The sequence below is a fragment of the Mauremys reevesii genome, linkage group 4, assembly GCF_016161935.1.
Source record: "Mauremys reevesii isolate NIE-2019 linkage group 4, ASM1616193v1, whole genome shotgun sequence".
In the NCBI taxonomy this organism is placed as follows: Eukaryota; Metazoa; Chordata; order Testudines; family Geoemydidae; genus Mauremys; species Mauremys reevesii.
Window position 1 is genome coordinate 109,435,551 of NC_052626.1, and position 72,089 is coordinate 109,507,639.

Below are 72,089 nucleotides of genomic sequence, written 5' to 3' on the forward strand. Positions count from 1 at the left end.
TATTGTCCTGTAAAAGAGAGATGGACTAGAAGAGCAGCCCAGGTGCTAAGCCTGAGAAAACTCATAGAATCATAAAAATGCAGGGCTGGAAGGGCCTTCAAGATGTCATGTAGTGCAGTCTCCTGCACTGAGGCAGGACCAAGTGTACCTAGACCATCCCTGAGCAGTGTTTGTCTAACCTGTTCTTATAAACTTCCAGTGACAGGATTTAACAGCTTCTGTTGGTAACCTGTTCCACTACTTAACTATCCTATCATGAGGCACAGTTGGACTGCCCAGGGGCTAAGATAGAGACTACTTGTTATCTTTTATTGTGACTGTTTGAAGTGTTGATCCTAGTACAATGATTCTTGAATTGTGGTACATGAAATACTGGTGTTGCACAGGCTGCAATCAGGTTATATATATATATATAGAGAGAGAGAGAGAGAGAGACACCTATCTCTGGAAGGGACCCTGAAAGATCATTGAGTCCAGCCCCCTGCTTTCACTAGAAGGACCAAGTACTGATTTTGCTAGAGATCCCTAAGTGGCCCCCTTAAGGATTAGGGCTCACAAGCCTGGGTTTAGTAAGTCAGTACTCAAACCACTGAGCCATCCCTTCCCCCTAGGTTGGTTTTAAGTGTAGTATCAGAATAAGATCCATTAAAATTACAAAGGTGGTAAGGTCAGTTTGTTGGAGTTTTAGATATGGTACATTAGGCCGTAAAGTCTGGGAACAGGTGAGTGGCATTTGCACAATTTCCATTCTGCCAATCCTAGTAAAGAATCTTCTGTTACTTACAAAAAGTGCATGCGTTTATTGCACCGAGGGCTAGAGTCTCTACACAAAGCACACGTCTAAATCTCGAATAAGGACAGGGGAGCCACGTCACGCAGTGACATCTTGAACTGGGGTTGATTAGAAAACTCTGTGGTAGAGGGGGAAGCAAATATTATGTAGGGCAAACAAACTGCTTGTGAAGGATTCAGCAAAATGAAAAAAGCAGAGGACACAAAAGTTGCAAAATGCTAAAAGTTTATTAATCATCATAACTTTTTTTCCTCTTAAGAAACAAACAAAACCCAAAACAAAATAGAAAAAGAAAACATCCCACAACCAGATACCCACTGACGCTAGAAAATGGGGGCAACATTAATTGTGGGGGAAATGGTCCTATGCACTTATTTTTCCCAGAAACAAAATAAATAGCAATGGTACAACATTTTAAAAAAAGCTCAGTTTCCTAGGAAAGAATTTATATTACTATTATTATTACTTTTGTTTACAAAAATCCTTCATATACCCCTTTTGGCAAAAATATATTTCTTCTGTAAACAGTTAACCAAAAACAAATAATACAAAAATCCAAATTTTCATACATTTACTATGCTGATGATCTCATGTAAACATAGGATATTCTGCAGCAGCCTTATATGATAGTGTTTCTTTCTTCCTTCCTTCCTTTCTTTCCTACAACACCACAAACTCCCCCAGTATCTTTAAAGTTTGAAGTTTGAGAAAATGCCGTGTCTACAACCTAAACTCTCTTTAATGCTAAAACATCAAACAAGCAAACGAACATAAAGGTAGGAAGGTCAGAGTGATAGTCTGTTTTTCCTGGACTTAAATTGTTGACACTGCCTAACTGAACAGGAATCAAAAGGGATTTTAAAAGTTGTCTAATGCAATGCAATGATTAGTCAGTGTCAGGTGGGTGTGTAATGACCGTGACTAGTGAAAAATTATTAACGACACAGTGATGTTTGTTCTATGCTTGGCCTTGGGCAGTCAGGTATCAGAATCACCACAGGGAAAATTTCAAGCCAAAAAGAGACTATAATTTACATCAAGGACTTTCTAAAAGTGCCGTGGAAATAGTTAAGAGTATAGTTCCACTCACCCCACCCTATTGAAAGAAAAGCTGTCAGTCATACAGTACAGCACCGCCGAGAAAAAACAAACCTCAAGATTTCCTAATCCTGTACCTCTCAAGTTAAAAGAAGACACTCAAAGCAATGAGATCCATTGATAATGGAAGTTGAAATAATTAGGAAACACAAATTTCTAGCATGTATATAGGAATTTCATCCGTATGTCCAAGATTCTAGCTGCTTTGGATACTTGTTTATTATTAGGAAAAAAAAGTGAAAAGATTTATTTCAGTCTATATTCTACTCTTCCTGATTTTGGTTCATTTTTCTGGGGATCTGTTCCTGTTGCTGCTCCTGCTCCTGCTCCTGCTCTTGCTCCTGCTCCTGCTCCTGCTCCTGTGCTGGAGTGGTGGGAGTGGTTTGGGGGATGCACTCCGTGCCCGCACAATCACACTGCTCCACATGGATGTATGAGTAATCAGTGGTGCTTCCATCAGGGCAGCTCAGGGTCACCTGTCTTTTGCTGGTCTTGACCTCCTGACAACACTTACACTTGTGTTGCATCACATTCGCCTCAAGGGAATATCTGATTGGCCACAAAACAAAGCCAACAAGAAAAAAAGATTTAGAAATACCGCAGCAAAAACCAACAACAAAATACACCCCCATTGCCAGATATCACCAAATACGGGGTATCTTTGTTGGAAGCAATCGGTTTGACATTATTACTGTGACAATACTGTGGTGAAATATAATTTCAGTGGGACTATTTGTGGAAGAAGTTAGTGCTGCATATAAGAGTGGCAGGATCTTACCCTACATTAATACTGTGCATTATCAACCAAAAATCTCAAAGTACTTTACAAAGGTGGCTAAATATTATGTACATTATACAGATGGAGAAACTGAGGTACAGAGGGGCTAAATGACTTAGCCAAGGTCACACATCATCAGTGCACAAATGATGTCCAGGATGAGACTAGCAAGCTCAGTTTTAAATGGGCAAGGGTTTAAGTCAGGGTGTCAGAGGTTAAAGGCATTTGTCGCTGTACCATTGAGCTTCCATCTAGTAAAAACTGTTGGGTCTTAAGGTAGTTAACGTCTTGTAACATGGCAGGTATCAGAAATTCAAGTCAACACAGCAGAAACAAACACCTGCTTGTTAGGTGGATATTGGATGCATTAAAAATGCATAATTTGCTCCCTGCCACCAATATAATGAATGAATGCCAAGAGGGCACAGGGACAATCATATACAAGGAGAGTGAGTAGCCACTTACATTGAAGAAGTGTCACAGTTGCCTTCGCAGTATGTTAGTTCCACAGGCACAGAAGAGTTGCATTCATTGTGTCTGATGACAGTGAGAGTACTATGCGGTCTACAAGCTACTGTAATAAAGGGAAAATAATTGAAAATATATTTGTTTACCATATGCAATTACCGATAGAAAACAGAGAGGTGGAGCTGACATCACGTGTTCACCTGTTTTAATTACATATGGCAAAACTGTGGCTCTCCCTCCCTTAAGCACTGGTGCACGGCCCAGACTGGATTTTTCCACTGGCACCTCTTAAATGCATGGCCAGCTACCATGATTGGTGTGTCACTCTATCCTTCGAGGAGAACATGTCCAGCTATGCTGGAGAGTGAGCATGGCCCCCTCCCTTCCACATAATGGCTAGCATTTAGCAGTAGGGAGGGAGAAGCACATACTATCCATTTTCAAAGGAACTGTACTGTGTGCTAGGAATGTTCTTTCCCCAGCCACACCCTATTCCCCTCTCTTGCCCCAGCAGAAGGCAAACTGCCCAAACTTATTCTGCACAGGCATAAGGCCTCAGATCACATCAGTTCCACCAATATATTTGTGCACCTGCCACCCATTGTGGTTAATATGCTTCAAAGCACTATTTAGACCATGTATTTTGTCTTTGCACCACAAAATTAGCATGACTTACCTTTTTCCTGTGGTATGCAGCTTTTGCAGCAGCCATCTGCACTCAGCTTGATATCAGCCTGGAATGCAGAAATAGGGGGAAATGATTCAGAATTGGAGTGTACACCCCCACCGGGGGGCTTTCCCTCCTTCCCAAGTTTCCTTGGTGCCAACAAGAGGTCTGCATTGAGATCGATGCTGATTCGAAGCAGGGCTTGGGGAGCTTGATGATATTCCAGAGAGGGGCAACTTCTGCATCAGTATACCAGTAATAGGCAGCTTCTTTACAGGCTGGCATTGAATGGTGCTCATTTTCTCTTTCCACCCTCCAAGTTAAGCATTCTAATATTGTATATACTAACCCAAATTTTAAATACAGCATGCTGCAGATACATGAAATTCAGAGTGACTGAAGTTGGAGTGTTGCAAGTAAGGGATTAAACCAGCATTGGTCACATAGTTAATAAAATACTGACCTTCCACCTATGCGGCCCTGGTTCCAGTCCATCCCAAAATCTTGACTGAGTTGGATGGCTTTATTTCAATCAATTCCCCTTCAAAATAATGAACTCTCCCTCAACTTACTTAGTCTCAGTGGGTGGGATTTTCAAAATCACCTAAGTGACGTAGGAGCACACGGCCAGTTAACTTTCAATGGAATTTGTGCTCCTGTATCACTTAGCACTTTTGAAAATCGCACTCCCTTGTGTGTGTTCTGTTCTCTACTCCATGCTCTGTAATCCAGCGCAGCACATCACTTTGACTCAAGTCAAATTCAAAGGGACCATATTTGAATAGGCTATAATTAGAATTGCATCCCACATAATGGGTGTAATCTTTAGACACAGGGGCCCTGCTGTTTTTGCCTATCCTTCCCCAGGCAACAAACGTGAGAATTAGAGGAATATTTAGTATTACTTACAGGTTCGCAGTTTTCTGGGTACATGGGTGGACAGACTTTCCTTATAGTGACAGGAATAAACTGATCCTCAATTTGTTCACATTTATAGAGGGTACAGTTATTTCCAGGCTCGTGCCAGACTTCTCCAGCCTGTAAGTAAGAATTGTAAAAAATTAATAGAAATCTATGCATTATGTCTTTAAAAAATCCTTTTTTTCATACTATCTACTACAGTGTGATTATTCTGCAAAAAGCTAACTTACAGTCCTTGAGGGCTAAATCAGGGGAGTTCCTGTTGAGGGCTTTTGTAATGTTAGCAGCATAGCTACTATTGTGTAAATAATAAAGCCCAGTTCACTGAAAGTGTGAGGAGACTATAATTCTACCTTTACACTTTCAAGATCATTTTAATAATGGATTCACCTATCCTTACTCAAGTACCGCTGATTTACAGTCAAGCAATAATTATACAATAAGAATTAGTGATACCAAGAAAAATGTGTACAGGTGAGTGTACAGGTTGGTTTGGAAGGGAGACAGACTGGTTGTGAACAGTGTCTTTGTTTTGTCATCAGTCATCTCAAGTTGTATTAAAGTGTGTAAACTTGCGAACTTGGTGCTGAAGATGTGTCTGCCTGTAATGACCTATTGTGCCCATTGTAAAGATATCAACATACTCCTCCTCTTGAGAAAATACACAGTGGGGCAAACCCTAATACCATTCAAGACAGCGTCAAGATTTCCAGTGACTTCATTGACAGCAGGATTTGTCTAGTAATATTATAAAGCTTCTAATTGTGAATGGCCACATGCAGCCAGATTCTGCCCTCTGTTACATGAGAGTGATTCCCAGTGAGAGCAGTGAGTGCTGTGTTTTCATACTGAGGGCAAAGCCCGGCCCAGTGTTTTCATCTACATTGCTTTTAACATTGAATCCTGAAAGCTGTCATTATTATTACAGTAGCTCCTAGAAGCCTCAACCAGAATGGAAGCCTCATTGTGCTGGGGACTAGCCAAGCACGGAGTGAGATCTAACATGAGAGAAGACACAGTGAGCGAGTGATAAACACAAGGACAGAAAGGGAAAGAAGGAGACTGGAGTTCACAAAAACCTTAAAAGCAGTAGTTACCTTAAGCACATGGACTGTGTTATCCTCCATCTTCAGTACACAAGCCTCCTGTACACACTCGCCACAGCATTGTCCAGTTTTCATCTTATATTCATAGCCCTGTTTGTAGAGGAATAAAAAAGGAATTGCGCTGAGTCAAGGATGCTCATTTCCTCTCAGGTAGGTTTTTAAATTGTGTGTGATGGGACAAAAAGTGGCACTCACCACTGGGCACTCAGTGTCACATGGAATGGGATGGCAGACAACAGTGTTTCTCTGACTGTCTGGCTTTACTTCAGCAGAGCAGGTGCACTTTTCACAGGTACCTTTTGGAATGACAGCTCCAGGCTAAACAAAGTCAAAGGAGGAGTATTAATAGTCAATAAAAATGAACTGCTTCATGTACAGATCTCACAGATCGGAAATACAGGGCTAAATTCTTTAACCACACTGGAAAATTTGACCCACTTTATTTAACCAGAGTCCCAGCGTTGGTAATATGAGTACCTTATTTTTCTTGGGGCAAATTCCTTATGCTTATGCAGAGGGTGATGGAATGTTGTTTTTTGATGAAGTAATGGACAATATTTAACTCAGTCTTTGCTCAAAGAATATACGTTTCAGGCCTCTGCTAGGATTCTGAACCAGTTTTTGTTTTATTACATTGTTGTGGTTATTTGTTGTTACTGTAGCACCCAGGAGCCCCAGTCATGGGCCAGGACCCCATTGTGCTAGGCACTGCAAACTAATAAGTTTTGTGTTACAGATAGTAACATATATGTACATACCATGTAGAAAGTTCCATTGGTTACACAGCCTGGTATTAGCTCTGTAAGGGGAAAAAACAAAACAGTGTGATGCAAATGTAATTTTTTAAAAGAAGCAGAAAGATATGAAAAGCTATCAGTCATTTTGTTGACAAGATATAACAACAGAATGTAACTTCTTTACACGGTGCTGCTCAGACTGCTTTCTTCAACATCTTGACAGGTGTGGATAATTCACAAAAGAAGAGCTTAATACTTACTGCATGTGAAGATTGTACAACAATTTCCATTTAATACTTCTGGGATTAACTCGTATCCTGGTTGACAGCTGGCCACTGATTTGGGGCACTTGCTAGTGTCACATCCTATGTAACATAAGACAGAAAACAAGGAGTTCAACATAGTTAAGTACGGAAGATTCTGTACAGTATGAACAAGAACTTCTGAAGTTTCCTCACTGGGCCATAATTAGCACCATAGCTCTGTGAGCAAGCATGAGGAGGGGATTAGAAAAACCTCTAATTCTTAAAACAAGTAGTTTAATGTTCTAGCTCCGAAGAGTCGATTAGTGGAAACTTCTCTCTCCAGTCAGAGACAAGTTTGAAAGGGAAAATTTATAGGGATGGAGAGTCTGGTGACTTTCAGAAATTCATAAAACCCCTACTCCAGTTTGTAAAAGTTCTAGAGATTTTGTGAAATAGCTTAGAACTTTTGGTGACAGTGGGATTTTTTGGTGAGATGAGGTGGTATTAGAGAGATTTTGTTGGTGGTGGTATTATTTACTTATTAGGGGCAGTACAGTTTGTTTTCTTCCAACAGTTAAAATAATTGGACATGCTTTCCCTTTGTTGGTGAAATACTTTTTTCTTTCTCTCGGAAATGAAATGTATTTTTTTTAAAGGGTGCTCCCTTCAGACATCTTATAAATGCTATACAAAAGGTGTTGGGGTCGTGATAGGACAAGGGGGCACTATATGAAGAAAGTAAATTCCAAATTAAATGTTGAAAAGATGCCTCACAAGTTCCCCATGATATATATAGTATTTTTCACATGGAAGAGCTGAGTGGATTCTTACGGCATTCAATCTGGCCACAGCATGGATCTTCTCGTGTCAGCAACTGGACAGGTACAAACCCTGGGTCATCACAAGAGACTGGTGGGAGTGGTTTACACGGGTGCTTTGTACACTGCACTTTAAAAGTGTACTGGTCACAAACACAGTCCTGGCAATTGCTTTTCCACTGGTCTCCAGGCTGTTTAAAAAAAAAAAAAGTTTAGAACCAAGTCAGACAATTTGCATTAGTTAGCTTGTTCAGGGCTAAAGCTATGTACAGCTGCATCAGCATCATTCATGTTTATATAATTTCCAGATTAATCTTTATCAGGAACCTCAAACTCTGAAAATCCTTAGAAAAGGACTCCATATGTTACTGAAAGTATCTGATCATTGCCACCTTTCTTTGCATAAATCTGTTAATTCCTAGAGATTGTGTGAAAGATACAAGAAATATAATTGAAAGAGCATAGGGAACACCCATGTGTGTTCAAAATGTGTAACAAAATTCTCCGATCAGGTATGTCATGTTATAAAATGGGTCTTGTAGAAATTAGATGGAATTAAAAAATTGGGACTGCAAAGTGTGCTATCTATAACTAATTTTTCCTCCATACAGCGCTTCATTTCTAATAAACTTTGCATGCCAAATTCCAGAAAATAAAGGAAACCAATATGCTGGTCCTCTAGGACTGCTATTTGTCCTTCTTGTATTTTTAAAATGTAATGGAAAGATTAGAAATGGAAGAATCCATTATCTATATTTTAGTCACTTATAAAATAACACAGGGTTCCAGAATTCAGACACTTGCATGTTTTTTTCTACAATTTAAGAGGAACACACATTTTCCAAAAATAAATATTCCTCAAAATCTGTTAGAATGTTTGGCAAACCCCATGTTCATAAACCCCCAAATGTTCCTTGGGCTCACCAATCTATATTTGGTAAAACATACTGATTGCAATACTCACTAATCTGGGCAGTCCATCTGGTCCTATACAGATATCTGAGAAAAATGAAAGGATAGATATTAACATTAGTGCTACTGAGGTGATGTGGAATATATGTGATAGGGTTGGGTCAGGCTACTGCAACCAGAAACCAAGCCTGCAGATAAATCCTAGAAGAAGAGGGCTGACAGATTCATTCAAACATTGATGCTATTTTCAGATAAATACTGAAAACAACACATCAGAAATACCTTTTTGTCAGTTTGAATGTTTCACAGGTTCACAATACACTGAGGATACACTTTGAAATTAAAATAGGCAATAAGATGGGGGCAGGGAAGATGGTAGAACAAATGTAATGTGTTAGTTTTTCACTTCAGAATACAATGGCTGTAATTAAGATCATATAAGTGAAATGAATTCTGAGCCCAGTTATCAGTGCATATTTAGACACACCATAAAATGATCAAACTGGCAATTATAATTATCAGTCTGTGCTGAGAAGAGGCAGAGCACTGTAAAAGGAGGAGTGCTACAGGGAGAGTCGAGATGCTTTGGCAGAGTGGTGTATGGGAATCTTGCATGAGCCATAGCAGTAGCAGGTCTGGAATTAGCCAGCATTATTAGTTATTTGCTTTCATAAGCAATATTCACCATATTTAGCATTCTTTATAAAACTATCAAAAGCCCAATCCAACACCCATTGAAATCAGTGGAAAGCCTCCCATTCATTTCACTGGACATTGGATCAAGTTCTAGATAAACAACAGCAGTGCTTATCTTTTATAGAGCATTTTCCATCAGGAGATCTCAGCATGCTTCACAAAGGAGGATAACTATTATTATTCCCAATTTGCAGATGGGGAGACTAAAGAACTGGAGAGACTTGCCCAGCGTCACTGGCAGAGATGGGAATTGAACTCAGGTCTTCTGACTCCCAGTCCAGAGCTCTATCTACTTCTAAAGTAAAAAACATCATGCTTACCACAACCAGAGACACATACACCGCTGTTTGTGTTGAAGAGGATCTTTCCTTCAGGGCAGAAACATCCTTCAGTTAGGCCAGTGCCATCGTGTTGAATAGCCCTAGGAAAGAGGCATATGTTAGAGTACAGCTCTCTGACAGTTAAACAGCCAAGTGCAATCCATGCAGGAAGTCACAGCATTTAGATGATGGATACATGTGAAGAGGGAAAATAATTCAGTTCTTTTAAAAAGCAATAGGAATTACAGGTTAAATTCTTTATTAATTACTGGATCTGGCTGAATAATGATACATTTTATTAATGAAAAATGCTGAAATTCACCAGATTAATTATTCTCTATGGATAATAAAGGATCTTAAGTGACAAAAATCCAGAAGGACACATTGAACTAAATGGTTTGCTTGTATGTTCTTTCCATACCTTGAATCACAGGTAGCAGGATTAAGAGGCCCACATGGTTTATACATTTTGCCCAATGGACAGTTATATGCTGTATGGGAAGAGGAAAATATAACAAGGTTAAAAAGCTGAGAGATTGCATTTCAGTTTGGGTTATATTTTGTTGAAAGAGGTCCCATGCACCTAAGGTCTCAGGTTTTTAAGTGGTCTTTCCAAACCCTCTCTGCCCCCCTCCCCACACCTATATTCATTCTGGGTTTCTGTCAATAGAGCACTCAGTGAAGCAGTGAGTAATGATCATGAACTAGGTTGAGTTGGGATGTAAGAATTTTATTTTATCCCTTCATTTTGTATCATCATTTTCCACCAGTAACTTTCCAATCCTCTCTTCTCCTCTCTGAAATCTCATGTTACACTCCTATAATGAGTAAGCGGGTGCTACAATGAAGTGAAGTAGTAGCTTACCCTTTCGCAAAACACAACTGGCCAGATTCTTAGTCTCAGTGATACCTGTGTAAATCCACACTAGCTTCAATTGCTTCACTGAAGTACACGACGGGATTTACACTGGTCTCAGATGAGAATCTGACCTTTACAGTATCACCTCTGTGATGCTCCATGCTGACAACCATTTGTCAATTAGGTATAGCAATATTAAATACATTGAGTAAGTGTGAGATGCAGGACCAACTTACTGAACAAACCTCCAGTTACTATTTCATTAACACATCTATTTGTTAATGCTGCAGTACTTACGGCATTTGCCTTTGGTCTCTCCTCTCCAGTCAACACAAACACCTCTAGTGGCACACAGAGTGGCATATATCTCCAAGCCGGAACACTGCATGGATGTATTGGTCATGTGACATGCATCAAAGACACAGCCCTTGTAAAAATCTTGTGGTGGGATTACCTTGTGGCATTCTTCAAAGACTCTTTAAACACAACAGAGAAGAAAAAAGTTTCATTTCCCACTGTTGCTATACAAAATCTATTCTTGTCAAAGAGGAACATCACAGTGTGAGCATATTGTCCTTCTCCTTTGAGATGAGTTTCTGACTGAAATTTAATGTGGGAGGAAGACTCCAGAATGGAAAGGCTGAAACCATCATGTAGAACATTTTTTATGTACAATGTACACACATTTTAGATTTTTTTTATGGGGAAAGGAGTCTGTCTTTCTGTCTAAGTTTTCATAAACCAAACTCATCAGGCATCTTACAAATGTAAAGTGATGTTACTGTTTGAAAAATATAACTTGGTGTGGATAGATATGCCATGGAAAGCATGTGGGAGATAGATGATTTTGTGGTTAAAGCACATAACTGCAAGCCAGAAGATTTGGGTTTTATTACTTGCTAGGCCCCTGACTTGCTGATATTCTCCATACCCTCTCCTCAGAGAGCTGTGGAATCATCATGGAGATCTCCTTGGTGTAAACAGGTATGTGGTTTCCACTTGCAGAGGACTTCTATTGCATTTGCCCCGCTCTGCAGCTGTCACACAACTGTTTGGCCTTCAGATATGTGCATAAAGCCACCCTAGATTTGGCCCTGTATTTGTTGATAAGGGCTTGATGGGGATATAGTTCTTATCTCCATCATTTTATAAGATTTTTGGATACTTTTGCTTAGTTAAGGAAGAGTACATTAATTCATTTTTGTATCTTACTCGCTCAAAATTATCTTGCAAAGAGCAGACGGGGGACAGCTGGGAGCTGGAGTGGGGGTGCTGGGTCCTGGTGTTGGTGTTGGTGTTCCTACACAGTATTGCTTCTTGCCATCGTCAACCTTCCAGTGGGGAGCCATTTGGGTACAAGAAGGAATAATTTTACCACTTGGCAAGCGGCAGTCATCTGTTTTGGTGTTTGTGCATGTACCTGGAAGACCAAACATAACCAAATCAGAAGGGTGTGAGCCACTGACAAAGTGCATAACACATTATGTTAACATCAAATTCAAAACTGGTAAGCATAGTGAGAGGATCAAACTCCTTGTAAGTTTAGATTGCTTGATACTCAAAGTGCATCATTTCCTTTGAGTTTACTTAATAATTGCTTATGTAAGATTAAAAATATAAGACAAAAATCAGGTCATTGAAATATTAAGCATCTGAACCTATTTGTTAGAAGCAGATTGAAGTAATATAAAAAAGTAGCAATAGATGAAACCCAAATTCTCCCTAAATCCATTTACTTTGCTTTGAGGAATTTCAGTCTATGGTAAGATTGAATAACTATCTGGCTCAGGGAATAAACATAGAGAGAGTGAGAAGAGGAGGATTAATGCATCTATCTTACCACACTGTCCTTCAGTATTATTGCCAAATTTGCTGAATGGGAGTTTCACTGAGAAGATCAACCCACTGAAAGTGATGGTAGCTCCAATCTCAGGTATTTCAACAACCATGTTGATGCCAAGCATGTAAATAGAAATGCCATCTTTCTGGAAGCCTGGGTTGACAACTGTTTTATTGAAGATAATCTGCATATGAGATTAAAAATGATGTCATTGCAGGAGTCACTTTTGTTAGACACATATTTTAAAATAATTTGTTTACTGATAATACTTTATAATACTTTATAATCATGTCATTTCATAATGACATATCCCATGTTCCTCATATCCCACACCACACCAAGTTTTTATAATAATAACTTGTATTGTTTTTTTTTCCTTTCTGTGCTGCTTTACAGTCCCCGAGTGACTTAGTTGTGGGACTAATTATCAGAGTGGTCCTGATATGAATTGGTCATATTCCATCCAGGCAGGGTCTATGCTAATACACATTATTTTAAGGCCAAATATACTGAGCGAAAATATCATTTTGTGTCTTTTTGTAGGCATTTTTCCTAACAGAAAATGACTGGGCTGTAATTTTTTAGGCTACAGCAAGATTCATGCCATTATTCTGTTATAATCCTGTCATCATTGTATAGTCACAATGGACCAAACCATGAGGGGTGTCTAGCACAGGGAGAGCCCCTGGAACTCATATTGAAATACACATTTCACCCATTATTTTTATATGATGACTTGTTTCCTCTTTAAATTAAGCTGTTACTCACATTTGCCACATACAAATTCCAGGTGCTAACAAAAGTGTGGGCCTTTGGTTGGTGATATTGCTCTTCAGGAATTATTTCTGTGTTAGAAACTTAACTCCTTTCTCATCTGATTGGGATGGAGGAGGGAGAGTTGCAGATCCCTGAAGTGCCATTCTGTTTTGACTGGGAATCACTGGGCTACATTTTACAATATGCCCTATCCCAGTGGTTCTCAACCAGGGGTATGGATACTCCTGGGGGTACTCAGAGGTCTTCCAGTGGGTACATCAACTCATCTAGATATTTGCTTAGTTTTACAACAGGCTACATAAAAAGCACTAGCAAAGTTAGTACAAACTAAAATTTCATGGGCAATGATTTGTTTATACTGCTCTGTATACAATACATTGAAATGTAAGTACCATATTTATATCCCATTAGATTTATTTTATCATTCTATGGCGAAAATGAGAAAGTATTTTTATGTCTGATTTTGTAAGTTTTTAAGTGAGATGAAACTTGGGGGTACACAAGACAAACCAGACTCTTGAAAGGGGTACAGTCATCTGGAAAGCTTGAGAAACACTGCCCTACCCTATCCCTGACAGTGGCTTATGAGTGCTTGGCACAGCTGTGTGTGTGTGTGTGTGTGTGTGTGTGTGTGTGAGCGAGAGAGCGAGCCATCTGAATGCCAGGTCAGTCCCCAAAATGAAATAGGGCAGCATGAGGCCACTTCTAATTTTCACCAACTGCCAACAGCAATTTAGGATTACTTTGTAAATGGATGCTCTAGTTCATCCCCTTCTCTTCAATTACATCTTCTGTGCCAGCAAATAGGAATGGAGTGGAGAAGGCGCTATTAGGGGGGCTTTATGCTAGTCAAAGATCTCCATACTCAGGGGGAGATCCCCATTTGGCCAACTAACATGAAGTAAGTGCTGGTTTGCACCATCAGGGCAGAATTGGCCTTCTGCTGTATATCTGTGCCCCTTTGTATTGATTTTTTGCACACAATATATGAGTTTGCGTCAGATAGAAGTCCCCCAGGAGCAATGCATTTCCACACCAGCCCTTACAAAAGACTGTGTCTTAATCGGACCCAAACCAGATTATCTTGCTTCATTCACTTGCCTCAATAACATATTCCATGGGTTTGCGTCTCGTGCTAGAACTCATAATCTAATCTTACATAAGAATATAAGAATGGCCCTACTGGGTCAGACCAAAGGTCCATCTAGCCCAGTATCCTGTCTTCCGACAGTGGCCAGTGCCAGGTGCCCCAGAGGGAATCAACAGAACAACTAATCATCGAGTGATCCATCTCCTGTCACTCATTCCCAGCTTCTGGCAAACAGAGGCTAGAGACACCATTCCTACCCATCCTGGCTAATAGCCATTTATGGTCTCGCACTCCATGAATTTATCTAGTGCTTTTTTTAACCCTGTTATGGTCATGGCCTTCACAACATCCTCTGGCAAGGAGTTCCACAGGTTGACCGTGCATTGTGTGAAGAAATACTTCCTTTTATTTGTTTTAAACCTGCTGCCTATTAATTTCATTTGGTGACTTTACTCTTATACTTTATAATACTACATGTTCCCTAGTTTTTGAACTTCTTCACTCTTGGGAATTTAACTCTGACAAATGCACGCGCCTCTTTCATAATTTTCTATTTTTCCAGTAAGGATGGCTCTAGCTCCCTAAATCTTCTATTATATGTTTGCTTCTTGAAAATTGGCATAATATTTTTTATCCTATGATGCCTTCTGCCTAAGCATTTCTGTGCTATAATGAACACAAATGCCCTCAATATTTCACATGAGGTTCAGACAAATGCCTGTACACCTTATTTGTTTTGCTGAAATAGGAAACTAATAGGAACACTGCAAAAACTTTAAAGAATTATATTTTACCTTATTAGCCATCACTCCATTATAGAGTTCACGTGTCAGCACTACTACTGTGTGCTTGTAGTAAACAATAATGGACTGAGGACAGGAAAGTCCATCTTCCGCATCGCAGAAGTAATTGTCAATGTCAACACGGAAGTTGTCATATTTAGGGGTAATCTGCTTCACCAGGGTATATGTGCAGTTGTCAAGGAATGTGTAATAGGTTCCATCGAATGTAATGTAGTGAGGGTCACCCCAGCCACTACAGACACCTGGTAAAGAGGAAAAATATAGATGCTAAGACTAAAATAAGTTTACAAGAAAGAATTTAGAAAATTAAGCCAGTAACACAACTTTCTAAATAGCCCTGGAACCATGAAAAACAAATCCCCATATATTCTATTTAAGTATTTTGTGTATTTTCAGTGATGTTCTTCCTTAATTTAGTTGTCACTTACATTCACATTCATAGTGGTAACAGCAGCCATCCTCACTGAAGACCTTTACTGGTGGGTATCCGTTGGCGCAGGTAATTTTCTTTACAGGTGGGCATTTCACTTTCTGTATAACAATTTTGTTATTGCCCTCGCAAGTTGCAGTGGTACAGTTGGATATCTTCCATGTTTCACCTATCTGTTTAAAAAAAAAATGTGGTGTCACAAGAGCTTACAATTAGGTTTGAACCCCTGCTCCTTCCTGACTGCCCCCCCGGGACCGTTGCCCCCGTTCAATCCCCCTGTTCCCTGCCCTCTGACCGCTCCGACACTAATCCACCCACCCCAACTCCCCTGCCCTCTTCCAACACCCCCTCCCTGCTCCCTTACCCTGCTGCCTGGAGGTGGGGGCCCAGCTGGGCTGGGGCTGGGACCGGAGCCACCCGGCCGACGTCGGGGCCGGACCCCGGGGGCCAAGGCAGGAACCACACCGCCCGGCCGACCCGGGGGCCGGGGCAGGAGCCAAGCTGTGCCGCCCGGCCGGACCCGGGGGCCGGGGCAGGAGCCGAGCTCCGCCGACCGGCCGGACCTGGGGGCCGGGGCAGGAGCCGAGCCACGCCGTGCCTCCCGGCCGGACCCGGACCCAGGGGCCGGGGCAGGAGCCGAGAAGCGCCGTGCCGCCCGGCCGGACCCGGACCCGGGGGCCAGGGGCTGGGGCAGGAGCCGAGCCGCGCCGCCCAGTCGGACCTGGACCCAGAACCGGGGACAGGAGCTGAGCCGCCGTGCCGCCCGGCTGGACCCGGGGGCCGGGGCAGGAGCCAAGCCGCACAGCGCCGCCCAGCCGGACCCGGACCCGGGGGCCGGGGCAGGAGCCGCGCCACCCGGCCGGACCCGGACCCGGGGGCCAGGGGCTGGGGCAGGAGCCGACCCGCGCCGCCCGGCCGGACCCGGACCCGGGGGCCAGGGGCTGGGGCAGGAGCCGACCCGCGCCGGCCGGACCCAGACCCGGGGGTCGGGGCAGGAGCTGACCCGCGCCGCGCTGCCCGGCCGGACCCGGACCCGGACCCGGGGCCGGGCAGGAGCCGAGCTGTGCCGCCTGGCGAGGTTGCAGCTAGACCCGGGGGGCAGGAGCCACGCCGCGCTGCTCGGCCGAGTTCGCTGCCGGACCCGCCCGGGGAGGCCAGGAGCCGCGCTGCGCTGCCCGGCGAGGTCGCAGCTAGACCCGGGGGGCAGGAGCCGCGCCGCGCTGCCCGGCTGAGTTTGCTGCCGGACCCACCCGGGGCGGTCAGGAGCCACGCCGCGCTGCCCGCCGAGGTCGCAGCTGGACCCGGGCGGCAGGAGCTGCGCCGCCGGGTCCCAGAGTCCCGCTGCGACCTCACCGGGCAGCACGGCGCCTGGAGCCCTTCTCCCGCTGGCACCCTCGCGCCCCGGACCAGCTCACCTGGTGGAAGGTGCTGCTTCCTTCTCAGCCCTCCCAGGCTTCCCGCGCGAACAGCTGATTCACGGGAAGCTGGGGAGGGGGAGGAGAAGCCGGAGGAGCTTCAGAAGAGGAGGCGGAGTGAGGTGAGCTGGGGCTGGGGGAAGGGTAGAGAGCTGCTAGAGCGTTAGTTAAATGTAAAAGCCCTTTTGGAACTAGTTGTCCCTCCAGGGGCTTCTAAATTTAATAACCGGTTCTAGCAAACCGGTGCAAACCGCCTGCAGCTCACCACTGCCTTATGATAATATTCCTACTACTTTTGTGTCTATGGCAAAAGAAAACCTTAAGATTAAACCCTGGCAGTATGGCGCTCCGTGGCAATGTACGATTTGGTGTTCCAAAGCATAGTCAGGTTTCTTGGACACACAGTACCACGGGAATACTGAGGAGGGCAGGGGAAGCTCTGTAGCTTCTCTGAGTGCCCTAAATGTGGACTGTGGCAAGGGGAGGGGAGTTCGTGACCCTACACATTTCCTCACAGAATCCTTGTAGATGACACCAGTGCATGCACAGAACTTCCATTATTTTTCATATGTGAGTCTCTGTTGAGACTCAGTCAGTGTAAACTTAAATGAGCAACAAAGCCTGGAGATCTCCACTGCTTTATACATCAGAAATGGAGTTGTCAGTCAGGAGAGGCGCAACCCATGTTAGCATGAGAGATCTCTCCCCAGTGATGATCAGAGTGGGGAGGAAGTGACATCCTCCCTGAAACTCCCACCTATACCAAGGTTGTCTTGAAGGTATAGGTGTCTTTTAACCCAGAGGAATCATATTGCCCCTTTGCCCTTGCAACGTGTATGATACTACCGCCAAAGGCCATCATGAGAAAGACTGAGATCTTGGGTTATGCAAAGGGATGTTGGTCAAGGCAAAAGGGAGATTACCACACCATAAGCATCTCTGTGGGTTACAATGTAGAGTAGGCCTAAAGACACAGAGTTTTCCACACTATCTTTAGCATACTCAAGATTTCTCAGTCCAGTGTAGAGCTATCATACCCAGGAGTAAGAGGCAAGAGGCAAGACTGGCCATTACAGACTGGAGAGAATAAATAGCTCTCCACTTCATTTGCAATAAAAATATTTTGGAAGATTAATTCTCTTCGAAATTTGCAGATACCAGGTTGCACAAGTTAACTGGTAATATTCAGACTAGCATACAAGAGTTTTATACCAATTTTGCACATTCTCTACCAGAAGAATTGTTTAAAAAGATATGCAGTCTTTCAGTTTTGAATAATTTATAAACTTCCTTTCCTGCAAGTCCCATTAATATTAAAGGTATTTTCAAGGCTGTACAAGATAAGAGATTGATACCTTTCTGGGTGGTTTAGCATCAGGACACTCAATTTTAGTGGTTGAACTAACTGTTGTAGTGGGAGTCATAGTTGGTATAGATGTTGACGTTGTAGGTGTAGGTGTAGTTGTTGCTGGAGTTGTTGATTTACATGGTCCCTTAAATCGCTCCACTGAACACGTTTTACTACAAATGGCATAAAAATTACATCCATCCTTGTCTATTTCATTGTAAATCATTTCACCTATAAAAAACGACCATTAGAATACACAAAATACAAAGAGAAAACATAAAATAATCATTGAAAAATCTGCATTAGTTCAATTTGACTGTCAAATTCTAATATAATTCCAATCGGTACTGTAATTAAAATATCTCCTAAAAATGACGTAAAAATCTGTTTTAAATATATTCTAATGGATTGTTAAAGACTTACCAGATGCATAAAAAGCGTCCTCAATTTGGCAAAAGCAGTGAGTAGTTCTCATGGTTACTCCTGTTGTTCCTGTTTGTGTACTTGAGATAATTGGAGTGGTTACTTGTGTGGGCGTAGTGATTGGAGATGTTTCAGCAGTGGTAGTCCCTGGTGTTTCTGTGCCTGGTGGTTTAGTAGAAGTTGTGACTTCAGTGGTGGTTTTTGTGACTGTAGTTGGTGGTGTACGTATAGTTGTGGTTGCAATACTTGTGGTTGGGGTTGGGCAGTTAAGGTTTTCTTCACAGCACAAAACACGTACCTCGTAATTAAAACACATTTTAAATTTACCAATTTGATCCTCATTTTTGCACATCAGCCCAAAATTGACATCGCACTGCACAATTTGACCAAGGTCATCGATGCTTGTGTATGGGTAGTTTTCTGCCCTACACTCAATATTTTCAGGCTTTTTGCAGATTTTCCCTCCTGCTGCCCTTATGTTGTTATAGGTTTCAATGTCTCCTTCTTTAGGTCCAGAAGAGGGAAAATCGACATCAAACCATTGGGACCATGTGCATGTTGGTTGACACTTTGTAGTTGAGGAAGTGGTTGTTCCTGGAGTTGTGGGTATTGGCGATGTTGTGGGGATTTCTGTGGTAGGCAGAGTGGTGGTACCTGTTGTGGTTGTGCTTTGGGTTGCTTCACTAGTTGTGGTTTCTACGGAGGTGGTAGTTGGCAGTGTTGTGGAGATCGTTGACGTTGTGGTGATTTCTTTGGTAGGCAGAGAGGTGGTGCCCGTTGTGCTTCTGGTTGTTGTTTTAGGTGTAGTGATTGGAGATGTTTCAGCAGTGGTAGTCCCTGGTGTTTCTGTGCCTGGTGGTTTAGTAGAAGTTGTGACTTCAGTGGTGGTTTTTGTGACTGTAGTTGGTGGTGTACGTATAGTTGTGGTTGCAATACTTGTGGTTGGGGTTGGGCAGTTAAGGTTTTCTTCACAGCACAAAACACGTACCTCGTAATTAAAACACATTTTAAATTTACCAATTTGATCCTCATTTTTGCACATCAGCCCAAAATTGACATCGCACTGCACAATTTGACCAAGGTCATCGATGCTTGTGTATGGGTAGTTTTCTGCCCTACACTCAATATTTTCAGGCTTTTTGCAGATTTTCCCTCCTGCTGCCCTTATGTTGTTATAGGTTTCAATGTCTCCTTCTTTAGGTCCAGAAGAGGGAAAATCGACATCAAACCATTGGGACCATGTGCATGTTGGTTGACACTTTGTAGTTGAGGAAGTGGTTGTTCCTGGAGTTGTGGGTATTGGCGATGTTGTGGGGATTTCTGTGGTAGGCAGAGTGGTGGTACCTGTTGTGGTTGTGCTTTGGGTTGCTTCACTAGTTGTGGTTTCTACGGAGGTGGTAGTTGGCAGTGTTGTGGAGATCGTTGACATTGTGGTGATTTCTTTGGTAGGCAGAGAGGTGGTGCCTGTTGTGGTTCTGGTTGTTGTTTTAGGTGTAGTGATTGGAGATGTTTCAGCAGTGGTAGTCCCTGGTGTTTCTGTGCCTGGTGGTTTAGTAGAAGTTGTGACTTCAGTGGTGGCTTTTGTGACTGTAGTTGGTGGTGTACGTATAGTTGTGGTTGCAATACTTGTGGTTGGGGTTGGGCAGTTAAGGTTTTCTTCACAGCACAAAACACGTACCTCGTAATTAAAACACATTTTAAATTTACCAATTTGATCCTCATTTTTGCACATCAGCCCAAAATTGACATCGCACTGCACAATTTGACCAAGGTCATCGATGCTTGTGTATGGGTAGTTTTCTGCCCTACACTCAATATTTTCAGGCTTTTTGCAGATTTTCCCTCCTGCTGCCCTTATGTTGTTATAGGTTTCAATGTCTCCTTCTTTAGGTCCAGAAGAGGGAAAATCGACATCAAACCATTGGGACCATGTGCATGTTGGTTGACACTTTGTAGTTGAGGAAGTGGTTGTTCCTGGAGTTGTGGGTATTGGCGATGTTGTGGGGATTTCTGTGGTAGGCAGAGTGGTGGTACCTGTTGTGGTTGTGCTTTGGGTTGCTTCACTAGTTGTGGTTTCTACGGAGGTGGTAGTTGGCAGTGTTGTGGAGATCGTTGACGTTGTGGTGATTTCTTTGGTAGGCAGAGAGGTGGTGCCCGTTGTGGTTCTGGTTGTTGTTTTAGGTGTAGTGATTGGAGATGTTTCAGCAGTGGTAGTCCCTGGTGTTTCTGTGCCTGGTGGTTTAGTAGAAGTTGTGACTTCAGTGGTGGCTTTGTGACTGTAGTTGGTGGTGTACGTATAGTTGTGGTTGCAATACTTGTGGTTGGGGTTGGGCAGTTAAGGTTTTCTTCACAGCACAAAACACGTACCTCGTAATTAAAACACATTTTAAATTTACCAATTTGATCCTCATTTTTGCACATCAGCCCAAAATTGACATCGCACTGCACAATTTGACCAAGGTCATCGATGCTTGTGTATGGGTAGTTTTCTGCCCTACACTCAATATTTTCAGGCTTTTTGCAGATTTTCCCTCCTGCTGCCCTTATGTTGTTATAGGTTTCAATGTCTCCTTCTTTAGGTTCAGAAGAGGAAAATCGACATCAAACCATTGGGACCATGTGCATGTTGGTTGACACTTTGTAGTTGAGGAAGTGGTTGTTCCTGGAGTTGTGGGTATTGGCGATGTTGTGGGGATTTCTGTGGTAGGCAGAGTGGTGGTACCTGTTGTGGTTGTGCTTTGGGTTGCTTCACTAGTTGTGGTTTCTACGGAGGTGGTAGTTGGCAGTGTTGTGGAGATCGTTGACGTTGTGGTGATTTCTTTGGTAGGCAGAGAGGTGGTGCCCGTTGTGCTTCTGGTTGTTGTTTTAGGTGTAGTGATTGGAGATGTTTCAGCAGTGGTAGTCCCTGGTGTTTCTGTGCCTGGTGGTTTAGTAGAAGTTGTGACTTCAGTGGTGGTTTTTGTGACTGTAGTTGGTGGTGTACGTATAGTTGTGGTTGCAATACTTGTGGTTGGGGTTGGGCAGTTAAGGTTTTCTTCACAGCACAAAACACGTACCTCGTAATTAAAACACATTTTAAATTTACCAATTTGATCCTCATTTTTGCACATCAGCCCAAAATTGACATCGCACTGCACAATTTGACCAAGGTCATCGATGCTTATGTATGGGAAGTTTTCTGCCCTACACTCAATATTTTCAGGCTTTTTGCAGATTTTCCCTCCTGCTGCCCTTATGTTGTTATAGGTTTCAATGTCTCCTTCTTTAGGTTCAGAAGAGGGAAAATCGACATCAAACCATTGGGACCATGTGCATGTTGGTTGACACTTTGTAGTTGAGGAAGTGGTTGTTCCTGGAGTTGTGGGTATTGGCGATGTTGTGGGGATTTCTGTGGTAGGCAGAGTGGTGGTACCTGTTGTGGTTGTGCTTTGGGTTGCTTCACTAGTTGTGGTTTCTACGGAGGTGGTAGTTGGCAGTGTTGTGGAGATCGTTGACGTCGTGGTGATTTCTTTTGTAGGCAGAGAGGTGGTGCCCGTTGTGCTTCTGGTTGTTGTTTTAGGTGTAGTGATTGGAGATGTTTCAGCAGTGGTAGTCCCTGGTGTTTCTGTGCCTGGTGGTTTAGTAGAAGTTGTGACTTCAGTGGTGGTTTTTGTGACTGTAGTTGGTGGTGTACGTATAGTTGTGGTTGCAATACTTGTGGTTGGGGTTGGGCAGTTAAGGTTTTCTTCACAGCACAAAACACGTACCTCGTAATTAAAACACATTTTAAATTTACCAATTTGATCCTCATTTTTGCACATCAGCCCAAAATTGACATCGCACTGCACAATTTGACCAAGGTCATCGATGCTTGTGTATGGGTAGTTTTCTGCCCTACACTCAATATTTTCAGGCTTTTTGCAGATTTTCCCTCCTGCTGCCCTTATGTTGTTATAGGTTTCAATGTCTCCTTCTTTAGGTCCAGAAGAGGGAAAATCGACATCAAACCATTGGGACCATGTGCATGTTGGTTGACACTTTGTAGTTGAGGAAGTGGTTGTTCCTGGAGTTGTGGGTATTGGCGATGTTGTGGGGATTTCTGTGGTAGGCAGAGTGGTGGTACCTGTTGTGGTTGTGCTTTGGGTTGCTTCACTAGTTGTGGTTTCTACGGAGGTGGTAGTTGGCAGTGTTGTGGAGATCGTTGACGTTGTGGTGATTTCTTTGGTAGGCAGAGAGGTGGTGCCCTTTGTGGTTCTGGTTGTTGTTTTAGGTGTAGTGACTGGAGATGTTTCAGCAGTGGTAGTCCCTGGCGTTTCTGTGCCTGGTGGTTTAGTAGAAGTTGTGACTTCAGTGGTGGTTTTTGTGACTGTAGTTGGTGGTGTACGTATAGTTGTGGTTGCAATACTTGTGGTTGGGGTTGGGCAGTTAAGGTTTTCTTCACAGCACAAAACACGTACCTCGTAATTAAAACACATTTTAAATTTACCAATTTGATCCTCATTTTTGCACATCAGCCCAAAATTGACATCGCACTGCACAATTTGACCAAGGTCATCGATGCTTGTGTATGGGTAGTTTTCTGCCCTACACTCAATATTTTCAGGCTTTTTGCAGATTTTCCCTCCTGCTGCCCTTATGTTGTTATAGGTTTCAATGTCTCCTTCTTTAGGTCCAGAAGAGGGAAAATCGACATCAAACCATTGGGACCATGTGCATGTTGGTTGACACTTTGTAGTTGAGGAAGTGGTTGTTCCTGGAGTTGTGGGTATTGGCGATGTTGTGGGGATTTCTGTGGTAGGCAGAGTGGTGGTACCTGTTGTGGTTGTGCTTTGGGTTGCTTCACTAGTTGTGGTTTCTACGGAGGTGGTAGTTGGCAGTGTTGTGGAGATCGTTGACGTTGTGGTGATTTCTTTGGTAGGCAGAGAGGTGGTGCCCGTTGTGCTTCTGGTTGTTGTTTTAGGTGTAGTGATTGGAGATGTTTCAGCAGTGGTAGTCCCTGGTGTTTCTGTGCCTGGTGGTTTAGTAGAAGTTGTGACTTCAGTGGTGGTTTTGTGACTGTAGTTGGTGGTGTACGTATAGTTGTGGTTGCAATACTTGTGGTTGGGGTTGGGCAGTTAAGGTTTTCTTCACAGCACAAAACACGTACCTAAATAATTAAAACACATTTTAAATTTACCAATTTGATCCTCATTTTTGCACATCAGCCCAAAATTGACATCGCACTGCACAATTTGACCAAGGTCATCGATGCTTGTGTATGGGTAGTTTTCTGCCCTACACTCAATATTTTCAGGCTTTTTGCAGATTTTCCCTCCTGCTGCCCTTATGTTGTTATAGGTTTCAATGTCTCCTTCTTTAGGTTCAGAAGAGGAAAATCGACATCAAACCATTGGGACCATGTGCATGTTGGTTGACACTTTGTAGTTGAGGAAGTGGTTGTTCCTGGAGTTGTGGGTATTGGCGATGTTGTGGGGATTTCTGTGGTAGGCAGAGTGGTGGTACCTGTTGTGGTTGTGCTTTGGGTTGCTTCACTAGTTGTGGTTTCTACGGAGGTGGTAGTTGGCAGTGTTGTGGAGATCGTTGACGTTGTGGTGATTTCTTTGGTAGGCAGAGAGGTGGTGCCCTTTGTGCTTCTGGTTGTTGTTTTAGGTGTAGTGATTGGAGATGTTTCAGCAGTGGTAGTCCCTGGTGTTTCTGTGCCTGGTGGTTTAGTAGAAGTTGTGACTTCAGTGGTGGTTTTGTGACTGTAGTTGGTGGTGTACGTATAGTTGTGGTTGCAATACTTGTGGTTGGGGTTGGGCAGTTAAGGTTTTCTTCACAGCACAAAACACGTACCTCGTAATTAAAACACATTTTAAATTTACCAATTTGATCCTCATTTTTGCACATCAGCCCAAAATTGACATCGCACTGCACAATTTGACCAAGGTCATCGATGCTTGTGTATGGGTAGTTTTCTGCCCTACACTCAATATTTTCAGGCTTTTTGCAGATTTTCCCTCCTGCTGCCCTTATGTTGTTATAGGTTTCAATGTCTCCTTCTTTAGGTCCAGAAGAGGGAAAATCGACATCAAACCATTGGGACCATGTGCATGTTGGTTGACACTTTGTAGTTGAGGAAGTGGTTGTTCCTGGAGTTGTGGGTATTGGCGATGTTGTGGGGATTTCTGTGGTAGGCAGAGTGGTGGTACCTGTTGTGGTTGTGCTTTGGGTTGCTTCACTAGTTGTGGTTTCTACGGAGGTGGTAGTTGGCAGTGTTGTGGAGATCGTTGACGTTGTTGTGACTGGAGTTCTTTCTGGTGTTGTTTTAGTCACCAGTGTGGTTTCTTTAGTTGTACTTGGTGTTCCTTTAGTCGTTTCTATTTGTACAGGTTCGGTTCGATGTGTATTAGTTGTCCTTATATGGGTAATAATGTTTTTTGTGGTTGCTGTTGTCCTGGTTGTTACTGTTGTTGTTGTGGCTGGGATGGTTATTACTGCCGTTGTTGTGGCTGGGGTGGTTTTTACTATTGGGGTAGTGGCTGGGGTGGTTGTTTCTATTGTGGTAGTGATTGGTGTGGTTGTTAATGTTGTTGTGATGGTTGTTACTGTCGTTGTAGTTGTTGGAGTCGTTTTTACCATTGGGGTAGTGGCTGGGGTGGTTGTTCCTGTTGGGGTATTGTTTGGAGTGGTTGTTAGCATTGTTGTTGTTGTTGTTACAACTGGGGTAGTGGCTGGGTTAGTTGTTACAGTTGGGGTAGTGGCTGGCATGGTTGTTCCTATAGGGGTAATGGTTGGGGTGGTTGTTACAATTGTGGTAGTGGCTGGGGTGGTTGTTCCTATTGGGGTAATGGTTGGGGTGGTTGTTAGCATTGTTGTTGTTGTTGTTGTTACAGTTGGGGTAGTGGCTGGGGTAGTTGTTACAGTTGGGGTAGTGGTTGGGGTAGTTGTTACAGTTGGGGTAGTGGCTGGCGTGGTTGTTCCTATAGGGGTAATGGTTGGGGTGGTTGTTACAATTGTGGTAGTGGCTGGGGTGGTTGTTCCTATAGGGGTAATGGTTGGGGTGGTTGTTACAATTGAGGTAATGGCTGGGGTGGTTGGTGGGCATGATACAATTACATTTTGACAACATTCAATTTTGATCTGATAATTATAGCAGATTGGTGGAAGTTGATCCTTGTTATAACATATCAGCCCTTCTGTTTTACTGCATATTACATTTTGCTCCAGCTCATTCAATGGTGTGTTAGGGAATCTTTCTGCTCTGCATTCCACAGCCTTTGGAGCTTTGCATACTTTGTATCCTTTGGCTCTTATATTCTTAAATGTATCGAAATCTCCATCATTGATAGCAGACCCTGGGTAACTTATATCATACCATTGTGACCATTCACATAGTTCTTTAATACAACCAGCAGTTGTTAGAGAAACAGTTGTCACAGCTGTTGTAGTTTCTGAGATTGTGGTTATTGCTGGAGTAGTTGTTACTGTTATTGATGATGTAGGTTTTGTTGTTGAAATAGGTGTAGCAGTTGCAGCCGTGGTAGTTTCAGTAGTTGTTGGTGTAGTGGTTTTATTTACTATTGTGGTAAACTCGGTGGTGGTGGTTTGAGTATTGGTTGGTGAAGTAGCTGTAGTTGTAAAAGTGTCCGGAATTGGTGTTGAGATTATTGGAGTAGTGGTTGATATTGTAGTAGTAGTTTGAGGAGTTGTCATGGTTGTAGTACCTGTGGTTGTTGTAGTTTGTGTGGTTGTGGCAGTGAAAGGTGTAGTTGTGACTGTTGTAGTTTCTATGCTGGTGGTGGTTGAAGGTGTAGTTCTTGTGGTTGAAGTTGTAGTTTCTGTAATTGTAGGAGTCTGGGTGGAAGTTTCTGTTGAAACAATGGGTGTGCCTGCAGTTGTTGTAGTTTCTGTGGTTGTGGTAGTGAAAGGTGTAGTTGTGATTGTTGGAGTTTTGATAGGAGTGGTTGTTAAAGGAGTAGTTGTTTTAACTTCTTTGGTTGTGGTTTCTGTTGTGGTGGTGGTTGAAGGTGTAGTTCTTATGGCTGAAGTTGTAGTTTCTGTAGTTGTAGGAGTCTGGGTGGAAGTTTCTGTTGAAACAATGGGTGTGCCTGCAGTTGTTGTTGTTTCTGTAGTAGTGGATGTGGATGGGCAATGACTAAAATTATCACAGCACAATACTTTTATTTGATAGTTATAACACATTTGGAGCACTCCTTCCTGATCTTCATTCCTGCAGACAAGTCCAAAGGATACATTGCACTGGACAATTTGGTCAATGTTATCAATTGATTTTTCTGGGAATTTCTCGGCTCGACATTCTATATTTTCAGGTTTGCTGCAGATCACTTTTCCTGCTGCTCTAATATCATCATATGTTTCAGAATCTCCTTTATTGTCCAGGCTGGGAAAATGGACATCATACCATTCAGACCATTTGCATTTTGGTTTACAAGGTGTTATGGATGTGATTTCTCCTGTAGTATATACAGTTTCTGTTGAAGGGCTAGCAGTTGTTTCAGGGATTGTTGTTGATGGAGCTGTGGTTCCAAGAGTTGAAGTTGACACACTCGTTGTTTCTGTGACTTGAGTTGTTGAAGGAGTTTTGGAGGTCATGGTACTTGTTGAAAGAGTAGTTGTTTTAGGTTCTGTGGTGGTAGGTAGTGCTGTAGTTGTTGAAGATATACTGGTTACAGTAATTTCTGGAGTGGTTGTTTTTGTGATGGGTGTTGTAGTCTCCGCAGGTGTTGTGGTAGCAGGAGTTGTATATTCACATGGTACAAAGGTACAACATAAGATTTTTATCTGGAAGTTGTCGCAGATCATTTGATGCTGATCCTTATTATAACATGTTAGTCCCATTGTTGTACTACATTCTACTTTTTGCTCTAGTTCACTTAATGGTGTGTTAGGGAACTTCTCAGATCTGCATTCAACAGCCTTTGGAGCTTTGCAGACTTTGTATCCTTTGGCTCTTAAATGATCAAATGTGTTGAAATCTCCACCGTTGATCCCAGACCCTGGATAGCTCACATCATACCATTGTGACCACTGGCATACTTCACGAACACAGACTGATGTAGTTGGTGTCACTGTGGTTAAAAACCAAAAAGAATGAAAATTTAGTACAAAACCTTCAATTTTAAATGAAGAATAGTAAGAAATTCAAGCAAATATTCTCCTTTCTATTATACCAAATAGACTGAGCGTGATGTGAGCTATCAGCTGTAGGAAGAGGGACTTGTCTAGGCACTTGACAAAGGGCATGAGCTAGTATATTGAGCTCAAAAATATATCAATTTATTAGGCTAGTTAAATTATAATAAATATCCATTCAAATAATGAAAATAATTGCAACATATGAATTTGCTGGTATGCCTGGATTTATCATTTCCAAGGGCATGTCCATTATTTCTTGTGATGTGCTAGGATAAAAAGTAATTATGAAAATTTCAAAAACAGTTGCCTAAATTACACATGCATAATTCGCACACTTGGGGAAAAACATCTTTGCATAACATTTTCCATGTTGTGCAGCATGTTTGCACCTTCTCATGAACATTAAGGCCCTGACCCAAAGCCCACTGAAGCTATGGAAAGCTATGGAAAGACATAGCTGAATTCAATTAGCTTTGGAATAGGCTGCATATGCACTTAATTTATTTGTTATATAAATTTACTGCTCATCAACATGTCACATTGCTTGCACTCCTCTCTATTTGTTCATAGAACAATTACTGCAGGGTTGAATCAGGGGTATAAGTTTCCTTATGCTGCCCTAATGTGCTTCAAGTCTGTTTGTAAGGGACCATCTCTTGGGTGGAGAGAGTAGTTCATGCTCCTTGCTGATTCAATGCAGGCCTCTCTGAAACTTCTGAAAAGTTGCCAGTTAATGCCAACTATGCTGGCAGTTTCTGTGATGTAGCACTAAGAACTATACTAAAATGACTAACTAATCTCATGTGTGCTACCAAACAGCCATCAGATGGTCATGACTTTCAGGCATTACCAATCTGGGACAGATTGAACCAGAGATCTAGGGGTGAAACACATAGTATCTCAGTACTGCAGTCTGAGCTATCCATTTACTAACCGCATTTTCAAAATACTATGATACTGACTGGGATTTTAGGAGAAATTAGTCATTCTGCAATTTAATAAATGAATAATAGGGAATGATTCTATGACTGTGCAGATTACTAGCTGTGGAAATTTTCTATATAGCAGTTTAAAAAGAATGGTATAGAATCAGTTACCACAACAGTTTATAAAATACCCATGGGATTGTTTTCTAATGAATCTGTCTGAATTTGAGCAAAGATAATATCAAAATCATGTCCGGTGGTTTTATTTTCTATATTTTCATGTTTTAATTTGTTTTCTAGCTATGACCAAAACTATATAAAATATACAAAATGCAAATAAAAATAGGTCTTATTAGTTTTTGAGTTTCTGATCCATTTGTTAGAGTTATAAGCATGGTTTGGTAGGTAAATTTCACTCAACAGCAAGTAAGAGTACAGTGAGCTCATGTATTCATTAAAAATATACCTGTAGTGGTGGATATAGGTGTTGAAGAGGAAAATGAAAATGGCGTTGTGGTTAAGGGTGTAGAACATGCATAGACTTTTCTATCAATTGTTCCATTGTGACCACAAGTTGCAATGATACACCCGCCAATACCATCTGTAGTGTTGTAGATGACATCCTCATACTCATATTGCTTTCCATCATATGTGCAGTGGCATTCTGTAAACCAAAGGAGAATGTCATCATTAGATTTCCTGTAATATGGAATGGATTGTTCCAAAAATTTTATGTTCCGATAAAAGCTGCTTTGTCAACATACCATCTTCATCATATTCACACTTAATGCCATTCATTGTGCATTCACTGTGGGGGGAAAAAGAGAAAAGAAATATGGGACTGAAGATGCATAAAGGATAACCACATACATATTACTGTTTTAACTGTTTCTGTTGCATTTATATCCCAAGGAACAAAATGAAGTTCACGGAGAAAAGTTGTATGGGTAAGCTCAAAAAGACCTAGTCTTTCTCCAAGTCATGTTCTCATCCATCCTGTGATAGGAGGGCCCTGAGCTCTCAAACCGGTGCACTTTTGCTGCAGAAAGGCAGGATGGGCAGGCTCCTTTCAATCTGCAGACAGGATTTGTAACACCATCTGTGCCTACTAACAATACCCTGCACTGCATCCCTTCCATGATGCCACAGAAAAAGGTTTTGGAGGCGGCAGGAAGGGATCCACTGACCACTTCCCCCCAGTGGATGGTGGTGGAGGAATTACTGTTGCTCTTAGGTTGAAATAGCTGCCAGAGAGTTTCTTTAGCTGCTCTGCAGCCTAGTGAGGAGGATTCCCTCTCCTCAGACCTCGATGGTACGCCCCTGTGAGAACACAGTCAGTTTACTCAGGCTGTGCACAAAGATAGGAATTTCTCACTTACTAATTAAGGGTTAAATTCAGTTATCTTTGTTCACACAGACTAACACTGTACTCCGCAAGTAGTCCTATTGACTTTGTGGAGTAACTTGCTATTCAGCATGAGAAGCATATCAGAATATGTCCCTAAGTAAATATCTGTGTAACGAAATCAGTTACAAAAAATAAAACATAAAAATACTGAAGGACTTTTCTAGACAGATACATGCCAGGACAATAGCAAAAACAAATGAACAGAATTAAGCTATAGAGCAATTTTAGATAATGATTTCAATAGTACCTTGTCAATTTGTTTCCTAAATGCAGTAGAAAAAAGGTCTTTTTTTTAAAGATAATACAGAATGTGCAATAAAACAGAGAAATATGCTTCAAGCAAATCACTCCAAAGGAAAGAATTTCAGATCATGATTCTTTCCCTTCCCAGTCCCAAAAATAAAAGTGGTTTATGTACTCATTAGTAATTTATGCACAGTAGGCACAAGACCAATTCCTGTTAGCAAACAATGGAGTTTAATGACTAGTACATTAAGTTAGGATCCTCCTAAAATCCTCATACAGCTAAGCTTACCATGATAGACAGTTCTCTTCTGAACGAATGGGTGTTCCTGGCTTGTAATATTTTCCCTTGGTATCGTAACAGCCACACTTATCAACACACTCCATATCATCTTCATCAAAATAGGGCTTGTTCTCTGGACACTTTGGATAGCAGCCTGCAGTAACAAAGAGAGTTATGTTGACACTGGATCTCTTACACTGCGGGTGTCTCTAGACAACTATCTAAACCCTGCATTGATTTCTTTTTGAGGGGTGGAATTTCACCCTGAGTGACGTGATGCATATTGCTGCCATAGCATAAATTTCTCTCAGAGTTTAAATGCAATAATTTGGATTTTAATCCCAAAGAAGATCATGACCTCTTTAGAGAATTACACACAATTCAGAAAACTCCATAATCACTAATCTGGCTTGTACTTTCTAATAAAAATATTAAATATATTGACTAGAAGGAATTTTAGTTTAGGAATTTTTAATTAGCTTTTATAAGTACAGTGATATATATATATAATGCATTTTACCTTCCAAGCCTTGTAACTCATGAAGGCATTTTCCACTTGGGTTCCTGCAGGTCTTCATACAAGGGGACCCACAAGGCTTGTAGTGCCACTCACATTCTCCTTGCGGGTTGTAGTAATCACAGAACAGAGCTGGAAGAGGGCAAAATGAGTGAAAATATTACATGTAACAAAATGTTTCTAAAGTGCTTCATAGCTATCCATATGTTGTGTACAAATCCCATAACACCAGCATAATTCTGCAAGTAGTGAACAGTAGTTATCCTGTTTCTAATTCAATATGATTATCTTACTTCTACAGTTGTATTGAGTTCAGTGATGTTACAAAGCCTCTACAAGACACTGATAGAAAGCATAAAACTCAATTAACTGGAACGTACAATTTTCAGCTGCTACTATGCATTGCTATTTACTTACACTGTGACAGAAAACATCTATCTATCTATCTATCTATCTATCTATCTATCTATCTATCTATCTATCTATCTATCTATCTATCTAGGATGGCAGTGGTATATCACAAGCTGTAACTAGATAATACAGTAATTTAACAACTAATACAATCACTAGGGCACAGTTTTATTTTAATCATATCTACAATTGGAGATGTGTGGAGATATTGGAAAAGGAAGTTTTGTAGATAGTTCTATTGATAATTTACTGTTTGCTTTGGGCTATTTTGCTATTTTCCAGATTGTAGTGCATCTCAGGAACAGTACTATACTCCTCTTCATTTCTTCCTATGTTTTTTTTTCCTTCTCGTTCTTTATTTCTCCCTTTCCCTCCATGAAGTTATGGGGTAATACTCACGACAGATAGATGGGGTTCTCCATGCAACACAAATGCCAGCCTCATTACATGCTTGAGCATATGAAGCTACCGCTGTACAGAAACATTCACAATCTCCCCCAGTGTCACAGGCACATGCATCAGTCACACATGCTTCATAATATTCATTTGGTTCAACCTGTTAGAAAAAGAATACATGACATTTAATTTTTGTTCCATGCACTTGTCATCTTGCTTTGCAATAGCAATTCTCTCTCCTCCTAAAATTTCAGTCAAATGTTTGAAATGGATGCCCTTCTTTTCTTTTTCTCATGTAACATCATTCCCTATAGCAATGGAACTACATGCAGAATAAACTATGATTTTGGAAAAAAAAGAGTCTAAATTGGGGGGGGGGGAATTACAAGACTTTTTCTTTATAAACTCAAGTGCAGACATCAAGTGTAGGACATGCCTAGCATTAGTAATCATAAGAGAAGTGACTACCCTAACAGCTGTGGAACATTACAAGTTAATTGGAAAAAATAATATAATTAGATTAGTACATCCTATCACAACAATCGTCCTGTTATCAATTAAATGTATTATTAGAAGCTAATCCTGCTGGACAGAATAATACATCCTGTGATTGTCCCATATAAAAAGGATTATCTGATGACATCTGTACAAGTGTCACGTATTTCTTTGATGTACCAGCTTACTTGGCAAAAAGAGAAAATGAATCTCAGTGAAATTTCTCTGTAGTCCTCCTGGAATTAGCTATAAGTCCAGTTTGGTCTTAAAGGATCTGATCCAGCTCCCATTGAAGTCAAATCTTTCCATTGACTTCAGTGTGGAACCAAATCAAGCCCATGATGCTTCTTCCACAATCAAATGTACATATACATTAAAAAACAGGTAGCGCATCCTTATGTTTAGTGCAGGGAGTGGCAATGCAATGTGCATAACTAAAGTATTCTGTATGTAATATAGTCCCTGCTTAGAAGGATTCCACCTGAGGATTTGCTATACCTGAGAGTGACAGGCAGAGAATACTTTGCTGTTGATTATGCTGCACTGCTTCTGGGCCCAAGAGTTCCTGTAAGGGTTTGCACGGCAAGGATCCTTGTTGCTCTTGGCATCTGGGCAAGTAGGAGACACCTTCCAGCTGTTTCCAAACTCCAGCACATCTCCTACCACAGACTGACTTCTGGTGGTAAAGTCATTAATGCCATTGCCATCATAGTTCCCACACAGGCCACAGACCTGACCCTGCATAGAGAAACAAACAAACTGATGAGTGCTAATAAAATGTGTTTGCCAGCATCTGTGATTAACTGAAACTCTGACTTTTCGGATTTAATGTAGACTTTGGGTCTTCAGTGACAGCCTCACACTTTTCCCTGAAGATGCCTTTACCCAAAAATGTATCCTTTTTTTTATTGTACTGAATCCTGTCTGAAGAAAGGAGTAAAGTAGACACATAATTTTGTTCTTAGGATTTTTAAAAAACAACAACAATGAATTAACTTTTTTTATTTAATTTTGAATATACCTTATTAGTAATGACCTTTAATGAGTGTTCTGCTACTAGTTAGTTATGAAATCATTATGTAATTTGTGGACATGAATGATGTATTTAGAAGCAGCCTATCACTCCACTACATTCTGTCACTCTAAAGGATCTATTTTGGGACACCACCGAAAGGCTGAAAATATGCAATAGGAATTCATTCAATCTTGCAGTCGCAATCTTACTTATGTTTCACTGCACTTCCATTTTCTCCTTCAAGACATAATGCCAAAGTGTATCCATAAGAGTTGATCCCAGTCACACAGCTTCTGAAACTCACCTTAAAATCTGGGCTGAGCTTGATGAATATGCTGGTTTTCTTATCCCACATGAGAATCAACCCAGTGTCGGTGTCAATCACCATGTAGATGCCCATGTAACGGACCTTGTATGGCACTTCCCCTCCACGGACCTTCTCTATCACTTCAAACTTTCCATCACTGAGTACCAGTTCATAGTTCTGAAATAGGAAGAAAAGCCAGTTAAAAAGCCAACAGATTTAATATATCCATAACTATCTGAATTATTCATAGAATTTCTTCCTAAGCTATAGCGCAATTGCTGGCAGCAAGTTTGGAAGTCTAGGAAAAGTTATGCTGTCTGATAGGATATTTTTACAGTGAGATCTACCTTGGACAATCTATTGTGCATCCTGCTCATGTCAGAGACCAGATACACATGTTCTTCCCCACAGTTTATCAAAGAAGCTACGCACCCCTAGGAAGACTTTAATGGCCTTTGAGCAGGTGGTCCCAGTGGTTCCACAGGGGATGTTCTCCGTGATAACTCGGAAGGTTCCAAGACTGGTACTGTTCTTACCACAGTAATCCTGAGAACAGGAGTGATAGTTAGTGTTAGTGAAGCAAGGTCACCACATGTAGGAACACAAGATACTTTTAGTGGTGTAATAATCCTAGGAAAGAAGCTCAGTACCTGGACCAGTGTGTATTCACAATCTCCACTAAAGCTGAAGCGTTTGCCATCGAAAGTAATGTAATGACCATCTCCATAAACAGAGCAGGTTGCCAGGCAAGATTCATTGGTGCATTGCCACATTCTGTTTTTACAAGTGCTAGGAGGGAGAAAAAAGTTCAAATGTAACAAAAATACTTTAACATATTCATTTCTCCTTATATATCCAGATGTAAATTTGATTCAGAATTTGTTTATCCCCAGAATACAGTAACCCAGGGGTTGGCAACTTTTCAGAAGTGGTGTGCCGAGTCTTCATTTATTCACTCTAATTTAAGGTTTCGCATGCCAGTAATATATTTTAACGTTTTCAGAAGGTCTCTTTCTATAAGTCTATAATATATAACTAAACTATTGTTGTACGTAAAGTAAATAAGGTTTTAAAAATGTTTAAGAAGCTTCATTTAAAATTAAATTAAAATGCAAAGTCCCCCGGACCGGTGGCCAGGACCCAGGTAGTGTGAGTGCCACTGAAAATCAGCTTGTGTGCCACCTTTGGCACACGTGCCATAGGTTGCCTACCCCTACAGTAAACCTATGGTACTGGGAAATAGGGCTTACTCATGCTAAACGGTAATGCATTGTAGCCCTGGACCAACAGCACATAGACCCCATTAATTCCCAAAGATTAATTTATTTTATGATTAAATGGGTGATATGATTAAGAGCCATTTAAAAACCTCTTGGATTTCAAAACCTTTTAGAATTTTTGGAGATGAATGCACCATTGAGGGACTGCATATAGACTGAGCAGGTATAAAGTTTTCCTGTGCAGCTCTAATGGAGATGAACGCATATAAAGCCCACCATTGTCCTGCTCATTTACTAACTATTCTTGTTTGGCTTTGAAAGAATGAAGACAGCCTGGATTTTTTTTTTATGCTGAATATTAGATTTCCACAGTAGATACCAATGCAGAACAAACTACTAACCCTCTTGCAGTGAAGGATCCCATTGCCAACCAAATTCTAGTGCACAGGCTATGTGTATATCTATCATCACCTTCTGTTGCATGGAATATGAGCCCCACTTGAGTGTGTGCTGTAAATCTTCAATCTGCTACAGCAAAATGAGATTCTTCGCAAGTTTAAGTGACACAGACATGTACCTTTAGGGTTGTGAAAACCATAACTATTCAACATATACCTACCAGGTGTTACAGTTGACTTTGATTGTTTCTCCTGGATTATAGGAGGCCTCATTGTGAACACATGGACAATCCCCCACAGCTACACAGCCACCTTTGCCATCTGACACTAGATCATTAGGGCACACGCAGCCAGAGACGCACTGTGTGCTGTACTGTAAGAACCATAGAGAAAACATCACTTGATAAATCATGGCAGTGGAAAAGAAACATTTAACTACAACAGCACAGAGTGTGAGAGATTTAATTTTGGTCAGGATATGAAAATGTTTTCAAGTGGGCATAAGGAATTGGCACTTACGCATCCCATGTCAAGAGTCTGACAGCTTTTCTGGCACTCGGAGCCAATTGTGCCTGCAGTGACATTGCTGCAGTCAAAGTAGACCATGGGAGCTACACAGACTGCAGGAGACAAAAGCCATAAGACATTTGGGATCAAACACAAAGTTATCAGTTATTGCTACAGTAATTATTTGTCATGAATATGCCTCCAAAGAGCCCTGATTTTAGAGTTAAGCCAAGGAACACAATCTAGTTACAATGGTCCAGTTACTGGTAAATAACCTTCATTTGCTCTGTCACACATTTTAGCTCTCTGCTGAAATCATTTTAGCCATGGAGCTGGGCATAAGGCTTTGTTTAGAATTAAAAATGACCTCAGATATAGGAGCTCATTGCCTTCAGTTGTAAACTTGGGATACGATTCTTCATTATTGTTAGTACAGAAAATTTGCAACTAATTTACGCATTACTTTGGAAACAAAATCTACTTGAATCTTTATATAATATATTTCAATTCAGTTAATCCTGTAATAATTGGGCCGTAATTAATGGGACAGATTTTAGAACAGCATATGCATAGTTTTCACATGCAATGTAACTGCATGCACAAATGGCCAGTTAGTTACAGAACTGGTTATTTGCATGTTTAATTGCCCCCTCTGCAAGCACAGATATGGTAACTGTAGCCAAATCCTGCAGTCTTTATTCAGTTAAAACTCCCACTGACACCAGTGGGAGTTTTTTGTTTGAGAAGCGACTGCAGGATTGGGGGCTACGTCTTGGATAAGCACCTGATAATAGCTGTAGTATTAAAAGTTTGAACCAGAAGTATGGCCAGAGCCCTGGCCATGAATGTCATTAAAAAAATTGCCATTGGCACATGAGGAATATTTGGATCTTAATGTTTTTTCTTCTGCTGTATGGAGAATAGAGTCTGTGGTATGTTATACTTTTGGGTTTTACCTAATACCTACTGAAATATGTGATAAGTGCTTTGAACCACCTTTCAGTTGTTAAGAAATACATCTTACCATCATTTCTTTGTTGATTCTTGTTACTATATTAACAGCTGTATTATTTTTCTTTATTGTTTGCTTCCTTTTGCTGACTTTCATTTTTAAAAAGTCTCATAGAAATTTGCCTTTTGGAGAACAATTCATAAAGGACACTCCTCACCCTATATTTATCAAGTTACTGGCATCCAGTAATTTTTGCTTTTTTAGGAAATTCAGTGATTATTATGTACTCCCTAAGGAACTTTTCTTTTTTATCTGTAACACTCACTATGACCAGAACTTATCTTGCTCTGAATTAGATCCTTGAGTTCTTGTCATATTTTTTTTCCACTATGCCACAGTATAAAGAATGGTACTTTGCATTTCAAAAATTACATACTCGCTACTACAAAACTGCTATGCAAATAGTTTCTGATGTTATAATTTCCCTACTGGGTTTCGAATGTTTGCTGTCTTCATCATTGTAATAAAACTGAGTTCACTCAGAAGTGTGAGAGGGAATTAAAATAAAGCTTAAAGGAGTTATACCTGGTTCTGGTTTCACTCTAACGCAGTCCAGATTTCCATGTGTGCAAGAGCTGTGACAAAGAGAAGGGAATTATGTTTGCTTCAAATCATAGTTAGTTACATGGAGAGCTGATTCTATCTTGCCATACAGCCAGTCTTTCCTATGGAATCTGGAATACTGAAATGCCACCTTGTGGCCAGAGATAGAAAGTGTCCTTTCAACATAATTGTGTGTATTGTTTGCATATAATTTCTGCGATAGCTGTCCAGAAAACAAACAAGCTTGTGCCTTATGCTAAGACAATGCCACCCAGTCAGTTTGTCGACATAGATTATTACACTTAAAAAGTTTCTTCTGTAATATTATTCGTTTCACTAGCATTCCTCATTTTAAGTACAGGGAATATCAAACTGGTAGACTTTTTTAATCTAGAAGAAACCTTTTAAATTCAGAGAGAAAGCATGGCTAATTGAGTTAGTTGACTGGATTAAAAAAAGATTTCTAAACAAAGACAATCCTAAAAATTCATGAGTAATTGTGATTTTCACACTGAAAATTCTTAAACGGGGAAAGAAACTCATTTGACTTGACTAGACTCCATAAACTATATATGATTCCATGATTGCCAGCGTCCAGCCCCAGGGTTTTGTTAAAGAACCTCTTACCATATGACACCATTGTCGTGAACAACCTCTCCAGAAGGTAGCACAGATCCTTTGTAATAACAAGGACAGCTAGTAGCAGGCACGCATTTGCCATTTTCATCCATGTAAGTTCCATTTGCGCAGGTACAGCCATCAACTGGAGTGAACTTGATGTTGCATGTGATATCGGGCTCGCTCAAAGATCGGCAAGTGGGTTGACAGGAATTGACAACGTAGCTGTACGTCAGGGATTTGGGGCACGAGGTTATGGCTTGAGAGAGTAAAATAAAGTATGTTACATTCATAGCTTATTTAATGATGGCTATAAATGCCAAATTTTGGATATATTGTGTATGATCAAACAGATCCTGTATGTCCACAGATTAAAATGGAATGGATGAAATTCTGCAGTAAGGTCAATAATAATGTAATTTACATGGATTCTACTACAAAATTTACCCCCACATTACTATCTCGGATGGGTACACTAGAGAACCCCATTGCTGTCAATGAGGTTTCTCCAGTTTAAACAAGAGGAGAATTTAACCCATATTAATTTGTGCAGTTTATTTTTTTGGTTTGTTTATTTTCTTCCTTCCACCATCAGTATATTAAAGTAATAAAACTGGAAGCATCCTAATTATATTAAATCGACAGTCAAAGCCTTATGCTCCCTGATATTTCCTTGGGACTTTCATTCAGTGTAGGCATGATTCTCATGAAGCATCTTTTTAAAGTAACTTTCTACTTATCTTTCATTATGTCCCCCATTACTCATACCCCTTAGATTCCATAAGAGAATTGTTGATAGGACATCATCAAACTTTTGTTTAAGATTAGACTGGGAGAGCCCTGGATTTCTTGGAAACTGGTATAAAGGGCCCACTGGCTGATCATTTTTAACCAGTGAATGGTTTTAAAACTTACTGCAGACATTGGTCCTCCATCCATTCAACAGGACTCCTTTGGCAGCACAGGCTTTGACATAGGTAGAGAGGGCAGCACACATACAATCCTCACTCTTTTCACAGTTACAGGTGTCAAACAGGCAGTTCTAGGAATACATATAAGACTCATTAGTAATCACTGAACTGCCCATCCAAAGAAATTTCCCTTTAAGTTTTTGCATTCACATGTCAAAATCACTGGCTCTATTTAGTCTTATAATGGATTATAGGGCCAAATTCTACCTTGATATACTCACTTTGCAACCTATTGGACCAAATGGTGCTCTGATTTACCCCAGTGTAGATCTGAAGTATGTCAATTGGTTTATTCTGGATTTTCATCAATGTAACTGACAGAATTTGGCCCATTAATGTCTGTATGTTTATATCAGTATAAAAATCTAAGCATTTCTTTCTTTGCAGTCAGTTATCTAAGAGTGTTTCAGACACACAAAGTTAGATTACTTCCCTGCAAGGGAAATTACCCTGAGTACCTGCCAGAAAGATGCAATCCTTTACAAGGAAGTAAAATAGATGTCTACAGCTATATTTTTATGTTCCTCCTTTTATTTGAGGAAAAAATAGTTTTACTATTTACATCAGATATTTACAATCAATACAGTGTTGTATTCAAAGTGAAATGAGTAAACTTATCTTCCTGATAGTGTAAAGAAAAATGCCTACTTAGAGAAAGAGTAGATTACATGAAATCAAATTACAGTTAAACGTTATTGTAGCCTGATGAACTTGTCAGGAGCACATTGGGTGATTATACCAGCTCCTCCTGTTTGGTATGTGTTTCTCCTGGCACTTCGTTTCAGGGATCAGACTCTTATTGGTGCTATTATAAAGGTGAAAGAAATAACTAGCAAAGTACCGTGTGGTAAACATCTGGATTCACTGTTGAGTGGCATTCAGCAAAAGGTCCTTGAGTATCAGTCAGCAATCCACACCAGTGCTGAGCATATTTTTCTGTAAAAACAGAAAATGCTATGAATTCATGTTTCACTTTATGGGTTAAATTCTCTTCCCAGTTACATCACTGTAAGCCCGTTGTGTTCAGTGGATTTTCAGAAAAATAACAAAGAGTAGAATTTGGCTCTGTATTTCTTCAAACACACAAAACTGCCCACTCTCTTTGTACAGAAATATGAACGTGTCATAAAATGACTGACACTAAATCACAATGGCTGCCTTTGATTAAGCTGGTAAAACTTGAGCTGGTGTTTTGAAAAAGGAGATTTTCAATGTAGATTACCAATGGCTCAGTTCATATTAGCAGCAGAAAGAGTGGCTTATGGACCTTAAAAACTTCAGTTCTTTATTGGTTAGAACAGAAGATTGAGAGCCTTGAACCAATGAATTCTAAGTATGATTCATGACTCACTGTGTGGCACTGGGCAAGTTATATACAGTCCAAACATGCCAAGTTCTGAGCACACCACACCTTCTAAGATGGCACTCAGCATCTTACAGGATGGAATGATAACCTCTTCAATGACTCAGTTTCCCCATATGCAAAATGGGAATCTTAACACTTCACTTCTTAACTCACAGGGCTATTGTGAGGCTCTAAAATTCTCTATTAGTCTTAAGTATTATTATTATTTATTAAGAGAAAACCTCAGTCTTGTCTGACAGAAAATGGGTAGGCAAGATTGGATGAGTTAAAATGAGTCGCAACATCCTGTTAATATTTCTTACAGTTAAATAATTGCTTTGTTTTTCAAGCTAATCTTCTTTTATGATTTAATTTTTAAACCCATCTATTTGTAACATGGAACTTAGAATCTGAATTCATTTCTGCTACCTATTTTTGTCAGATTTGTTTAGTCTTCTATTATAACAAACATACCATTTTCTATGCTGAGGGTACAGGGGTTCTCAAAGATGTTTTTGACATCAGGACAATCACCCTGGGTTTTCCAGGTATTGGCAAAAGCGGCTGCTGTTCCTTCCACTATGCCACTTGTGGCTTTGAAGTCATCTGCTTGGATATTGTTGAAGTTTCCACAAAGACCTTAGTGGGAAGCAAAAGGATTTTGAATCTCCCATGCAAGGTCAAAAGTAATTTCAATGAGTGAGCTCCTTCCTGATTATGCTCCTTGTTCAAGACTCATGTCTCTGGGTTGCTGGTACAACTTTTGTACCTCTGAAAGCTTTCTTTCAGGACATTTTCCTTTGAATATCAGACTAACCTGGCTACTTTTCCTATCGCTATTTCAGGGGCCCTGCAGAACTCTTCAAAACCCACTGATTGGCTATGCTTTTGGCTTGTGCGTCTGAAACACCACTACACTTTTATTTGATCAGAGTAAACATAACATAAAAGTACAAATAGCATTCAGTGACCCTTCTACTTCTTACTCCTAAAGAGAAAGCTTAATCTTATAAAAGCTCAGCAGTGCTTCCTTTCCTGATCACAGTCTAACTCTCTGACTGTCTCTGATCCTGCTGCCTGTCTCCCACCCAAACAAGCAGTCTGGGTGGTGCTTCTCCACAGTAGGAAAGACACTTATTAGATAAGTCCACTTACCACATGTCTGCCCTTTGTGGGACGGGTCTACGTTTACAAAGAGTTGCATGATGGGTACAAGCTGCATCTGAAGCTGAAGCCCACAATTTGTTTGTACAATGATGAAGAATGATGACGGCCTGAAGATAGTGACATTGGCTATGGACAAAGAACACAATAAATCCATTTTTTTATGTGATTAAAAATTGAAACAACTGTCCATTATTTACAAAGATTCTCTTTATACTAAGTGTCTGCTACATGTAGTGTGAAGCTTTCACTTGGAGAAAAAAAGGAGAGTTAATTTGAACTGGATCTAAAATCTGGTACAAAGTTAGTCTATTACTATTCTAGGCAGCAAGCAGGCAGAACACGCCTCCAGGCTGGTAATTTCTTTAGAACAAGTTGAAGAACATGAATTTCTGTGTCCAAACAGACTTTGGCTCTGTGAGAATTACCTAACATGATTTTGTCCTAGGATCCAATCTGGAAATACTTGATACACATAGAGTACTTGTACTTCCTGTATATGTGGGGAAGAAACTAAGGAGGTCCGGATAGAGTGAAAGTCTTTAATGATGAACAATGTTCATGAAAACAGGCAGAAGAGGCATAGGGCAACTTCATGGCTCAGTAAGTTGTAGACCTGGTTTTTGGGTCCCAGTGTATATCAGAATTTGCTTTTTACTCGTACAGTACTACTTGGATCTGGAAATATCAGCGTGATAGTGTATGTGTGTATAGAAGATGTTCTCTAATGGTTACGTAACAATAGCCGATTATCTCCAAACTCAAAAATGCTGAATGAGAAAAAACAATTATTTTAAAAATAAGAGGTTCCTGCAGGGTAACTGACTTAAGAATGTAACGGAGAGTAGAAGCAAAGCAGTAGGCTAGCAAGTCAACGTCCGCGAATACCACAGATGTCTCCTAAAAGAACATACCTGCAGAGAAGGGCAACTGGGTGAAGATCGTATTCACAAACACGCTGCCAGAAGGTTTGATCACAACAATCTGGCAAGAAGAAAAAGACAGTGATTGGCAAGCAGGTTTAGGAACTGTTCAGCACTTTCCAAATATTTCATATCTAGTATTGCTCAAGATGAAGAAAAAGGCCGGACACTTGATATAGTGAAAATCAACTTTTCAACACAACTTTTTTTGTTACTATACTATTTTCTATAGTTGTTATAACTAGCAATTATTTAGAAAATCTGTATAAAATGTAAACACTAGAGAACTACCAGCGTCTTTACTTCCATTATCTGCACTGCGATTTCTTTTTGCTTGATCAAGATTATATCTTATTTGAACAGAAATCAGTGCTGACTTCTTAGCTGCGATGTTCTTTTTTGTGCGTGTATCTACCATAAACATTATATATGTATGTTCACTGGTACAGGATTTGAGATCAAGGACCATCCATGTTCAAATATTTTTCCATCTGGACACAACATAAGTCTGAACACAGTTCCTACTGCATCAGGAACAGAAGTTGTGGTGAGTCTAGTTGGTGATGGTTAAACACTTTTTGCAAGCTACAGATTACTAAATTTTTTCTCTGATCTTCAGTTTAAGTCCATCCTTCCTACCCACAGCTAACTACCCAATAACTGTCAATTTTAAAAACATTCAGGCAAAAGGTTGGGTATCTGTTTTTACTACGTACAGTTTGTCCTCCACTTATGCTGATGGCTACACCTTTCAGGCATGTCTCAGTGTCAGTTAGGCCACATTTGCGGACTTCTCCTAGAACAGTGAAGGCATCGCTGTCACAGAGCTGCAAAAAAGAAAAACCAAACCCATTAAATGAAAAGGGATCAATATCAAATAAGATTCTGGGTAAACTGGGTCATTGTAAATTTTGCTCATTCCTTCTCTTTGTCTCTCTCTCATATGCACACCCATTTACACTCACCAAAGTAAGCTGGCGTAAACACATGCAACACAATGAAAAGTATCAGCTGACCATGGCATTAAATACTTGAGGTACCCATGAGGAGATTTCAGAAGTCTTAATGTTCAGACATTCCTAGATTAGCAACAGATATTTTTGTGGCATTCTCTTTTCAGTTAAAATTTAACTTGACCTTACATGAAAAGGATTTCTAGCACACAACTGTTAGGTGAGGAAAGATAATTCTTTGTGTGTGTTATTTTTAATATTAAGTCTTTACTACTTTTTTTACAGAAGTTATTATATATAAGTCAATGACAGCGGTATATAGGCCTGACTTTTGCAATGACTCTGATGGACTCTTATTCAGGTACATAATCATTACCACCCCCATTCATTCTCACATCCCGTATTCCATACATATCACAGTCCTAAGTTATTAATTTATCTAAAAAACACACATACATTTTAGATCCTACTCCTGAGTAGAAGTTCTGAGTCTTTTGCTTTGAGACTGAACAGTTATGCATGTATATTGGGAAAGGGTAATATGAAAGCTGATAGTCAGTTTGCATGAGAACTATAAATGACGCTTCTGATATGAAGAACATTTAATCAAGGAAGGCAAACTGGGTGCAAACTGGATTAAGGGTGACAATGGAGGCAGAAAGGGGGGTTAACTTTACTCAGAAAGAAAAAATTACAAAACACAGGACAGAGGAGATTTATTTGAAAATGTATAGTAGCCATCTTCAGGTTATATAGAGGGGGTCTGGAAAATGCAATGTAATTCATAAGCAAACCTCCCTGCCCCTAAAAAATAGACATTCCTAATGTATCCAGCTACCTGATTAAGTCTTTGCATGTGTTTATTCTGGGCCTATTCCAAAGCCCATTGAAATCATTGGAAAGAATCCTATTAATTTCATTGGTCTTTGGTTCAAGCCCCATGTTGAGACTTCCAGTAGCACTGATTAAGTTGCATCCTCTCTAGTTAAAGAATCTTCCTATACTAAGTTGCATTGGCAGTAAATGCCCAATTATAGTTACCTTCGTCAGGATATAGCTACAATCTCCAAAGAAGGAATAACGTTTCTCATCAAATGTGGAGATGTGGGAACCTCCTTCAATGGAGCAAGTCCCAGGGCAGGAACGGCTGACACAACTCCACTGGCCTCCAGTACAGGTACTGAAATAAAAGAAAAAGAGATGTTTGTTAAGCTTGAGTGACACAAGCTTAAGAAAAATGGGAGAAATTAGGGACAGATGACGCCTTCATTTCCCCCCCCCCCCGGCTGTTTTTATCACTGTTTGCAAGTAGACTAACTGATATTGCATTGTGTCAAGTATGAGAGGGGTAGCCATGTTAGTCCATATCCACAAAAACAACGGGAAGTCTGGTGGCACCTTGAAGACTAACAAATTTATTTGGGCATAAGCTTTCATGGGCAAAAGGTAACGTTACTCCCTTCTCTGCATGTATCAGTATAATAATGTCTGCAGCTCTAATTTTCACTCCATGCATCTGAAGAACTGGGTTAAGGTGCCACCGGACTCCTCGTTGTCTTTTTGATATTGCATTAAAAACTCAGAATGAATAGGGAACGGCATTTGTGTCTTCACGGTAATGATGTTTTAACCTAAAGCTATTCATTGTAAATCTTTGGACCAAATTCAGCCCTTGTGAAAGTGGAAGCAATTTTATTGAATACCAAGGAATCTTTCTCACACTGAATTTGGCCTCTTACCTGCATTAGCATGAGTCAAAATTCAGAGCATGTTAAATAATTCTTTACAAATAATAGATTTTTTGTATAATAGATACATATACACATACACATACACTGAAGTAATACTTAAGCAGCTAGGGGGAAGCCATCAATTCACATCCAGAAGCTGTTATATGTGTACACATAATCACACTATGTAATACTTCACTTCAAATTTAAAATGGTGCTTATATAGAACATGCATATTTCATGCTGGAGTCCACCACTGGATTTACCATCAGATTAGGCCACTCTCTTACCACTTCAAAAGTTATTTTTCCTCCTTTGTTATCCTGCTGTTAATTGATTTATCTCATTAGACTGACCTCACACTTGGTAAAGCAATCCCCATCCTTTCATGTATTTATACCTGCTCCTGTATTTTCCACTCCATGCATCTGATGAAGTGGGTTCTAGCCCACGAAAGCTTATGCCCAAATAAATTTGTTAGTCTCTAAGGTGCCACAAGGACTCCTCCTTGTTTTTGCTGATAGAGATTAACACAGCTACCACTCTGAAACCTGCCATTGGATTTATGTTACTGAGGGCTGATTTGAGCATTCAGTGACTGGATTTGATCATATTGTTAACATGCCTGGGTTTGAAAATGAGATTACTCTTGTCTAAATTTAAGTTTTTGTTCTCGTGTACAGAAAGAAACCTTAGGAGATAAATAACTTTAATAAGTATTTTAAGCCAGAGGCTTCAGACTAATATATCCATTCCCAAGATCGGTGTAATCAGTGATTTCTTGCTCACTGCCAACAATGATTAGGTAATGCACAAAAAAAAGGAAAAGATTTGACAAAAATAGTAGGTTACCATGAAGTGCACTGGGATGCAAAAGAAGCACCTGGACTATAGGTTTCACCTTTGTAGGTACAGGGGCACTCGCTGAGAGGGATACATCCAGAGCTGTTAATGTCATCAAACAAGGTTCCTAGAGGAAGAAATAGTAAGCTATTCACTTTGTCATGCTTTCCATGTTGCTTCAGAGCACTCTTGTAGGAGACGTCATAAAATATGTTTTGTTTCTTTTTTATTACAGATGAAATGCAAAAGTAAAAAGCATTGTAATAATGGAATCTCTGCTATCTACTGACTGCTGTAACTGTGTAACCAATCAAAGAGTGGCGGAAATCCTAGAGCTCCTTCACTCTCTGATACTCCGGTAAGTGACTTGGTGAGATGGGCCTCGCTGATTTGAATTGTAAGATGACAGAGTGACAGGATGTAATAGAGCAAACATCTATAAATTCACATGGGGACCCATTTGTAGTGTAAACACTATACACCCTAGAGCAAGCATATAGTAGTCTCAGGGAGACTAGTTAATTTATTCTGATAAGAGATGAGGACATGAGGGAGCACCACATGTGGCTACACATGTAGCATTGGGCTGAAGAGCAGGGATGGGAAATATGATGAAGATGATAAATTCACTTCAGTCAGCAAATATTCTCAGCACGAGAACTTAGTTTGCATGAAGATAGCAGGCAGTTACTGTACCTACCTGTACCTGCACCAAATTAACGTCCATTTATCGTGCATAATTCCTGAAAATGGCCTGATCTTACAAACTGCTGAGTGCTCCCAAATCCCAGTGTTTACAGAGGGAGAGGAGAACAGGCAGCACTCCACAGGAAATGTTCATCACCTTGCAGGATCAGGCTCAAAGTTGCTAATGTCAGGAAACATTTTTGTGGGCAGAAGGTGAGTAAATGTAATCTATTTATTGTGCACAGTGACTAAGGAAGCTGCCAAGTTTAGAGAGTTCCAGCTCTAGTATACTGTCATACTAGTGTCAGTCACTTTGCAGCACATCAGATGCATGTCCTGAATAAACCCCTGTCATCTGAAAGGGTGTTTCCATTAACATAGATAGAAACTATGTACATGTCTCAAGAAAAGAACTTGGAACTTCCTGTAGCTGTGGAAAGAGCATTAAAAGGCATAATGTATCCTAGGAAAGCTGCTAAACCTGTACCTGTAAATGCGCTGGAGCTTTTGAATATGAGAAAAAGAGATTAATATAAACTTGCCTGGGGGGCAGATGCAGCCATCGGTACAGTGATCTTCACAGAGGGCTGACCTTTCAGGGTTGGTGCAGGTGTTAGCACAGGGGGAGCCACATTCCTCGTGCTGCATGTTATAAGGGCATGTCTTGTCTGAAAGTAGAAAAATGGATAAAGAGTTCTTAATATAACCCCCATGTATTGGCTTTTCTTATTTAAACTTTGGAGAGGGGACATCTGTATCTGATGATGAATTCCTTAGGAGATGTGCTGATATCTGCAATTTGTTATTGAGTCCTCTGGGGAATACTGGCATCCCCAATCACTGCAAAATGTTTAAAACTTTTAATTCCTGTATGGCCCTGATGCACTCAGGTTGAAATTGACTTTGTGAAAATTATGGTATATAGGCCATTTGAAGGCTGTTGACACAGGAGTAGATTTCACACTATTGGAATTTGTTGGTGACTAGTTGCAAGCATAGGAGTATCTTCTTGAGATACTTACTGCACAGTTCTTTAGTTCTCCAGTTCAGAGGTTGTCCACCAGCATGGGCGCACTGCCGGGAGTATTCAGCAAAGGTGTTACAGATGCAGAAATCACGCATAGACTCATCACAGCGGCACAAGTCTTGTACGCAAGAGTCAATATAGTCTTGAACATCCACCAGTGCATTGCAGCTCACAAACGCTTCACCAGTCAATATTGTCTGGCAGATAGCACTCTAGAAGGGAAAATAGTGGTGTTAGAGCAACAGAATTTACAAAACGCCAAAGAACTAATTTTTATTTAGATATTTTAAAGTATTTTGTTCCAAAGACATTCCATTGTCTTCATTTTGCTTCATGTTATGTTTTCCTACTCTTCCAAATTTCCCCAAAATTAATTCATTGATGTAAGAAGAAGGAGCAAAGATATTTCAATGAAAAACAAAATACTACAGAAAAGATCCTTACAAATTCATTAGAGCAGTTTGAAAGAGAAGAAGATGTAGGATCCTCGCATTGCTCTGTGGGTCCATCCATCTTCTGCATATTCCCAAACTGTACGTCAGTCAGCTTGATGTCTGTAATAAGCAGTTTTAAAAAAAATTATAGCACTTTTACTGGCTTTGAAAATGCAGTGCTAATTTTGTGTGGACATTGATGTTTCCATAACACTGACCCTTATGATGTTGCCCAGGGTAAATCACCACGATAGCAAAAGGAAAGAGTGATGAAGAAAGTGTGAATAGCTGGCAAGGGTTTGGTGTTGAAATATTAAAAAAAACAGGAAATCATTTGTTACAGCTTTATACCCTATGCCTACTATAAAAGTGTTAAATCAAAGGACATAAAATAGTGCATGTCAATATTAAACATCAGTGTAGTTTAATATTAAACATCAGTATAGTTTCACAACTTATCTGTGGATCAGTGCCCCATTCTATGTGAAACAAATACTATTAAAGGAAAGAAAATCAAACCACAGTGCTTAATAATGTTGTTGTTACTTACTGTTTGATGTGAACTCATTGTAAATTGGAATGCCATTGAAGTCCCCACAAAGCCCACAGGTCTGATTGGCATATTTCTTATCCAGTTCCACCTAAAAAAATGGGGTAAGTGAGTTACACACAGAGTTAAAATTTACAGTGTATTAGGTGTTAAGGATGGAATTCACCACTATCCAGAGGTTCACCACAAAGTCTATGTACTACATACATCCCACTTAAGTTTTCAAAATCAGTGGTGCATAGAAATGGTGCTGGCCCTTGACACGGGGTGAAATTAAACCTAAATCCATGCAGTAGTTTGGTCAGACAGGTTTTTTGCATTAGATATGGGTGTGTGGGTGAACAATATGATGGATTAAACTAAGTCTGGTCTATTTTATAATAATTGATTTCTTATTGATAACCCTATGACTTCAGGATGGGAGTTGTGACTACTTTGCTTCACTGCAGTCTCCTCCCCTGGTGGACTTCCCACTGCTGGAATTCTGCACCATTGTTTATGCTCCTGAATACCACAGGGGCTGTGAACATCAAAGCAGTGGTATATTTAGTATCTGAGGAAGATTACATTTCACTACAAGGCTCTATTAGTGGCTTGGGGAGAATGGTGATTATAAACTGAGCTCTGAGAAAAGAAAGGAAATTGAAAGCATAATAGGGTAACACAATGCAATGAAAATGGATAAAAATCCCAAATCACCTAATCTCTGGCTCATGAAAGCCAGAATAATTTAAAAATAAGTATTCTTTGCAACATCTGGAATGTACACTTACCAGAAGGCCATCCAGTTGGTTCCACATGAAGACCATGCCCATCTTGGCAGTGATTTTCAAATATCCGCTACTTCTCTCTATCAGGATTCCTGACTGGCTGAAAGGCAGCTGAATTCTGGAGAGAGATCAAAGTGCAATTAAAGTGGGAGTACAGAATTTGACATCCAGTCTATGAGACATTTTTAATTCAACTGAATAAGGAATTGGCTAGTAATATGCATTGCTAAATATGAACTGCACATGTTTATAACAACCTGGAAACCTTCAGTGATGGGTTAGATAATCTCCTATGCAGTTGCTTTCCAAAGTGCTGTGGGGCCAGTGTTGTTTTCTGGTGCCATTCCTTTTCAGTACATCTATACATGATGTTTTAATGTATAAAATGCTGGTCTGTCTGTTATATGATATAATTCAGAAAGTGCTATGCCTGTCTGTTGTTTAACAAGTGCACGTCAAGTGCTCTGCTATTATTATTTTAAAGCCTTAAATAATATAGGACTAGCTTCTCTGGACGGAAATTGTTCTTTTTTTGTTCTTTCTTCATAACTAAGACTAGCTCAGTTGAAATGGCAGAGCTGGGATTGCTGGACTTCCCCACATGCAGTCTTGAAGGAACAAGATGAAAGGCTTTCTAGTGTAGAACTGGAATCACTGAGATACTTTCCCCCTTCACATTTACACTTGTGGCATCCTTCAGGAGGGAAGGCTCAGGAGTCTTGTTCTTTTGCTAATATGTACTGTGCCTTTCTTTCTTTCTTTCTTTCTTTCTTTCTTTCTTTCTTTCTTTCTTTCTTTCTTTCTTTCTTTCTTTCTTTCTTTCTTTCTTTCTTTTCTGCTGCAATGTCTGGCTTTTTGTATTCTTGATCTTGTATTTATTAAGGTATTTTGCTGTATTTGTTTTTATTCTACCTTTATTTTATGGCACCTAGAGGCCTCTAAATTACAACAGTAGAGTGGGGTCTGGAGTGCCCCTGAACTGCATGGCACATAGGTCAGGAGGTTATCTGTAAAGATGGAATAAAGCTCTGCTTTTTACTCCCCTGTTTCAGCTGCTGCTGCTGTTTTACATCAGCCTGCAGGAATGAGACTGAAATAGGCATCCTTTCAAACAGACCATTGGGGCAACATCAATGGTGCCAATTTCATCAGATAATAACACGTCTGAACTTACGGGTTGCCATTGACCACAATGGAGTCTGAGGTCAGTTCAGTCACCATTCCGTCAAGCTTCAGGGTGATATGGCTGATCACAGGAGAGCTTTCCAGCACAGTGCGCCTGATCTGGATGTTGAAGTCCTCGTAGGCAGATTTGCAGTGGGATGCAAAGACATAGTTGCAGAGCCCGGGGAAGTGAAAGATGTCTCCATCAAAGGTCTTGAAGTGGAAGTTTCCCCAGGTGCTGCACACACGTCCATTGTGAGCAGGGTTGCCAGCTGTGGATTCAAAACAAGTTGTAGGGCTGTACTGAAAATTCCAGTGTAAGTCCCTCTATTCACTCACTGTCTAATTCATTTACATATTTATCCATCTATCTAAACAACAAACCCATTGTCTGTTTTATCTTCTCATCCAGCTATTTATTTATTTGTGTATATAGCATTCATTCTGTTAACTTTTCTCTTTAGTCTATCCATCTCTTCGCTTACCCTACAGTTCTGATCAATCTCTCATAAAGACATAGCATTTGTTTAACTTACGCTTTATGGGCAGCGTCGTTCTCAGTGGTTGGATGATTGTCACTTCTTGTGGTTTAGTTACTGGTACAGAAAAATCTAAGAAAAAGAAATACAATTATCACTAATTCAAAAGGCTCAGTAAACAAATTGGCAAACACAGACATGGATCTCCTAGCCTTATTAGTGGTTAAAGGTTTTTACTGCAAGTAACGCTCACTGGAAAGTTTCCAATGGAGTCTATTAATGGCTTAATGCCACCGCATCAAATTTTGGCTTCCAATGTAAACTGTCATTAATAGCCTGATCCTGCCAACCCTTCCTCAAGTCAGTAGTCCTTTCTCACACAAGGAGCCCAACTGAATCTGACCCCACCTGCCCAAAGTAGGTATCCGCAAGCTGATACCAATTTAATCCTTCATCTACCATAGGAACTATACAAAAAACCTCAGGCAACACAATGGAGATTAAAGTTATTCACAACCTTTGGCTCCCAACATATGTACAAGTGGAAAACTGTAGGAGGGTTTCAATGGTTCGGGTTGAGAAACCACAGCAGAACTTGTTTAGATCTCATATTCTTTTCTTAGCCGGAAGTACATGTATACACACACACACTCACATATAGCCAACTTCTTGCAGAATTCTGCAAGCTCTTAATCATGAACCTAGTGCTTTTTCACACAATGACTCCAATTTGCAGGATATGGCCCTAAGTTTGCTGTGTTGATCCCCAGTATTTCTTCTTTGATTCTAGTACTGAATGGATTTGAGGTTCAGAGAAGCTGCAATGTAGTTTCTCAACACCAACTGCTGAATCCTCACCTCAGTTTTCTACTTGCATGTATACTGGGAGGCAAAGGTCAAGAATGGTTTTAATGTCCCTTAAAGCTCCTTCTGAGATTTTTTTTAAGCTCCTGGAGTAAATGAAGGATTATATCTTTATTAATAAATTCATACATTTGAAAGCCAATGGGAACCTTTATGCTCCTGTAGCCTGATCTCCTGAATAACATGGTTCACACTGTATCACCCAGTGGTTGCTCTATGTAGACCAATGATTTGTGGTTGAAATAGAGCATCTCTTTTAGAAAGACAACTGGTCTTGATTTAAAGACTTCAAGGGATAGAGAGCCAACCATCTCCCTTGATTAGTTGTTACAATGGTTAGTTACACTCAAGGGTAATAGTGTTTGCCATATTTCCAGTTTAAATTTGTCTACCCTCAGCTTCCAGCTGTTGGGTTTGTCAAGGTTGCTAATTTCAGATTAGGTTGTGGTTCAGATTTTCAGGCTGATTAGTTAAATTATAGTGTAATAAATTTACTGGAGAAAGGAACAAGGTACATTTTATTAGCATTTTTATACAACATCATTTTTGTTCTGACAGCTGTGTTATACCAACAGCCAATACACATCCCTTATCTTATTACATGTAACTAATCTGTTCCAACAAGCAGCATCATATATTTTATACACAAATCTGCACTATCTCTGGTGCATGTACTGCAATACTTTTCATTTTCTGCCTTTCGTGAGTGATGCAGTTATCTCAATGGAATGAAAAAAGTACTTTTTCTTACCGATTATCAAATATCTTTGTGATACACATGTACACACACACCCCTCATAAAATACACCTTGTAAATTTGCAGTATGTACCTATTACGTAATTATAGATTAGATAACAGTGTAGCTTCAGTGGGCTAGATCCTCAGCTGGTGCAAATCAGCATAGCCCCACTGACTTCAATTTCATTTCAGCAATTTACACTAGCTGACGATCTGGCCCTACAGTACCAATTCCAGGGAGCTGAACATTGTGTATAGAGAATTGTTCCTTTCCCTTCATTTAAAGGCATAGTACACTTTAATCACTCTATGTCCATTGCAATGAGTTTCTAAGACAACATTGACTGAATTTAGACTGTCAAATAAATAAATAAAATAAAACAAAAACCACTTACAGTCTTGTCCCTGCTGGACATAATTATAGTCATCATAATTTGCTTGTTGGTCCTCGTATTGCGCTTTGACTAGAGAAAAAAAAAGTTACTTTGGGGGATTGTGCTCATAAATTCTTCAGTAACACCTGCTTAAACAATACAATCTGCAAAAGTAGCATTCTTTTAGACAGGGAAACTGCATGGTAAGTGTGTGTTGCGTCGCATTGGCGGACGTGGACAAAGCTCAGCAGTCAATGTGATTGGAAGCAGAGTCATTTATTTCTCTCTCATATATATTTTTATTTTTTTTAGCAGGCAAGCAAAAATTGCTAATTGGTAAACAAATACAACACAACAGCACTGCTATAATAGAACATCATATCATCATCATCTTCAAATTTATTATTTATTATATATTGCTAGAGAGAGAAGAAGCCAAGCAACTTTAACAAACAAAACTCACAACTAAAACAACTCTAACAACAACCTACTAAACATCTCAGGTTTCCCACTATCTCCTAAAAACACTAACAACCTAACAACCTACAACACCAACACACTAAAAGCTGCCAAAAAGCAACAAGTGTGGTTTGTTATGCTGTGGCAAATACAAACACACACTCACACAGAGGCAAAGGCTGTGAGGGTGAAAATATTTTAAAAGATGAAAATAGAGAATTTTTCTCCGTAGTTACAGTTCAGAGGCATGATGGCTGGTATGCTTTTTTTTCCCCCCCCACAGAAGTTGTTATAGGTAGGCCAGTGACAGTGGTATAGAGGGCCTGAACTGTGCAGTGACTCTAATGGACTTTGCTTGAGGTGCATAATCATTGCCACCCCCATTCACTCCCACGTTCCCTACCCCATACATATCACAGACCCTCCTCCCTCCGTTATTAATTTATCTAAAAAACACACACATTGGAAATTGGGTTTGCAACCTATACATTTTTGTCCTAGGTATCAGAACCGAGTAGGAGTTCTTAGTCTTCTGCCCTGAAACTGAACCAGAATGCATGTTCATTGGGAAAGGGTAATAGGAGGGCTAATAGTCAGAGAGCTTTTTCCCTATGCTTCCCCTGAGCAACCTGCTAGCTGGTCACTTAATCTCCACCAAACTCTCACCCTCTCCTCCTCCAAATCCATTCTAAAAACATGGATCTGTCTACCAACTATCAGTTCGGCTCCTCAGCAGTGTAAGTTGGTATAGCTCCCTAGACTTAAAGGAGCTGGCCTGATTGACCCTAGCTGAGTACCTGACCCATATATCACTCCTTGAGCCAAATTTTTCTTTTGGTTGTAACAAGGAAAATTCTAACGAAATCACTGGGATTATACCAATGAAAACTGAGTGGAGAATTTCTCTCTTTCTTTACTAGCCACACTGTACTCTCTCCGCCCTTCTAAACTATTTAGAGCAAAGGCTGCATTTGATTCTTTGTTTTTCTGAATTTGTACACTTGAACCATCTGCAAAGTCCTATGTACATCTTGGGCACTCTAGAAATAATAACAAATAACCAGATAAGAGTATAGAGAAGACTGTTTTATATTGGAAGAACCCTGTTTAGAGTGAGAGGGCCAACATATACGCTATGTTACTGGAAGCAGAATTTGACCCATAATAGCTGGCTTACAACTTCAAACACCAGTAATAATAACTAACATACCCAGAAGCAATGTGGATAGAATTGGGGAGCTGATAGATTTATTTCAGATTATTGATTGGGCCCCCAACTTGATTCTTGTTCAAAATAATAAAAACAATCCCAAAGATATTCCTTTCACTCCTTTCCACCATCATCTCACCATCTTTGTACTCAATCCCTTTTAACAAAAAGCACTGCTTAATGAAAATGCAGAATACTGAGGGCACAATACTAAGGGTAGCTCTTGAGCAGACATGGGGAGCACCTGAGCTGAAGGCAGGCAGCATCCTGCATTCCCTGAGTGCAGAACGACTGCTAGCACCACCACTGAGGCTAGTCATCCCAAATGGGTGAGGCTGACATGGGCTGATGGGTTGCCGTGGCCCCATCTGCACTAGCTGGATGACTGAGACTGGCCCTGGAGCAACACACTCTGCACCCTTTGAAAGGGTGTATCATTTGATCCTACTGTGTGCCCTTCCCTAGCTTTCTAGCCCAGGGAATCATTCTGCTTCCCTCTCAATGCACATTCAGCACAATGTCTATGCCATGCCACATACCCATGCCCATTGTCAGTGGCTGGTAATGGCACAATTAATCCCTTGGTTTAATAAGGTATAACAAGGTTTAATAAAGGTTAGTGTGGAACTGCATAGGAATTAGGAAGAAGTAAAATTATTCATTAGGATTTGTGCATCAGATCAGAAAACACTAGATACTAACATTTTATGAGTTCAGCCATGGAATAAATTAACAAAGGGCTCAGTGAATAAAAGATTATACAGAATGTGAATATAAAACATCTTCTTAGATGATAGAAGGCTGGGCCTGTGCAATCTGAATCCTGGTTTCATAAATTCATTAAAAATTATCCTTTGAAAGACAAACTTTGGATTAATCCCTTATGTCACCCTTACCCAAAGACTCAGTGATAATCATGACTGACATTAATATCAATAGCAGCTTATTTTGCTGATAGGGTGACAGTTAAAAGTTAATGATAAAATCCTAAATACCTTTACTTAGGGCCCAATTCTGTTCCCCTTAAGATCAATGCAAAGACACCATTTGACTTCAACAGGAGTTGGTTTGGGCGCTTAGGTTTTACATTAACCTTTTGCAGACAAACTGCCATTCAGCCAAAATTCTTATGGTATTGGGTAGATTTTCAAAGTGGATCTAAGAGGACGACGTTTGGCAGGAATAGTGCCATTGATTCATATTTTTCTTTGCTCCATAAGAGCCTTTGGTTACAGCTAGAATCTTGGCACCCATGGTCTCTCATGCTACACTCTGTACTGGCTCTTTTTGTGTCATCTTTCTCATCACACCCTTTTCCTCCATCACAAGAGGCTTTTCAGCTAAGATGAGCTACAGTATTTAAGTCAAGTTTATTTTGTGATATATTAACGAACATAACATTTATACAAATTCTTTGACCAAGAGGTAGAAGTGTGAAGTGTCTTGAATTAATGGAGTGGAACAGCAGCAGAAAAGAAAAAGCTGTGAATTTAAGCTTTAATACCAGAAGGATTGCTATCACAGGGAGCCAATACCAGATATTATGTAAAGCTTGCAGTCTGTGTTATTAAGTTGCCATGTTTTTAACAGCCTGCCATGTTCACATTTGAAAAAAACAATAACAACTATTGAAACTGGTAAAAATGACCAGTGAGAATAATTATATGACTAAATTCTACTCTCAGTTATGCCAATGCAACTCCGTTGACCCTGGATTTTCAATTCATCTAACTGCTTTGGCTGGGCTTGAGGGCAATATGAACTCAGTGAAGCAACATTAGAAAGGAGAGGAATAGAAAAAGACATGGAAATCTCATTTACAAACAAAATCTTATTAGTTGCACAAAGCAAAGAGAAACCACTGAAAAGTCTTTCCAACTGCAAAGAAAATTGTAAGTTTTCTAAAGTAATAAAAATAAAAAGCAACTACAGCCTCCTACCTTTGTTCTGCATAAAGGTGATCACTAATATTGGTATCCATAGTGGTATTCGTACCCCCCAGCCTATGCCCATCTTGATTGGAGTTCGGTAGAAAGTACCGAACTATAGGCTTCTGAAGAGGCACTTGTCTTTATACAAGTCTTATATAGCAACAGAATAGGCTTTGGCACAGTTCCCAGATAGTTTCACAAGGTTCTAAAAAGGTGGAGCTTCAGGGATTTTACCTTTCCTCTGCAGGTGCATAGGTAAACAAAGGATGCTCTAGCTTCCTTACAAGCTGGCCAAGTGTATTTGCATTTTGGGAGGAGTGCTATTTTCTAAAAGACTTTTCTACTGAAGGAATTCCAAGTGAGCAGCAATGAGAAACAGTTATGCTCAATCTTACTGTCTCCAGTTATTACAGATCTTGCAATAAATATAATTCAAGAATTACTTTTGTGGGGTCGGGGATGGGATTTAGAATCAGAGAGAGGCAGTTTTTTTTATGATCCTGATTATAGCAGGTGATTTCAGTCTGATTTTTCCAGTGAGCAAAACACTAACTCCTTCTGATCCAAGCTGAGTGATAAAACTTTTCATGTTTGGGACCCTCGTCTTTTGAGAAGAGATTTTGTGCCTTGGTATATAAATATTCTGCTTCTGAAGATGAAGAGACCAAGAACACTGAAGGCCAACAGTTATCCACATGCCAGGCACAGTACAGGAATATGCAGTGAAGCTCTTCAGTACTGGATAGTCAAAAACTAATACCCTCCATAGAAGGAATTCTTATCCTCAGAGGTGCTTCAGTCACAGTGTTGGATCAAATCTGTATCTCTTCTAAAGGCTTGTCTACACAGGGAATCATTCTGGAATAGCTATTCTTTATTAACTCCGTGTTGATGCTCTTGTTCCAGAATAACTGTTTAGTTTAATAGTTTAATGTTGGAAATGGATTAACTTTTAAATTAGCAACCTATCTTATTCTGGACTAATTTTAATGTGTAGATAAGACCTAAGTAAACATAATGAATTGAACAGATATATTTAGGTATATGTCTATCCATACTGAACATATGTATTTCTCTTGCCCCAGATAAAAGACAGTATATTCTATATAATTTGATGTACATTTCCTTGTTGCACAAAATAAATGTTTTAGCAGCAATGAATTTAAGAAGGTTCCATTATATTGGGAACAATGTGAATGTGAACAATGAGTTTTTGTAAATAGGTCAGTGCATTTATTTAAAGGTCTATTACTTTTCCAAGTTGTCTTTTTATTGTAGTTTACCTTTCAACAGGTCTAGTATTGTCACAGGTATCCTTTCTAGTGGGCTCTGTTTATGTTTGGTGAATTAGTTTCAGCAGTTTGGGGACAAAGGTAAAAGGCTCATATTTTATCCATTTCCAAGGTGATAGAAGGGAGGTGACACACTGCTTTTCCCGCACACTTTTAAAGTTCAAATGGTTTATTGGTGTTATAATAAATGGACAACAGGTAAATAAACATAGTCTAGTGAAGAAAACAACAGGTCAAATTCTGCAATGAATTACACTCTGTGAAATTCTACTCAGTGGGAGTTATAAATCAGTATAGCATTTGGCCCCAAATCAATGGGTGACAAAAATGACTAAAGATATGTTCAAACAACAATTGTACAGTCAAAAATCTCAATAAGTATCATATGTATATATATTACATACACTATTGAACAGTTACTCAATTGCTTAGCTCCAGGGTGAGTCAGGATTTCATGTTCTGGCCCTGTAACTTTCCATATCTTTGTACTATACCATATTAAATATATGCTGCAGTTGAGACTAGTGAGACAATTTGTTCATGATGAATTAAATCACCAGTTTGATCAGCTCATCTCTCTAACGCTCTACCTTCCAATCATCTATTAACCTGGAATCTTTTTGGAGAGTGTTGAAGGAAGAAATATGGAAATTTAAATTCACACACATTTGGTGGAATTTTACATAGGTATCCAGACTTGTCTAATTGTTGGATATTATAACTCATTGCATAACCTAACTTCATGAGCAAAAGTGTTCATTTATTAGAATGATAAGAACAGCAATTATCTGGATAATTGTAGATAAAGATTTAAGTAGGTAACCAAAAAAACAAAACAAAAACAAAACAAAAACCTTATACTTCCTCCAGCTGTAACCTAGAAGAACATTTAGCATAGAATAATCTGCTGAATCTTTTTTATCATTTACACCAGGGGTAGGCAACCTATGGCACGTGTGCTGATTTTCAGTGGTACTCACACTGCCTGGGTCCTGGCCACTAGTTCAGGGGGCTCTGCATTTTAATTTAATTTTAAATGAAGCTTCTTAAACATTTTAAAAACCTTATTTACTTTACATACAACAATAGTTTAGTTATATATTATAGACTTATAGAAAGAGACCTTCTAAAAACGTTAAAATGTATTACTGGCATGCAAAAGCTTAAATTAGAGTAAATAAATGAAGACTTGGCACACCACTTCTGAAAGGTTGCCGACCTCTGATTTACACTATACTGTCCTGCCCAGTCCTGTTCTTATTATATTTAATGGTGGGGGGGTTGCCATTGACTTTATGGAAGCAGGATTGTCACTGCACTTCGGTCATTTGACTATTCAACCCCAAGTTATTTTATCCATTGAAGATTCGAAGATAAAAAAAGATGAGTGGTCAGTTGCTACTAATTTTTCATTCATTAGCATTACAGATATTGCTCACTTAGTTTTATATCCTGATGACAAAGTGAATTGATCTACCAGCCCCAAATAAGGCCTGCGCCAAATTATCCAGGTCAACGACCAGTGATATTTTATAACCATTGTCACCTGAATTTCCTACATAAAACTAAAATAAACAAAAATGGGATATGGATCTTGTTTGTATTATGCCATATATTTGTCAAGTATGGTGCCATTGATCCATTCTGTTATCTGTCAATGGCTGTATAAAACTGATGGGATTCAAACCCAAACCACCATAATACCTAAAATTGGAAGTCCCATCCCACACAAAAATATTTTTCCCCATTAGACTGCAAACTTTAATGTTTGTAAAGTTCTTTGAGATCCTTAGACAGGGAGTGCTACCAGAATATAAAATATTATCATCAGAATGTCAAGACAGCAGCTTCCTCTTTGATCACTAATTATTATTTTTATTATATTTTAAGCTTTACAAATATTGTAACTGGATGTTGTGACCCTAAAATCTTTTACATCACATTGCAATTTTACTTTAGGAAGGAATTTGGCCATAGACCAGTCCTAATGTCCCTAAACCGGGAAATACTCAGGCTTAGTAAACAGCCCACATTTTTTAAAACTTTGCATTTTAAATACACCCACACTCTTGTAATAACACTATTACTTTTTTTAGACTACTGGGAAAGATTTGAAATTTTATTACTGGCACTAACCTGGTCAAGTGGATCTTGGAATTAGCACAATAATGTGAGATTACTATAAATTCCCAATGTAACCCTGCACTTGTGTCTAAGTGCACTACAAACTGGAATGAGTTTTTTTCCACCTTATTAAAACATTCATAGTTGAATCCACATTGTTTTAGCCCATACATTACTTGCACCTTTCCTTTCCTGCAGGTCCAGTTCCAGATTTCTCTTAGGGTATGTCTACACTACCAGAGTAGTTCGATTTTACTTAACTCGAATTTGTGGAACCGACCATACAAAGTCGAACGTGTGTATCCACACTAAGGACAGTAATTTGACTTTGTGAGTCCACACTAACGGGGCAAGCATCGACATTGGAAGCGGTGCACTGTGGGCAGCTATCCCACAGTTCCCACAGTCCCTGCTGCCCATTGGAATTCTGGGGCGAGCCCCCAATGCCTGCTGGGGGAAAATATGTGTCGACTGTCTTCCTTCAACCCTCACTCCCGCCCTCCCTCCATGAAAGTGCCGACGGGAAATCTGTTCGCGCACTTTTCTGGTGAGTGACAGCGCAGACGCCACAGCACTGCGAGCATGGAGCCCACTGCGATCATCACTGCAGTTATGGCCGTTGTCAACTCCTCGCACCTTGTCATCCACCTTTTTCACAGTCAGATGCTGAGAAATCGGGCGAGGAGGCTCCGGCAGCGCGGTGAGGACATGAAGTGTCAGAGTGGCACAGACCTCTTACAAAGGACGGGACCCCGTGCCGTGGACATCATGGTGGCAATGGGTCACGTTCATGCTGTGGAACGACGATTCTGGGCCCGGGAAACAAGCACGGACTGGTGGGACCGCATAGTGCTGCAGGTCTGGGATGAATCACAGTGGCTGCAAAACTTTTGCATGCGTAAGGGCACTTTCCTTGAACTGTGTGACTTGCTGTCCCCTGCCCCGAAGCGCAAGGACACCCGGATGCGAGCAGCCCTGACTGTGCAGAAGCGAGTGGCCATAGCCCTCTGGAAACTTGCAACGTCAGACAGCTACCGGTCAGTAGCGAACCACTTTGGCGTGGGCAAATCTACCGTGGGGGTTGCTCTGATGCAAGTTGCCAACGCAATCGTTGAGCTACTGCTCTCAAAGGTAGTGACCCTGGGAAACGTTCAGGTCATCATAGATGGCTTTGCCGCAATGGGATTCCCAAACTGCGGTGGGGCTATAGATGGAACTCACATCCCTATCCTGGGACCGGACCACCAGGCCAGCCAGTATATTAACCGAAAGGGCTACTTTTCAATGGTGCTGCAAGCACTGGTGGACCATAGGGGACGCTTTACCAACATCAACATCGGGTGGCCGGGCAAGGTTCATGACACACGTGTTTTCAGGAACTCTGGTCTGTTTAGACGCCTGCAGGAAGGTACTTTCTTCCTGGACCACAAAATAACTGTTGGGGATGCCTACAGTGATCCTCGGGGACCCAGCCTACCTGCTAATGCCCTGGCTCATGAAGCCCTATACAGGCGCCCTGGACAGTGACAAAGAACTCTTCAACTACCGGCTGAGCAAGTGCAGAATGGTGGTGGAGTGTGCTTTCGGATGTCTCAAGGGGAGATGGAGAAGCTTACTGACTCGCTCAGATCTCAGCAAAACCAATATCCCCATTGTTATTGCAGCTTGCTGTGTGCTCCACAATCTCTGTGAGAGCAAGGGGGAGACCTTTATGGCGGGATGGGAGGTTGAGGCACATAGCCTGGCTGCTGATTACGCCCAGCCAGACAGCCGTGCGATTAGAAGAGCCCAGCGGGAAGCGCTGTGCATCCGGGAGGCTTTGAAAGCTAGGTTCCTCAGTGAGCAGGGTAACCTGTGACTTTTAAGTTTGTTTACAGAGAAGCTGAACCTGCCCCCGTTTCTTTACCCAGTTAATGTTGACTATCCTCTGCAGTTACATACTCCGTTCCCCCTCTTCCAACACACGTTTAAAAATAAAATACATGGAACTTTGTTAACACCGTTTTCTTTAGTACTGATTTCGTGGTAAAGGGTTAAAACTGGGACACAGACTGTGATGGGTAGGGTGTGTAGTGCTGCAAAGACCGCTTCTAAACTCGAGGAATGACAGGCTCCTGCTCCTAGAGCGGTGCGCGGTGGCGGACTGGTTGTTTCAACAGAGCCTCCCACCCCTCCTTCTCGGGACTCTGTGTGTGGGGGCTATGTGACTTTGTGGCGGGGGAGGACGGTTACAGAGCAGCTGCTGCGTGGCTCCGTGATCCAGGATAAGGACCGCTGCATAAGATCTCTAACCACCCTCCCCCGCCACAAAGTCACATAGCACCCCCAAAACAGAACATGAAAACAACCTACCAGACTGACCAGGGTGCCTAGAGACTGCACTGTGTGTGTGACCTGCTGCTGAACCTACCCCCGTGTCTGTACCCTGGTAAAGGTGACTGACTGTCCAATTTACCAATCCCCTTCCCCCCTTGAAACACAGTCTCCTCTAAAAGAACATGACAGAAACAGTAATTAACAGAAAAGTCTTTTTTATTATCACCTAGACAGTTAGGGGATGAAACTGGGATGGGGACTTGGGTGAGGCAGGAAGGAAAGGACTTCTCAACATTTAGGGAATGAGAGCTTTTTGTTAATTGAGCACTCTGCAGGGGTGGAGTGACAGTTTTCACATCCCCTGCTCTGTTAAAAATAAATGTTTACATGTTTAAAGCACGTACCGACTGATCCTTCCCCTGATTCAGGGTCCGGGTTAATGGCTGGGGAGGGTTGGTAGGGGATCTCAGTGAGAGTGATGAAGAGATCCTGGCTGTCGGGGAAATCAGCGTTGTAATTGCTGTCGACTGCCTCGTCCTCCTCATCTGCTTCCTCATCTTCCCCATCCGCGAACATCTCCGAGGAACCGGCCATCGACACTATCCCATTGTCAGAGTCCACAGTCAGTGGTGGGGTAGTGGTGGCGGCCGCACCTAGAATGGAATGCAGTGCCTCGTAGAAGCGGCATGTCTGGGCCTTGGATTAAAGCAAACCAGATATTGACAATCAAGAGGGAAAAATGTAAATAATAAATCTATCTAAATAGAAAATAAATACCTAAAGTGCGGTTCTACTATAAAAAGTAACTATAAAAATCACATTGACCATAGTTTCAATAGTTTGATTTCTAGATAGATTCTGAGCAGTTTACAAGTACAATATTTTTTTTTCTAACTGATAGAACCCCAAGCTTAGTCAGTAATCTGAATGTCAAATTGGGTTCTTTCTTGCCCATTTATTGCCAGCTATGAAGATTCTGCAATCAGAACTTAGTCAACAATTTTCTTAATGTACAAGATAGAAAAAAGTCATTGCTGTATACCTACTGCAGATCTTGAAGATCTGTTCAGCAAGTTCATATAATGTCAGTAACAATCACAAATGTTCCAGGCCTCCTTCCTCTTACTACTAAATGTTCAACTTTAAGTCTAGGTGTTGAGGAGAATAGAATAGAATAGAATAAACTTCTACTGCATCCAAAACTTCTGCAGTCATTCTGACTCAATGGAGAGATTTTCAGTAAAAATTCTACTATATAATATACAAATACTGAATAAATCACTATTAAGAACACAGGTCAATAAAACAGGAAAATGGCCATAAAAGTAATCAATAGAAATTCGGTTCACTGACGTATTAGATGATTCATAAAATACAAATCTAGTTGCTCAAGTCTGACAACATTTTTGTTTTATATCATACTTTAGCATTCCAAGATGGAATGCTCCTAGCATACCTTAATAAAACAAGCAAACCAATTAGAGATCTTTATTATGTATATTAGAGGATTATATTCAAAACTGAAGTATGAGATAGCTAACAATCTAGGGTCCAGAATCCTTGCTCCCATGAGAAATCCTTCTTTACCTAATTAGGTTCATTGATGTCAATGGTATTATTTGCATGAAGAAGGTTTACATACATGAGTAATGACTGCAGAATCAGCTCTGGGATAAATGGGCATTAGCTTTGCATTAGGAACACATAAATCTTTCCCACTTGTGTAAGTCTCAACAAGCGTGAGATCCCCATCCTTAAGAACATCTTTCTTCTAATTTACCATGTAATTTGTTGGTCATTAATGAAAACCCCAAGTCCATCCTGAGCAGGTTTTCCACGTTTAGCTGCTGAAAAGATCCAGATTCCTTTTTTTTTAATTACCTTGAGGAAAATCGAAATAAATATTACTTGCTTTTCTATATTGACCTGTTGGGTCTAAACCTAATGAAATCCTGGCTCCAGTGAAATTAATGGCAAAACTCCTATTGATTTAAATGGGACCTGGATTTCACCCATAAGCACCAGTTTAACTCTTGTGTCCATCTCCTTCCACAGCTGTTTAGCTGTTGGACATTCCCATAGCATGTGTCTCAAGGTCCATTTTTCTTTATTACAACACCAACAAACATCAGAGAATAAGGCCTATATCTTTTGCAACCTTTGTGGCATTCAGTACATTCTGAATCAAATTTTCTGACAAGTGGAGCCTGAGATCCACAAAGATATTTTTACATTATGTAATATGCTCTGCCATTGGGATTCTTTTAAGGACTGATAAATCCCTTTCCCTTGCTTTCACAAAGAATTCCAGACTAATGGAGTTCCTCTTCAGTAACAAAGTGTACTTAGAGGACATGAGTCTGGGGAATTTATGAAGCATTTTTAAAGTTACCAGCAAGCAATTCTGGGGTGTCTGACAGTCCTAGCATGCCTGGACCAAACTATTATGTTTGCCAGTGTTTTAACTGTAAGTACTGCCGCCCTGCTGATGGTGGCAGGTCATAGTGCTGCTTTATCATGAGAAATGGGACAAAGCCCTCATCGTGGACTAATTGGAAAATCCTGCTCGGTCAGTCCTGCTCAGTCGGTTCTTCCAAATGATAGATTTGTTCCCTATTTGCAAGGCTGGGTTGCTCCATATAGGTGTTTTTACATGATGGAGAAGATGAAATTGGTATCTCTTAACTATGATAACCCAGACCTTTCATGCAGCCACCACTGTAGGTATCTTATTTTTCTCCACTGGACTAAAAGAGGAACCAAGGAGACCCGGAGGGGGAATTGGGTGCATTAAAAGACATTGATTTCTGAACCCATGTAATCATAAGGGCGTTAGCATGCTGAAAACAGTTTAACAACTGTGTCATGATAAAATCAAAAAGAGAAGCTATTTCTAATGAGTGGTATTAGATTGGCACCACTAAAAACTGAAGTCCCATGTTTATCCACAGAACAAGCACATCACAGTCAGTTGTGCTAATGAGCCTCAACTCTGATCTAGAATGAGGCAGTAATTAGTTCTTTCTCCAGGCCCATTTATTCTTGGTTTTCTTTGCTGAGACTTTCGACAACTCAGATTCACATAGACTATCAAACAACTAATCGATTGTAACAACTTTCAAGCTGAGTTGGAACTCAGTTCTATAAATTTACACTCATGAGTAACTTAACCCACATGAACAGTGCTATTGGTCTTCACTGTTACTCATATGTGCTTGCAGGATTGGCCCTTAGTGTAGATTTAGGCCAGTGACCAACAGAAGTCACTACCACTTTCCACAGCCATTCAAACCCCCTTGAAATAGATCAAAATATAAAGTCAAATGACCAGAAGATTTTCAGGATTAAACTGATATTGTCTCAACGTGGAATCTTTGCTTCTACATTTCTTCTTTTATTTTAGTTTCTTTTACATCTTTTGCAGTCTAACTGTTGTCTCATTCAATGCAATTCGGAGATATTCCCGTCACTTCTATCAGAGGACTCTTCGGTTAGTTCTCTTTCACTAAAATACTCTTTCTGGGCACTGGAGATAAGGCGTAAAAATGAGAGGCCACTGTTCTGCACTGCTCTTCAGAATCTTCATCCAGTTGTCAAATGAAATGGAAGAATAACAATACAGACTTCCAGGTCTGTATTTGGTTTGAACTTTGTCTTCCAGTTCTAAGACTACTGGAACATTTATAATTACTGCCTCCTAAATCAGCTTTGCTGAGAGGATTTCAAAACTGTGTATGAAACAGATATCACTGCTGTTCCCTGAGGTTCAAGTGTGAAGGTAGGATTCTGGTTATAAATTGGTAATGCAAAAGCACAATAACAGCATCAGGACTCTAGAAAAGGAGACACTAGAATAGAGACTTGCCTTTATACAATTATTTTCTTCTTCTGTTCCTACAATTAAAAGAGGGAGAAGAATACAAAGCTAAATCTGAATGCAAAGGATATTTCTAATCAATACTGTATCATCTTATTGTACCATTCTGTAAACTGAATAGCTAAGTGCAGAAAACAAACCAAAAACGTTATGAAAAACTGCCATTTCACCCACGCAGAGCAGTAGGTCTGATTGCCCTTAAAGAGCATGCCAGAGCAGTACAATACCTTTACTTATTATAATAAATGCTAATATTTGAATAGAATTGATAAAGGACTCCATGGGGACCCCATTAACACTCACAACCACACCTAAAAATTCAATACATTTCTCAAACTGTTTAATTATATACAGCATTTTTCTGTGACACTCTTCAATTTCTGGCTTCTTTTATCTACATTTGTCAGATTACATTTACCCTCGGAGAGCACTTTTAGGATAAGGCCAGGGGGCTAGTGCTTTACACTAATGGGTATATTTGCAAGGCATTGTGGGAAGAAAAACTAATATACACCCTTTGCAAATAATTGGAGTTCTGTCCAACCAGCATGCCCTGTTTCTGTGCACAAATACCATGCACCACCATGTATCCTTACCATCCATTAGCGATGGAGAAAGAGGTTTTATTGTAATGAGCCTTGAATCGACCTTTCTTGCATCTCTTTATTTTTAAGGTCTGTAAAAATTCAGTGAAGGACCTACCGCTGGAATGTCCCAACATGGTGCTGTTGCCTCCCACTATTGCCAGGACCCTACATTCTGGCCCTGATGACCACCTGCAATCCTGAAGCTTCCTCTATGAAACGCCCAAGCCTTTACCATTCCTAAATTGTGCATTGGTGCCCAGTGCCACAGCAGTCCCTCTGTGTGGCCCCAAGTATTGCTTAATCAATCTTCTGTACTCGAAGAGTCCCCACTGTATTGTCCCAGGGAATCTGTATAATTGCCACAAGCGGAGATTGAAAGAGAGGCTTCTGAAATTACTCTGCCATAGTGATAGGAGGTGGGAAGCATGGTGGCTGCCCAGAACGAATGAAAAGATGGCCCTGGGTCTTTTCCCTTCGTACCACAAACAGGCGCTACTGAGAATGAGAAAGGAAGGCTTCCTTCTTCAGAAGAAACTGTCAGGAGAGGAAAGTACTGTAGTTTCCTCACAGGTAGGAAATTTCCTCAAAGCAGGGAAGGAGGTGTTCAATCTTGAAACCATTGGAAATAGATTAGTATATACAGGATTTTAAAAACTGTGGATTAGAATAATGTTTAGCAAAATATCCCAGCTTTTAGATACTTCTTTACACTCTACAGAACCTCCAAAACTGTTGAGGATTGCCCATCACTAACAAGCCCTTCTGGGTATCTGTGCATACACAACCTACTACCTTTTCATATTCCTATAACAATTTAGCCATATACCTACAAATACAATGCACTTCTGTGTGCTTATGAATATTTACCAATTACCTCTAAGGACCCGCTCTTGCTCTTCGATATGCACATGTGTATCCTGCCATTGCAGTACCTGTGTTTACAAAATAGACAAGAGTACATGTGTTTACTTGTCTGCCTATGTGTTATAATAAAAAAATAATAATGTGGGCCCTCTCCATATGTGCCTTCTAGCTCTCCATAGGCCTCTCATCTATCCTCAGAGGCCTGATTTAGACACGTGGCTGTGGGCCCTCTCCAAAGGGAGAAGGAATATTCCAGGAAGCCCTGGGAGTTGCTGCTGAGATAAAGAGCAGGGATTGAGAAGACTGGGACTGAAGAGGAACTTTAAGATTGGCAGAAGACCCCAGAGTTGAATACATGAACTTTGTCTTTGGTGACGGATGTTATTCAGGACTCTGAGAGACTCAGACAAAGGGGCAGATCTCTAACAGGAGTTTTATTCCTGTTTGATTATGGGACAGAATTTTGTGGGGTTATAGAGGAGTCCAGGAGAGGAAACGGAGGCAGTGGCAAATATGAACTCAGACTTTGGTAAGGTGGAGCACGACAATTAAAAAAAGTAACCTTCCAAATGTATGCAAAACAATTCAGTGATATCTACTTGATTTGCAAAAAGCCTGAAAAAAATAGCTCAGAGAAAAATATAAATAGATCTCATTCATCTCAATGAAATGGTAACTATGAAACCTAATAATGACATTTAAAAGAAAACACTGCTTCACTGGTAATTGATATTTTTGGTCAAAATAGTGTGGGTAGTAGAAATTGACTCTAAAGATTCACTCAAAGGCAGTTTACAGCTATGGGTAAAATGAATCATGAACCTGTACCTAGCATTTGTGCTACTCCTGCTCTTGTTTTAGATTGAGAAGAAAACAGAAGAGCGACATCCCCATCATCACCTCTCCAGACTCTATGGAAATCCTAAATCACACTTCATTTTTGTTTGGTCTGGTTTTCATGTTTTCACCCTTATGGCTGAGATTTTGCCTGGGAAAAGGAGTATAGTTGAGAACTACAGAATTGGTCTCTATGAGAAGATGACTTTCTTGGAAATTGAAAGTGAAGTACAGCATTTCTATTGTGCACCAGCAGGCCATGCATGAGAAGGTTATCTCATTTTAATATTGACAAAAAGGGTTGTCTTTGATTGTTGGCCTTATCAATTCAATAACTTCCTTGATAGAGACAAAGGTGCCTTAAAGTGCTCCATTGCCTTTGCCTCATTTGCAAAGACTAGCAGAGGCATTGATTTGTGCTATGACTCCAGGAAGAAGTAGAAAAGTTTACAGTAAATTTCATAGTAGATGCTTAGATCCCAGACTTTCTGAGACCAGTGCAGCTCAGAAAATTAACTACCTCCTTGTTCTGTTCCTGACCAGCAGGGAGAGAACCAGGAAATGTAAATTTGCTTTTACGATGTGGGTCCTGGTGATTTGGATCACCTTTGTATGCTCATTAATTCTCTGAATCATTCAGACAAATAGGTGGAAAATGCTTTCTTTCAAGTTTTGGATTGAATCCAATGCATCTGGAAGCTTGGTTCTACACTGGTGTAAATTTGGAGCAAATCCTTTGAAGTCAGTGGAGTAAAGCTAATAAGGCTGTTAATACAGTCCCACATGACCGGGAAATGTGTTCTAGATGAAATTATTACAAGGAGGGTGCAAAACTGACTGAAGGATTCTAGTCAAAGAGCAGTTATCCTTTCGCTCTCAAACTGGGGGGACTTATCTAATGAGGTCATCCAGTGGTCTTTCCTGTATCTGGTACTATTCAATATTTTCATTAGTGACTTGGATAGTAAGGTGGAGAGTATGCTTATAAAATGTGTGGATGACACCAACCTGGAAGGGGCTGTAAGCATTCGGGAGGACAGGATTAGAATTCAAAACAATTGCACCAATTGGAGAATTGGTCTGAAATCAACATGATGAAATGCAATAAAGACAAGTGCCAAGTACTACACTTAGGAAGGAAAAGTCAAGTCCACAACTACAAAATGGGGAATAACTAGCTCAATGGTAATACTGCGAAAAAGAATCTTGGGGTTACAATGGATCACAAACTGAATGAGTCAACAGTGTGATGAAGTGACAAAAAAGGCTCATATCATTCTGCGGTGCATCAACAGGAGTGTTGTATGTAATACATAGGAGGTAATTGTCCCACTCTATTCAGCCCTGGTGAAGACTTAACTGGAGTACTGTGTCAATCTCTGGGCACCACACTTTCAGAAAGATGTGGGCAAATTGGAGAGAGTCCAGAACAGAGCAACAAACATCATAAAAGGTTTAGAAAACCTGACCTATGAGGAAAGGTTATGGGCATGTTTACTCTTGAGAAAAGAAAACTGAGGGGGGAACCTGAGAATAGTCTTCCAATATGTTAAGGGCTGTTATAAAGAGGACAGTGATCAATTGTTCTCCATGTCCACTGAAGGTAGGACAAGAAGCAATGGGCTTCATCTGCAGCAGGGGAGATTTAGGTTAAAACTTTCTAACTATAAGGGTAGTTAAGCTCTGGAATAGGCTTCTAAAGGAGTTTGTGGAATCCCCATCATTGGAGCGTTTTAAGAACGGGTTGGACAAACAGCTGTCAAGGATGGTCTAGTTATATTTGGTCTTGCCTCAGTGCAGGGGGCTGGACTAGCTGGCCTCTCAAGGTTCCTTCCAGTGTACATTTCCATGATTTAGTTTAATTTAGTATGTTTCTAGCACATTCAGAAAAATCTCATACTTAAAGATGGGAATGAAGAAATTTTATCAGCTAATGCTGCAGTCAGATACCATTTTCAGAAGCAGTATACTAGTAACTGTACTTCTTGAGGGCCTGATCCTACTTCCATTGAAGTCAACAGGATCAGGAGCAGGCCTCAAATAAATGCCGTGGGAACTGCAACATTATGGAAAGACTTGATCTTTTTTTGGTGGTGGTGGGGAGGGCTATAAATGAATCATCCTTCTCACAGAGAATTGCATTTCACTGCATTTACAGACACTATCTCACAGTGGATGTATTTGTCAGCCTAGGTAAGGTGTGGGTAAACCTACATATGAACATAAGAATGGCCATACTGGTCAGACCAATGGTTTATCTAGCTCAGTATTCTGTCTTACAACAGTGGCCAATGCCAGGTGCTTCAGAGGGAATGAACAGAATAGGGACTCATAGAGTGATCCATCCCCTATCATTCACTCCCGGCTTCTGGCAAACAGAGGTTAGGGACACCCAGAGCATGGGGTTGCATCCCTGACCATCTTGGCTAATAGCCATTGATGGGCCTATCCTCCAGGAACTGTTTTACCGTATTTTTCCGTGTATAAGACGCCCCCATGTATAAGACGCCCTTTTTCTTTCCCCCCCCCAAATTTTTTTTTTTTTTGTTTTTTTTCCCTGCTTGTTTGCTCCAGCCATGCCTTTTTTTTTTTTTTTTTTTTTTTTCCTTCTTTCCCTGCTTAGCCCCTCTGGCCACCCTGCCCCCTGCCCCAGCTGCACTTTTTGTTTTTTTTTTTTTTGTAGAGGGGGGGAGGAGAGGGAAGGGGAGGGCGCCGCTGCCCGGCTGGTCTCCGCCCGCGCCCCTGCCCCCTCCTCGGCCGCGCCTCCCGGCCCCGCTCCCCTCCCAGTCCCCCCCCCCCCCCCCCGCCCCCACAGTCGCCAGAGTCGCCAGAGTGCCGCCCGGACCGGAGCGGGCGGCCGGGGAGCCGGGGCGGGGCGGGAGCCGGAGCCCACCCCCCCCCCACCCGCCCCCCCCCCCAGCCTCCGCGCCCCCGCCGCCGCCAGCCGCGGACCGCGACGGGGAGGCCGGGAGGGGGCCGAGCGCTGGGGAGCCGGGGGCGGTCACGCACTCGGGCCGGGCGGGCAGTGCGCGGCGACGGCGTCGCGACCCCCCCACCCCGGGCCCGCCCCGGCCCCGGCCCCCGCCTGGCCCCGCCGCCGGCCCGCCGCCATCCCCGCCGGGCCCGCCGGCCCCTCCCCGGCCCCCCGCCCCGCGCGCCCAGCAGCCCATGGACTGCAACTGCCGCGCCCCCAGCCAGGCAGTGCAGGCAGCGTAAGTGGGCAGGGGGGGCAGAGGGTGGGGGGGGGGGGGGGGGGGGGGGGGGGGGGGGGGGGGGGGGGGGGGGCAGGGGGGAACAGGGGGCTTCCTTACTATTTTACCTCAATTTTAGTCTTTTTTCTTAAGGAAAAAAGTATAGGTAGTTCTTTTTTGGCCTTCTCCCCTGGCAATGAGTTACACAGATTGACTGTGCAAAGAAGGACTTCCTTTTGTTTGTTTTAAACCTACTGTCAATTAATTTCATTGAGTGACCCCTAGTTCTTGTGTTATGTGAAGAAGTAAATAGCTCTTCCTTATTCAGTTTGTCCACACCAGTCACGATTTTATAGACCTCTGTCATATCCCCTCTTAGTCATCTTTTTGGAAGCTGAAAAGTCTCAGTTTTTTTAATCTCTCC

The 72,089-nt window shown here is 40.8% G+C and overlaps 1 protein-coding gene across 1 annotated transcript; it reads right to left on the minus strand.

Moving 5' to 3' along the window:
• Positions 1-1,001: 1,001 nt before the first annotated feature.
• On the minus strand, positions 1,002-56,684 carry MUC5AC (mucin 5AC, oligomeric mucus/gel-forming). The gene is made up of 51 exons (XM_039535989.1): positions 56,587-56,684; positions 52,999-53,067; positions 51,058-51,132; positions 50,532-50,793; positions 49,361-49,475; positions 48,588-48,678; positions 48,048-48,157; positions 47,599-47,815; positions 47,119-47,244; positions 45,899-46,016; positions 44,358-44,496; positions 43,080-43,190; positions 42,355-42,424; positions 41,432-41,569; positions 40,751-40,915; positions 39,773-39,867; positions 38,876-39,002; positions 37,970-38,219; positions 37,325-37,374; positions 35,800-35,900; positions 35,502-35,653; positions 34,313-34,451; positions 34,095-34,208; positions 33,660-33,839; positions 32,839-33,078; positions 31,849-32,005; positions 31,042-31,170; positions 30,531-30,675; positions 29,352-29,395; positions 29,054-29,251; positions 24,224-27,594; positions 21,152-23,616; positions 18,545-20,820; positions 18,129-18,352; positions 15,357-15,531; positions 14,920-15,170; positions 12,259-12,442; positions 11,631-11,838; positions 10,716-10,894; positions 9,981-10,050; positions 9,560-9,660; positions 8,596-8,630; positions 7,645-7,822; positions 6,829-6,933; positions 6,590-6,630; positions 6,027-6,149; positions 5,823-5,921; positions 4,714-4,842; positions 3,814-3,871; positions 3,135-3,243; positions 1,002-2,440 (listed from the first exon to the last, which is right to left on the minus strand). Exons 1-51 carry the CDS (start codon positions 56,657-56,659, stop codon positions 2,155-2,157), a joined length of 14,667 nt encoding a protein of 4,888 aa, XP_039391923.1. The 5' UTR covers positions 56,660-56,684; the 3' UTR covers positions 1,002-2,154.
• Positions 56,685-72,089: the final 15,405 nt, after the last annotated feature.

What these genes read in the sequence shown, in the direction of transcription:
- MUC5AC (XM_039535989.1), bottom strand. Translation starts at nt 56,659, where the DNA reads ATGGGCATAGGCTGGGGGGTACGAATACCACTATGGATACCAATATTA. An exon ending in GCATCCCAGTGCACTTCATG is followed by an intron (nt 44,497 to 45,898) that starts GTAACCTACTAT and finishes CTTTTATTTCAG; the next exon opens with TACCTGTACTGGAGGCCAGT. An exon ending in GAAGAGAACTGTCTATCATG is followed by an intron (nt 29,396 to 30,530) that starts GTAAGCTTAGCT and finishes TTCCCCCCACAG; the next exon opens with TGAATGCACAATGAATGGCA.